General features: G+C 32.8%; 7 protein-coding genes across 9 annotated transcripts; 2 read left to right on the top strand and 5 right to left on the bottom strand.

Moving 5' to 3' along the window:
- Positions 1–2,658: 2,658 nt before the first annotated feature.
- Positions 2,659–4,096, bottom strand: LOC130801007 (zinc finger BED domain-containing protein RICESLEEPER 2-like). Its single transcript, XM_057664758.1, has 4 exons — positions 3,354–4,096; positions 3,092–3,273; positions 2,754–3,043; positions 2,659–2,667 (listed from the first exon to the last, which is right to left on the bottom strand). The coding sequence occupies exons 1-4, from the start codon at positions 4,094–4,096 to the stop codon at positions 2,659–2,661; spliced, it is 1,224 nt and encodes a 407-aa protein (XP_057520741.1).
- Positions 4,097–7,718: 3,622 nt separating this feature from the next.
- LOC130801008 (uncharacterized) lies at positions 7,719–8,339 on the bottom strand. The gene has a single exon (XM_057664759.1). The coding sequence runs from the start codon at positions 8,337–8,339 to the stop codon at positions 7,719–7,721; it is 621 nt and encodes a 206-aa protein (XP_057520742.1).
- Positions 8,340–13,375: 5,036 nt separating this feature from the next.
- LOC130801009 (uncharacterized) lies at positions 13,376–14,209 on the top strand. Its single transcript, XM_057664760.1, has one exon. The coding sequence runs from the start codon at positions 13,376–13,378 to the stop codon at positions 14,207–14,209; it is 834 nt and encodes a 277-aa protein (XP_057520743.1).
- Positions 14,210–27,890: 13,681 nt separating this feature from the next.
- Positions 27,891–38,720, top strand: LOC130801953 (acetylornithine aminotransferase, mitochondrial). The gene is made up of 4 exons (XM_057665930.1): positions 27,891–28,052; positions 33,951–34,385; positions 36,188–36,622; positions 37,986–38,720. Exons 2-4 carry the CDS (start codon positions 34,005–34,007, stop codon positions 38,517–38,519), a joined length of 1,350 nt encoding a protein of 449 aa, XP_057521913.1. The 5' UTR covers positions 27,891–28,052; positions 33,951–34,004; the 3' UTR covers positions 38,520–38,720.
- A 14,690-nt stretch (positions 38,721–53,410) lies between these two features.
- On the bottom strand, positions 53,411–55,167 carry LOC130801955 (protein JINGUBANG). Its single transcript, XM_057665931.1, has one exon. The coding sequence runs from the start codon at positions 55,049–55,051 to the stop codon at positions 53,798–53,800; it is 1,254 nt and encodes a 417-aa protein (XP_057521914.1). The 5' UTR covers positions 55,052–55,167; the 3' UTR covers positions 53,411–53,797.
- Positions 55,168–59,859: 4,692 nt separating this feature from the next.
- On the bottom strand, positions 59,860–60,312 carry LOC130801010 (uncharacterized). The gene has a single exon (XM_057664762.1). The coding sequence runs from the start codon at positions 60,310–60,312 to the stop codon at positions 59,860–59,862; it is 453 nt and encodes a 150-aa protein (XP_057520745.1).
- A 1,193-nt stretch (positions 60,313–61,505) lies between these two features.
- On the bottom strand, positions 61,506–69,019 carry LOC130801956 (uncharacterized). 3 transcript variants are annotated; one of them, XM_057665932.1, is made up of 12 exons: positions 68,775–69,019; positions 67,970–68,061; positions 67,493–67,870; positions 67,188–67,402; positions 65,803–66,108; positions 65,453–65,660; positions 64,964–65,056; positions 64,757–64,848; positions 63,640–63,757; positions 63,437–63,522; positions 61,992–62,043; positions 61,506–61,908 (listed from the first exon to the last, which is right to left on the bottom strand). In XM_057665932.1, exons 2-12 carry the CDS (start codon positions 67,976–67,978, stop codon positions 61,663–61,665), a joined length of 1,803 nt encoding a protein of 600 aa, XP_057521915.1. In that variant the 5' UTR covers positions 67,979–68,061; positions 68,775–69,019; the 3' UTR covers positions 61,506–61,662. The 3 variants fall into 3 exon arrangements, 2 of the variants coding, with proteins under 2 accessions (XP_057521915.1, XP_057521916.1); XM_057665933.1 differs by having other exon boundaries at positions 61,750–61,908; positions 62,002–62,043; positions 68,775–69,000; XR_009039686.1 differs by lacking the exons at positions 61,506–61,908; positions 61,992–62,043 and having other exon boundaries at positions 63,640–63,744; positions 68,775–68,999.
- Positions 69,020–72,089: the final 3,070 nt, after the last annotated feature.

A 72,089-nucleotide genomic window follows, 5' to 3' on the forward strand; every position in this document is an offset into this window, starting at 1 on the left:
GGAAAAGCAATTGTCAGGATGCTCATCAAATTGTAGTTGTTCACAACTTGCAATGTCTCCAATAAATATCCATCACCGTTCCAGTGGGATCAAGCATCCATCCTTTTTATCTTTATCTATTAAAATACCCTCCTTTTGAAGCTTTGAAGGTACAAAAGCTTGTTGAATGGACTTGACATTTTAGTAGTGAATTCAAAAGTAATTTTTCTCTTTCCTGAGAAAAGGCCGAGCATATCAAGTAGGGGATGCCTACTCTTTTCCTCTTTTCTTTTCCTTACTGAGAGCTCTTTTCCACATTTCGAGCATATGCTTTTCGAGTGGGCACATGGGAGTTTAATTGCTTCTTCCTATTATAGGCCGAGCATACGCATATGCATGCTCTTCTTTTTCATGTTTTCAAATTGGAGGGTAGTGCCATGCTTCGTCTTTCTCAAAGAAAATGTTGAGTTTTGGTTTGTTAGAGCAGGATGATTGAGAAGAAATAATCTATTTAGTGTTTTCCTTGATGTATTTCTTGATTGCCATGAAAAATAAAGCAAATGACATGCCTAGGAAGTGTTTGATGAAATTTCTCAAAGGAAACTTAGCTTTTTGTCTGAGTTTTTCAACCCTTGCTCTTGCTAATGTTGATGAGGTAACTTATTGATGAACATAACAATAACATAACAAAAAATATTAGCAACAACAATCATAGGAAGCAACCAAGAATTCATTGTCTTTCAAAGGGATGAAGATGTTAGATAGATGAATAATATCTTAGTTGGCTTCTGTATTCTTTTCAAGATCTCTACTTGTCATATTTGTTTGTTTTGAAGCTGAAGTTGTATAATGGGAATAGTTGATGAGTGATAAATGAAAGCTCTTCTTTTCTTTTCAAGATGACCCATTGCTCCTCTTCCATCTATGATTTTAAAGGAATTAATCAACCCTTTTTCAACTTGATCACCATATTTGTTGAACTTACAATGCTTTTTGTATGTCTCCCCTATCTTAATGACCCCTGGTGATAAGGTAGCTTGTCCATGGAATATGGATAGTGCACTCATGCAGCAACGTGATGATTATTATGATACAGATTCTACTGAAGATACTTTCCAAGAAACCGAGTATATATTTTGAAAGACAATCTTCTCGCGTTCTCTTTGACACGCATTCACTGTTTTCCCAATAACTTTTGAAATATTACTCTCAATGATGTAAGACTGGTAGCGTTGAAAACTAGACTTCAAGGCCTTTCCAATGACATATTATACATCCCAAACGGACATTGGAGCTGAAAGTTATGATCATTTTAACCCAACAGCTTGTAAATGACTTGGATAAATTTAAGGAAGTGTAAAATACATCATAATGGGAGTTTGTTTTTGCTTGCTCTTCTTTGGGTACATGTAGGGATGGTCATGGGGCGGGTCTGGAGCGGGTCTGACCAGACCCGGATCCGGACCCTTAGGGTCCAAAATTTTCAGATCCGGACCCGAACCCTACGGGTCTGACAGGGTCTAGGGTCCTTAATGGGTCTTATACAAAGCATCTTTGATTTTTGTAAGCAACTTATTATCGTATTACAAATACTTGTTCGACTCCATGAAATTCAAATACAAAATAAATACTAAAACGTAAAAACATTGTCTAAATACATGATTAAAAATCAAATATGAAAGACTAAATGAGAAACATAGTGTATATTTCATAACATTAAAAATTACAATAAATTTTGATCAATCTTCTTCAACTTCATCAAGATCCTAAAGGAAATATCAAACAAGTATAAGTTAGTTTTTCAATAAAGAAAAAGTAAATAAAAACAAATCCATTAAAGTTAAAGCGTACTAGTTGAATCGCATCTATTTGTTGTTCTTCATCAACATCCGAATCATCAATTACTGTGGAGCAAGCATAAGCATCTTTCGAAGAACCTTAGAAAAAGATTTTAAAAACAAAAACAAAATAAGATAACCAACCAAAAACAAAACCAATACTAAATCAGTAAAAGTTAGACTTTTACCTTTTATGTCTTCCATCATCCAATTTTGTAAACACATTAATGCTTCCACAGTTTGTGAATGAAGTCTTGAACGATGAGGGCTAATAACTCTTCCTCCGGTACTAAAAGCACTTTCTGAAGCAACGGAAGAAACAGGAATGGCAAGAATATCTTTCGCAATCTTTTGCAAAGTCGGATACTTCGTATTTACTTTCCACCAATAAAGGATATCCAAATCCTCATCATCCGATAATGGTTCTTCTTCTAAATAAAAATCCAATTCACACCTATTCACCTTTCTAACCTTAGTTCTCTTAGATTGAGCAAATTCATCTTGTGCACTGTCTATAGAACTTGGTGCAGGTCGTTTCCTACTTTGCCCAACATCATTCACATTTTTCACAATATCACTTTTCCTTTGATATTCCACAACCAAATTATCAAGACACCTACGAACTCTTGCTAATTGCATATCAACCTCATTAACATCAAAAAACTTCCTAAAATAAAACTCCACACAATCCATTTTATTTCTCGGGTCTAAGATAGTAGCAATAGCCAAAAGTTCACACATATTTTCCCAATACTTGTCAAATTTTTCAAGCATATTTTCTGTCATCAATCTAATAATTTCAACATCACTTTGTAACCACCTACCCATAGCAAGCTTAATCTCACAAACCCTTCGGAAAAAAAGATTGATAGTGATAAACTTTCTTCCAGAAAAAACATTAGTTGTATTGTAAAAAATTTCTAACTTATCACAAACAAGCTCAGCTAATTCCCAATCCTTATCACTAGGAACAACAAAATTCATCTTTTTATTCACTCGCCTTAACCTTGAAAACACATCTTTAAACGTCAAAACACTTTTAAGCATCAAGTAGGTTGAATTCCATCTTGTTTTACAATCAATACTAGGTTTTTTAATGTTAACTAAGTCCAAAAAACGACAAGCCTCCTCAAAATTTTCAATTCTTTTAGGAGTTGACATCCAAAAAGACACACAATCACGAACTTTTTCAATCGCAGAACTAATAACCCCTAATCCATCTTGAACTATTAGGTTCAATATGTGAGCACTACAACGTTAATGCAAAAGATCACCCTCAAGCATCAAAGACCTTTTCTCAAACTTATTCATTAAAATCTTCATCATTGCATCATTAGTAGTGGCATTATCAACAACAACAGCAGATATTTTATTTTCTAAACAATATTGAGACAAACAATCCATCATTACCTTTGCAATAACACCTCCGGTGTGAGGACAAGGCACATAGCAAAACCTATATAGAATTAAAATTAAAAGGATAAATGATAAAATTAAAAGTAACATGATTACATGAGTAAATAAGTAAGATTTTACCTTAAGGTGCGATTTCGTAAGACCCATTGTTTATCAATAAAATGCGAAGTTATGACCATGTAACCCTTCTTCTGGTTGGTTACAGTCCACATATCAGTAGTGATTGCAATTCTACTTTCATTATGATCGAGCAATTTATGTAGAGAAAGTTTTTCTTCTTTAAACATCTTCATGATATCTCGCTTTAATGTGGACCTAGAAATCATCTTAAAATTGGAATTAAGGCTTTCAACAAACCTCCTAAACCCAATATGATCCACCATAGACAATGGATACTCGTGCATAATAACCATGGAAACTAATTCCCTTCTCGAAAATTCTTGGTCGAACTCTTTAAGGTTGCTTTTACCACTATATTCCAAAGAACTTGACCCATCACATTTCTTCTTAACTCTTAAAGTTGTTTGACCACATGCAAGATTCAAATGTCTTCCTGAACAAACTTTCTTTGTGTGTTTCAAGAGATGAGAAGTTCCACTACTACCACTAGTTACTAGACTAACACCACAACGCTTACAAACAGCTCTAGTCACACCATTTACTTCCTCTCTTACAAAATAATTCCATGCCTCAGAGGTTGTTTTCCTTCCCTTATCTTTTGTGCAAGAACTTGGAATACCATCAACATTATCATTAATGAACCCTTCTTCATCCACATTCAATGTATTTTTTGACTCCATACCAAAATCATTTTGTGGTTGTGCAACTGATTTGGACGTACATTGTGATTGATTTTCATCCATTATCTATACGAATACGACTATAAATCTAAATTTAAACACCTATTCAATCAATATATTTCATATCAAAACCATAACAATAAATCTAAATTCGTTTTCAAATCATAACAATAGATTTAAGAGGGGCTGAGGGCATACAGTCATACAGTGATACAGATGATACAGTGATAAAGACACACAGCATACAGATGATACAGTGAGGGGCTGAGGGCATACATTCCAAAACAGAAAGCTAAAACTTACATATAAATCAAAAAAATTAACAATCATAAGTATTCAAAAACTTACAGTATAACGAAATCCCTAATAATGAAAGAGAAGTCAGTTTCAAAAGACCCAAATTTTCAGATATTACAATTTACAAGTCAGTTTCTTGAGATCCCACAACATATATATTACAAGTCAGATGATTCTAGAACAAAAAATGGAGAAAATTAATACACAATACAAAGAAAAATTAAAGAAAAATTAAACAAAATCAAAGAAATGGAATACCTGGAGTTTTCGAGGCGATGGCTATGGCAATGGCGATGGTGATGTCGCAGAGGTGGAGCCGCGGAGGACTAGAGCCAGAGAAACTAGAAAGATGTCGAGAAGGCGGAGGATTAGGGATTTAGAGGAGAAGTCGAGAAGGCGGAGGATTAGGGAAGTCGAGAAGGCGGAGGATTAGGGATTTAGAGGAGAAGTCGAGAAGGCACAGCCGCACAGGATTAGAGGAGAACTGGTTACTGGACAGGAGAAGTCGAGATTGGAGAAGAGAAAAAAATTAGGGTTTTCGAGGATTTTGTGATATTTGAGAATGAGAAGGCACTCCCAGTTCCACGCCCATCCAGTGAAAAATATAAAATTTAAATTTTAAAAGTTTAGGGTCCGGGTCTTCATATTAGGACCCGGACCCGGACCCGTCAAAAAAAATTTGGATCCAGACCCGGACCCGGATCCGACGGGTCTCAAAAATTAAGACCCAGACCCTTATAAAAGGGGCGGGTCCTACAGGGTCCTGGACCCATGACCATCCCTAGGTACATGTGAACTCTTCCTCATCTAAACTCTCCCTTACATAAAGGGTCCATGCCTATTCTTTTCACCACTTATGAAAAACTTAAGGAGAAGTACTCACCTTAAGACCAAAAGGAGGTAAAAGTTTTAATTTTTAAAACTTGTCAAAATATAATTAAAATATTAAATTTGGTTTGTAAGCATACACACTTCCTTTCCACCCTTCTCTTGACAACATATTCCAAGTGGAGAGGAACTCATTGCTATCATTTGGTTGTAATGAGCACCATGTGAGGATCTTCAAATCAGTCCGGAGACAATGATTAATTTTTTACTTGACGATAAACCTACAAAGGCGTGGAATGTTCGAATGATCTTCAACGTTAGACAATACTTCATGCTCTTCGTTTTGTAGGGCAGCTTATTAGCTCCAAATGATGATGATCGTTTGGTTATTGCATGATTAATATTGTTATCCTTGACCGATGTTAGTGAATATCTTAGGATTAACTTGGCTTCGATAAGCCCTAAGGCTTAGATATGATTTGAGAGAGTTAAGACCTTAATTACACCATCTGAAAGAGTTGTAAAATATTCCATATGATCATCGAGCTAATGAGCCCCATGGTCATCCAAGTCTTCACAAAAAGAATCAAGACCTTCCATGGATCAAAGTTAGAATTTATTATTATAGTATGACCGTTAATCATAAGGGCCCTAAGGTGTCTAGTTTTGTTCTTAGAGGGTCGCCTTTGGCTAACAAGCCCCGAAGTACTTGAGTTTGACTTCATTGGGATGATATAGGGCCTTCTACCTTCTATAAGGTTAAAATGTTCCAATAAGGGACAATCTTGATCATCGGAGCCTTAAGGTCTTTGGATTTTTGAGAGTATACAATAAGCATAGCAAAGAAATGAAGCCTTGATAGTAATACTTGTCGCGTCAAGGGTAGTCCGAAGATAAGATATTGATAATCAAGGTAGGGATGCAAATAAAATTTGATAAAAATAAGTGACATTTGAACAAAGCTTGGATAATACGGCTAGGATTGGTGATAATTTACCAAAAGCAGTGTTTGAGTGGAGATATTTGAATAACATGATCGACATTTGAGCCAAGTCGATTGATTCGGTTAGGATGCGAGATGACTAACCCGGTTAGAATTGATGAAATGTCATGTTGTCGGGATTATCAAGGATCTTTGTTCCTTAGGCTGATAGAGAAACTTAGTTTGTTTAGGTCTAGATCCTTAGATCCAAAATTGATCTACAAAAGTGACAATAAAGGATCTTTGATTGACAAAGAATCCTAGCTTGATTGAGATAATTTAGGGCCACATAGCCACCCAAATTGATCTATGAAAATGAAAGATAAAGGATCTTTGCTTGACGAAGACTCCTGAAATAATCAAGTAGGGATCGTTGTGCCAAAGGCTGAAAAAGGGTTTTGAAAAAATTAACTAATTTGGGGCTAGCTTGCCACCCAATTTAATTCTAGACAATGACTATAGGGATCTTCTTGCCAAAGGCCGACAAAGAGTCCGAAACAAATTGGTAATTTGGGGCTAACTTGCCACCCAAATTATGTCTAGACAAAGACTATAAGGTTCTTCGTGCCAAAGGCTGACAAGGAGTCCTAAAGAAAATTGGTAATTTGTACTAACTTGCTACCCAAATTATATCTGGACAAAAACTATAAGGATCTTCGTGCCAAAGGCTAACAAAGAGTCCTGAAATGAATTGGCTAACTTGGGGCTAGCTTGTCACCCAAATTAGTTTCAGACCATGACTATAAGGATCTTCGTGTCAAGGGCTGACAAAGAGTCCTGAAATGAATTGGCTAACTTGGGGCTAGCTTGCCACCCAAATTAGTTTCGGACCATGTCTATAAGGATCTTCGTGCCAAGGGCTGACAAAGAATCCTGAAATGGAAAATAGGCTAATTTGTTGAGATTGGACATCACACAAAGTTTTTCCTAACTTTATCATTCATTCATTCACGATTTTCTCAATCTTCCATTACATAGATTTTCATCTTGATGTTCAAAGGATTTCATTACATATTTAATTTCTTAACAAGGTATAATAGCCTCTTACAATGGTCGATTATAGCTTACTACTAGACTTCAGAGTACTTGTTACTTTCATGGCATGAGATTTACTGGTAGTGATGCTGGACTTTATCAAAGAATGAACACTATCCTTGATGAACATATCACCTGCCTAAAATTTGGAGTATTCACCGTATACGACTTTGATAAAACCTTCGGTGACACTAGTCTACTTCTCTTTTTTCCCATTAGAGTTTTGATCCAACCCTTGATTATTGTATGACCCTTGCCTAGACCGATAAGGTTGGTACTGTTGATTTCGATTGATGAATCGTCCCAATTTTCCTTCATTTGCGAGTCGATCAAGGACTTTCTTAAGTTCTCGGCAATGAGCAAGGGTATGACCATGCTCCTTGTGATACTCACACCACAAGTCCATATTTCTTCTATTCATTGAAGTACTCACTTGAGGAGGTTGTGGAAGTTTAGATCTAATGGCACAGAAAATGTCCTTTTGGTTCCTGTTGAATCGAGGTTCATAGACCCATCCTTCAGCTCTTTTGACCATTCCACTGACTAATTGTGATCAAACCCAGGAGGTTCTTGCCTACCTGACCCCATTTGAGAGTATCCAGTATATTCTTTTTGGTAAGGTTTTGCATGTGGTTGAGATTGGGATTGTAGTTTATCATTCTTCTTCTTCTTAGCTTGAGAGTCTATAGGTGTGCAAATTTCTGAGGCTTGAACAAACCTTTGAGCGATTTGCATTGCTTCAACATAGGAGGAAACTCCATTCTCAATGAGATGCCATTTTAATTTATGAGTTCTCAATCCATTAATGAGTGTCGACACAGTTGCAGAATCACTTATGTTCGTAATGGTCAAGACTTCATCATGGAACCTCTTGATGTAACTGGAGACTAACTCTCCTTCTTGTTGGATGACAGACATAAGGTGAATACATGACTTCTTTTGTCTCTTAAAGACAATAAATTGATCTAAGAATATCTTCTCAAGTTGAGCGAAACTTTCAACGCTCCCACAAGGTAGTGAAGTATACCAAGATAAAGCTAATCCGCTTAGGGTAGTAGGAAAGAACTTACAAAGAAAAGCTTTACATGTAGTATTAACTGCCATGTGAGCCCGATATGATTCTATGTGTTCTTGAGGATCTTGGGTTCCATCAAAGGACACCATGTTCGGAATCTTGACTTTACTCCGGTTAGGAGTAGCTAAAACTCGAGCAGACAGGGGGTCTTTAATACAAATGGAGCATATTCAGGTCCTCCTTCTTCAAACTTATCTTGATCATGCTTTAGTGGGCTTTGACAGGATACTTCCTCCCGTCGAGATGGGGATTGTTGATAAGTGTGTTCTTTTTCTTTTCTCTTAGAGATGAGAGCACGAGCATCTAACTCCCCGGAACGAAGCTTTCGACTGGTAATTATCTTTCCAATATCCATGATAGAGTGTGCCTTTGTCTGGTTAGGATCTTGTCGACGTTCTTCCCTTCCCCGGTTAGGATTAGGGTCTTGTCTCTCCCTTTCCTAGTTAGGGTTGGGATGATACAATGGTTGTGCCGAGATGTTACGATGATGACTGCCTCTGGTCGGCTGATGAGAATATTCTTTTCTAATGTCATGAGGAGGTGCGTAATTAGCCTTACGATTTTGAGTGGGCAGTGTTTCCTGGCTTTCAGCTACATCCTCTACATAGTAATTGAGTGGGGTAGGCTTGTGAATGGGTGTAGATCTCCTCCTTGGAGAAGGTTGGACTTGTTAATTTTCAACATTAGGAGATGATCTAATTGGAATTGACTTAAAGGCTTGAGTGATGTGCTCTTGAATCTGAGCAGTGAGAAGAGTTTCAAATTCTTGAAGCTCTTGATGGGTGACAGGATCCGGGTTAGAATTCGGATTAGGAATTGGAGGATTGAGATTACAAGCATGGCCGGAGCTGTTTGCTTCAGACGGGTGAGGTCCCGACTGATGACTACGAGCCTGGGTATTTCTATTTGGAGGCATGGCTTTCAGTTCGAGTTCAGAGTGAGGTGTTAGTCTTCCCTACAGACGGCGCCAAACTGTTTCGGGTGAAACTTAGTTGCAATTTGTATTAAGTGGGGGAAGGGTAATTTATGCTGTAACTCCAAGCAAAAAGTCCAAGTGTCGAAGTGTAGGGTAGCTCAGTTCAAATCTGTGACGTCGAATGCAGTTGAATGTAGTCGAAGGAGGTTGAAGATCTTCGAATGAACCTACAAAACGAACAAAGGTTACTATCCCGGGGACGGCACCCGGGAAAGCCCTTCCGATGCTTAAGTTAGTTAACAATTGAATATGAATATGAGAATTGAATCACTTGGAGAGAATATGGGAGAAAAACTTACTTCATTAGGACATTTTGTGAGTATTTATAGTCATTTGCTTCGTACTGATATTGAAACTAACCGTATCTGCTTTTCGGACTGATAAATCATAAAGTAGATCGATTCGCAATGCAGAATTGGGCTTGATATTTTATTGACTATGTTTGACTTGGGCTTGATATTTTATTGACTATGTTTGACTTGAGCTTGATCAAGTCATAGGACTTCTTTGACCATATGTGAGGCCCAATTAATATTGGGGTCTTGTACCCAAAACAAAACTGTTTATTAAACATATTATTCAACAAAAGATAAATCTAGATAGAAGATTGATTAAATATACATCAAAATATTATTTTCAACACAATTGCACGCACGAAACAACACAAATCAAAACCCTTAAAACTCCTTAAAATTTCGGCCAAATAATAAAAAAAAAAACACATGAAAATACCATAAAACAATACGTAAAAAGTTGTTATTAAAAAATTTGAGAACTAAACGAAACTTATGATAAAAATTGGATGATCAAGTCCGTAGTTACCAAGAACACAAGAGCAACCTGTTGGAGTATATAATAGATTTTGGGGCTCAACCAAAAGCTTAAGTTGATGATTGAGGCCCCAAAATATGTTATATACTCTAACACAACCAAAAGACCATTTTTATCCTCACCAATGTTGAAAGGAAAGAGAACAAAATGGACTAATGTTTTTCTTCTTTTGCAAGCCAAAAGACTTAGAAAGGATCATATCATACTATCTATTAAAAATATTGAAAATTTCCATGTGGCACTCCCTCGGGAATTCTGCCACTTAAATTGTTAAGATTTGCTAAATTTTAATCATTTGACAAGTTATTTTTACACAATACTATTTATTAAAAATATTAGAAAAGTCCATGTGGCACTCCCTTAGGAGTTCTGCTATTTGAATTATTGAGATTTGCTAAATTTTAATCATTTGATAAGTTATTTTTACACAATAATATTAACTTCTGCCAATTAAAATAAAAAAAACAAGCATCTAATTATCTATGTTTAATTTAAATAAAGCTAATTACATAACAATCACACTATCATACTATCTATTAAAAAGATCGAAAAATTCCATGTGGCAATCCTTTAGGAGTTTTGCCACTTGCACTGTTGAGATTTGCTAAATTTTTATTATTTGACAAGTTATTTTTACAGCATGTTAACTTCTACCAATTAAAAAAATCAAACATTTAATTAACTATATTTAATTTAAATAAAGCTAATTGCATAGCAATCATACTATCATACTGCCTATTAAAAAGATTGAAAAATTCCATGTGGCACTCTTTTGAAGTTCAACCACTTGGATTATTGAGATTTGATAAATTTTAATCATTTGCAAGTTATTTTTACACAATAATATTAACTTCTACCAGTTAAAAAAAAAAATTCAAACATCTAATCATACTATCTATTTAAAAGATCGAAAGATTCCACGTGGCACTCTCTCGTAAGTTCTGCTACTTGGATTGTTCAGATTTGCTAAATTTTAATCATTTGACAAGTTTTTTTTAACACGATAATGATTACTTCTACCAATTAAAAAAAACCAAACATTTAATTCACTATGTTTAATTTAAATAAAGTTAATTACATAACAATAATACTATTTATTAAAAAGATTGGAAAATTTCAAATGACACTCCCTTAGGAATTCTGCCACTTAGATTGTTGAGATTTTTCTAAATTTTAATTATTTGGCAAGTTATTAGTACACAATAATGTCAACTCATATCAATTAAAAAAAAAGAAAAAAAGAAAAACCAAATATCTAATTAACTATGTTTAATTTAAATTGAGCAAATTACATAACAAAAAGATATAAACTACTATAGTATGTATTTATATAAGATAAGATAATTAAATAACTTTTGTTAATGAAAATTATTACCTTATTTTGTTTCCTATTTACTGTAATTTTTTTAAGAAAATCAAAACCAATTTGTTTCTCATGTAAATTGAAATTATTTAAATAATTGTGAATTTTTAATATCTTCACTTTTAAAATTTATCACAATCACATTGTAATCATTAGTTTATATCTATTATTACATTTTAATAATATGTATGTGCACACATTTACATATCCGTGCATTGCACAGGCATATAAATTAGTAATGTTAATAAAGTAATTTATGGTGATTAACCACCATAATTACGTGGGTTACGAAAACCTTTCAATAGCCTCGTTCTACCCCTTGTTTGAACGACCAAGTGGTCAAAATTGACCATCTATAATTTTTTTTTTGTTCTTTAAATTGGGCTAACAAAATGCAAAAAACGAGAAGTATATATGTTATGCAATAAATTTTAAACTTTCCTAAATAAAGTTTTTATTTCAAAAATAAAATTCATTTAAACTTATAAAAATACCTAATCACCCTAAAATAGGATGTAGAATGTAATTTTAATATTTTATTTAATTTAAAATAAGAAATGAAATGGTCAATCTAGCAGGGTGTTACACTAATTTACAACTTTAATCGCGGATTTAAGTAGAAAAAGGATTTCGTTATCTCATGCTACAAACGTAAGAATTCTTTAAAAGGTCCAAAGAATAATTTGATGAAGTAGGGAATCGTCTTGGTAAAAATAATAACCCCCTACGATTAGATCGTGCTGGTGAGTATTTGAACCAAGACATCTATGATCGAATTGCAATGGTAGTGGAATTGTTTCCCTAACGAGATATTGAACTTTATTGTATATGGTTAGATAGATGATATCTCTTGCAAAGCTGCGTGGCATGGTGATGTCATGAGGCACTAAGGTTTATTTATAAAGCTCTCTGTTAAATAATATAATCTAGAAAAATCTAGGGAATAATGTATCTAGAAATAAGTAAACAAAAATCTATGATATCCTAGAAATATCTAGACTAACACCCTAAAGTTAATAGCCTAGAACTATCTACAAATTGTAGAAAAGACTAGAAACATAATGATGGTGAAAGCACCAACATAGAAGCACTATATATATATATGTTGCATGCTCTCATTTGTAATTAAGCCACATAATACAAGAAACCTTTTTTCACAAAAGCCATCAACTCTCCTCTTTATTTTTTCATACTAGCATCTTCAATATTTATTAACCAAAATCAATAATTCACTACAACTTCCGCATATTAATTCTAACAGTTGGTATCAAGAGCCACTAATCCAAAGCCTTCTTTTTTCAATCATATATCATCCAAATTTCATATCAATACCAACTCCACATATATATAAATGGCCTCCCCTAACCCAAATTCAAACACAAACACAAACATATTTAATCCCCAAGTTAATTGAGTACCTATATTTAAAGGGGAGAAATTTGATCAATGGAGTATGCAAATGAAATCAATTTTCATTACCCAAGATATATGGGAAATCATTCAAGATGGTTATGAGCAACCCAAAGATGCCAATGAAGATGCTTCTTGGGATGACACTAAAAAGTGTTAATACAAGCAAAACAAAAGAAGGGATCATTATGCCCTCTCTATAATATATCGTGGAGTAGATGAGACGATCCTACCAACAATCATGACCGCCACAACGGCAAAGGAGGCATGGAGCACTTTGGAGACAAAATATCGAGGCTCCGAAAAGGTAATACTCTTCAAACTACAATCTTTATGGGTCAATTTGATAGTATGCAAATGACCAATAATGAGTCAATTCAATCATATACCGACTGAGTCTCAAATATTGTTAACCAAATTCGATCCAATGGAGACACCATTGAAGATGTTAAATAATTCGGAAAATATTAAGAACTTTAAAAAAAAAATTTGATCATATTGTGGCTGCTATAGAAGAATCTAATAAAGATTTAAATTCACTCACCATGACTGAATTAATGGGCTCTTTATTAGCACATGAAGAAAGAATGCGTAAATTTGAAGAGCAACCAATTGAACAAGCTTTTCAGGCTAAATTAAAATTTTCTAATAATGGAGAAAATATAAATGGCCACGGTAAAAATTTTCAACCAAAAAAGGGCATTTTTAACAACCGTGGTAGGGGGAGAGGAAATAATAAAAATCAAGGGAGCCGAGATAACAACTCTTATTGCATATTATGCAAGAAAAACAATCATAACACAAGAGATTGTCGGTACAAATGCAAAAGATGTACACGACACTCTCATTTTGAAAAAGATTGTTATTTCCGGCAAAAGGAAGAGGCTAATTTCACAGAAAATAATGATCAATTATTTTACACATGTCTGAATGCTCAAGAAGAGCAAACTGACACATGGTACATCGATAGTGGTTGCTCCAACCACATGACCGGAAATAAAAATTCATTTGCTAATCTTGATGAAAATATAAAATCACAAATAACACTTGGTGATGGGAGTAACCAAGTAGTTGTCGGAAAAGGAACAATTGTTGTTAAAACAAAAAATGGCTCCTCTAAATTCATCCCCGATGTATTTTATGTCCACGGGCACGCACAAAATTTGTTAAGCGTGGGACAATTAGTCCAAAAGTGCTACATGGTAAAATTTGATAATAATCAATGCCACATATATGACAAGAAAAAGGGGCAATTAATTACCACTACTAAAATGGCTCCTAATAAAATATTCCTACTTAAAATGCAATCAGAGTTTAATATTGCACTAAGTTCAATAATGGATGAATCCACCTTATGGCATTTAAGATTCGGGCATTAAATTTCGACAGTCTAAAACTGTTGAAAAATAGAGAAATAGTGATTGGGCTACCACCAATCACCAATGAAAAGAAAATTTGTGAGGGTTGTATATATGGCAAAATGCATAGATCGCCATTTCCAACCTCGTCTTGGATGGCCAGAGCTCCATTAGAAGTTGTCCATGCAGATGTATGGGGCCCTACCAAGAATCCGTCTCTTGGCGGAAAAAGATATTTTCTGTTGTTCGTTGATGACTTTTCACGCATTATGTGGGTATATTTTTTGGAGAAAAAATCAGAAGCATTATCCCATTTCATGCAATTCAAAGCCCTCACAGAAAAACAAAGTGGGCATTCAATAAAGGTTCTACGAACCGATCGTGGGGGAGAATTCACAAGTAATGAATTCAACAAATTTTGTAAAGAGCATGGCATCGAAAAGGAGCTCACAGTCAGACGCACACCACAACAAAATGGCGTTGCAGAAAGAAGAAATCGTACAATTGCTGAAATGGCCCGCAGCATGATGCAAGGAAAAAATTTGCCTAACTATTTTTGGGCAAAAGCTGTCCACACAGCTATTTACATCCTCAACAGATCTCCCACGAAAGCATTGAAGAGTATGACACCCTACGAAGCTTGGCAAAAAAGGAAACCAAAGGTCGAGCATGTCAAAGTTTTCGGATGCATTGCATATGCCCACGTTTCGAAGGAGAATCGGGACAAGCTAGATGAAAAAGGAGAAAAATGTATCTTCATTGGATACAGTGACGAGTCAAAGGATATCGTCTCTATCAGCCCGAATCTAAGAAGTTGATCATCTCAAGAAATGTCATATTCGACGAAAAGGCCCAATGGCAATGGAACGAGAACGATGTTGAAGTTTCAGTAGAAGTCATTCCACCACCAAGCCCAGATGAAGGAGAAGATCCAAATCAGTCACCAACTCAATCATCTGCAAGTCCATCACCATCAACCAATCCAGGAACACCATCAAGGAGCCCAAGAAGTCCATCTACATCACAAAGCTCAAGGTTGGAGTTAAGTCACTCAAGCCCAGCTCAACAAGTTCGAAGATCACAACGAGATCGATGTCCACCAAGCTACTTCGAAGATTATCAATGCAATCACACCATCATGGCACTCTTTGCTGAAGAACCACAAAACTTTCAAGAAGCAGCTCAAGAAGAAAGATGGATCGAAGCCATGAACGAGGAGATCAAGATGATAGAAAAGAACGACACATGGGAGCTTGTTGATATCTTCTCCAAAATGGCTTTGAAAAAAGCCCAAATGAGCCATCACTCTATATCAAGACCCAAGGGCCAAAGTTTCTCATCTTATGCCTATACATAGATGATCTAATCTACACAGGCACCGATCCGAGGATGATAGAAGACTTCAAAAAGACAATGATGTCAAAATATGAAATGACAGACCTCGGAGCTATGAAGTACTTCCTTGGCATGCAAGTCAAGCAAAGTCCAGGTAAAATATTTCTCTCACAAGAAAAATATGTCGAGGATATGCTCAAAAAATTCAACATGAGCGATTATAAGCCAATGGCTACAAATGAGAAGCTCTTAAAGAATGATGGAAAAGAAAAGGTGGATGCATCAATCTACCGAAGTTTAGTCGGATCTCTCATATATCTTACATATACAAGACCAGACATCGTTCATGCAGTCAACATCATCTCAAGGTTTATGAGTGAGCCAAGCAAAGCTCACTTAGCAGCAGCCAAAAAGCTATGGGATAATGTACGAGTCCGAAGCAGACTACAAGCTCATAGGCTACACGGATAGTGACTGGGCAGGAAGCATCGACGATCGAAGAAGTACGAGTGGATTCGTGTTCCAACTAGGGTCCAAGTCTATCTCATGGTCATCAAAGAAACAAGCTACAGTAGCACTATCATCATCAGAAGCAGAATACGTATCAGCTACAAGCGCGACATGTGAAGTAGTATGGCTAAGAAGAATCTTAAAAGATCTACAACAAAAGACAGAAGATGCAATTACCATCTATTGTGACAATATATCAGCAATAGCCATGACAAAGAATCCAGTCTTCCATAGTCGCACAAAGCATATTGAGATTCGAAACCACTTCATTCGAGAATTGGTCGAGAAACAAGAGATCGAGCTACAATTCTACAAGACAGGGGAGCAACTCGCAGACATATTTACCAAGGCACTTCCAACGGAAAAGTTCATCAAATTTAGAAGACAGCTATGAAGCCAAGATTTTTCAGATTAAGGGGGAGTGTTAAATAATATAATCTAGAAAAATCTAGGGAATAATGTATCTAGAAATAAGTAAACAAAAATCTATGATATCCTAGAAATATCTAGACTAACACCCTAAAGCTAATAGCCTAGAACTATCTACAAGTTGTAGAAAAGACTAGAAACATAATGATGGTGAAAGCACCAACATAGAAGCACTATATATATATGTTGCATGCTCTCATTTGTAATTAAGCCACATAATACAAGAAACCTTTTTTCACAAAAGCCATCAACTCTCCTCTTTATTTTTTCATACTAGCATCTTCAATATTTATTAACCAAAATCAATAATTCACTACAACTTCCGCATATTAATTCTAACAATATCTTCCTTTGTGGTATAGATCACATCACACAATATCTCCCCTTGTGATGTAATCAGACCATTGTTTTGATATAATATTTCAGAAGTTAAAATCTTTGATTTGACAAGGCAATCAAAAAGTTTTATTTTCTCAACAATGAAGAAGGATTTTGTATGGACAAGAAGTAAGTGGGAACAACATCACTTTCGTATGCAATTGGTTTACAAGATTGAATAAGTCGTTTTATCTTGGTAGAATTGATATACGGGCTACTTGTGACTGATAACTAAGAATTAAAGCATAACCTTACATCCTATGCTAATTTGTAACTCGGATAAAATTTGTTGAAATTCAAAGAGAGAAAGAAAGGATTTTGTAGAAACACTTTAGTATCACAAGGAGTTGTGTATTATAATGGTAAAATTTGATATCATCACACTTAGTAAATGCAAGTATTGTCATCTTGTCGTCTACAGACAAGTGGGAAAGTGAAGGAATATGTCCGAGGATCAATCTAATAATACATACTGAATACATATAGGATTAATATGAGGATATAAATTGTACATTTAATAAATGGACGTTCGTACAATTTTGGACTAATTAGATTAGACTAAATAGAGTTAAATGTATAATTCTAAAATGTCACACAAAATAAATTAATAATTACTTATTGACCAAGTTAATATAATTAAGGTAAAAGACTCAATGACCTAGTAGTTTGTAATATGAATAATATTAAGGTTTATTTAGAAAAGATTTTCAAATAGGATTTTTGACTTTGTTTGCATGTATATATACACCTTGTTATCAGTGATAGAAAAATTATCTGAGAAAAAAAGAAAGAAAAAGCAACATAAATTTTATGCTTCTTACTTTCAATGTTTTCTTAGTTCTAGCACACAATTGATATGTATCTAAGTTAACTAATTAGAATTATATATATTTTAATACTAATCTCTGATTCGTTAGTACTTTGTAGTATCCATTTCCTACATAGTTGTACAATTCACATATCAAACGTTGTTATTTCTTTACACCCTTAGTTAAGTTAGATTTTATTATGCATGTTTTCCTGGGGTTTAGACGGTATAACAGTTGTTATTATTTATTCCACATTCTAGTATTTATAAGTTCTTGTAGACACCTATTTTTATTTGTGATGAGACAATTTGTATGCGTTGTGAATTTGATGGAAATTTAGGCCTTTACAAGGTTTTCAAAATGTCTTCTTATGGCTACAATCATCAACAAATATTAGCAATGATAATTTGTATTACATGAGTATATGAGAAATGTGTATAGAGTTGCATATATTTATCATGTGTTTGATAAGGAAAAGTATGGTGTGACATAACCTTGTCGTTGCATTAAGAAAATTATTTCCCTATTATCCCAAATGTAAATAGGAGGTACTTTCTCAGGGTTAACACATCTACTAAAAGCAATGGGAACTCTCTACTTGAGGTGTGAAGCAAATACCACACTTGCACAAGTAAATAGAATTAGAGAAGACTAAGACTTGTGTGTATCCAAATGAATGAAATAACACCAATTTATACGAAATTTCCAACAACTGTATTACAACCTTTATAAAGCATAGTCAAAGAGTATATATATATATATATATATATATATATATATATATATATATATATATATATATATATATATATATATATATATATATATATAATATATATATATATATATATATATATATATATATATATATATATATATATATATATATATATATATATATATATATATATATATATTGAAAATATAGTTGTGTGAGAGAACTTTAAATGACCGTTAATCCAACAATATTAATTTGAAATACTCCATCCTCATTAGTTGTACATCCTTTTGTCCTCATGGAAACCAAAAGTATCTAACATACTCATCACATCATGGAGAGGATTTGAAGATGTAAAGGTTGAAGTCCTTCTTAATAAAGAGAGAAGATCTAAGAGAAAATATGTTATTGATAATCTCTATATGCCTATAGATGTTGAACAAATATTGGTCAAATAACTTTAAAAACATTTTTTTTATAAATCTATTAAAGTTTAAAAAAAGGTTTTATATGCTAAAATGAATAAAATGTTGTAAAGCTTATATTGTTGATTTTTAATAAATTGAGATACTTACTTTTTTTACATAAACAATCAAATATAAACTTAAGGTATTACACAAAATTCCTATTTGACAAATGTCTTATTGGTAATCATAGTTTCTTTTAGTTGGTCAAATAACTTGGAAAATTATTTGAAAAATGGTTTGTAAATCAATTAAATGTCTCTTTTTAAGCTAAAATGAATAGAATAAGTGAATAGTTTGTAGTGCTTGCTTTCAGTTTGTAAATATTATGGATAATAATGCAAGAAATAAAAGTACAAATACAAGTTGATCTTTGTAGTGTCTCATTTGTGTATAGCAATGGCAATGAACAATTTCAACACATTGCCTATCTTGTAGATCTCTCAAATATGGAAGCTTCGAAAAGATTGATTCTTTTTTTCATAGTTGGTCTTCACTCCTTTGCACTTGCACTGTTTTACCAAATACAGTTTCAACTCCCTTAACATGTTCGTGAACCTCATAACTGGTCAACAGTCGATGAGCTACACGATCCTCAGCCCCTGCGTTGAACGTCTTTTATTTCTTACGATATTGGTGATCTCGTGAGAGGAACTTTCGATGGTTAATGAATACATGTTTACTCTTAGAAATCCAAGTGGATTCCATGTCCTCGATACATATTGGGCATGCTTTCTTCCTTTTGTTCTTATACCCTGATAAGTTGCCATATGCCGGAAAATCATTGACGGTGCATAAAAGCACTGCACGTAATGTGAACTCCTCATTAGCATGTGCATCGAACATCGATACCCCTTCATCCCACATCTTTCTCAAATCCTCAACAAGAGGTGCAAGATATACACTTATGTCATTTCTAAGTTGTTTAGGACCCGAGATTAGAAGCGAAAGCATATGTACATACACTTCATAAACAACCAAGGAGGAAAATTATAAATAATCGTACTAGCCAAGTACTATGTTGAGAACTAGATTGCTGAATGAGTTCATTTCATCCGTACACAGGCCAAGCCTTAAATTAAGATCTTCATCCCTAAATGTCTTATGTAACCTATTAATAGTCTTCCACCCTGGAGAATCAGCTGGATGTGTGAGCAAGTGACCTTTCTTCACACTATTTGTATGCCACCTCAAATTTGACGCATCTTTCTTTATGGAAAACAAGCACTTGAATCTAGTTATTATTGGAAGATACCACAATAACTTAGCCGAGGGCCCTTTACCATCTTGAGTCCCTTTACACTTGTAATGCGATAACCCACACACCTCAGACACTAGTCTAAGTTTTCATTTTCATTCCAATACAATACAAAATCATTCAGACGAAAATGAATCTTGTAGTACTCTAAGCCGAAAGGACACATGAACTTTTTGACCATATATCCAAGAACGATCTTTTATCATCCTAGGTGTGATTCATTAAAAATAAATTTAATACACATACATCAAAATATACACTTAACTCTAATTAGCCATAATTAACCCTATTTGAGCATATATCCTATTCAAACTAATTAACCTTCATATTATTCAAATTATTCAAATTATGTATATTCCAATTAACAAATAATAATACACATAAATCAAAACAATTAATAAACTAATAATAACATAAACTTGAAAAAAAGATAATACTTAAAAACAACTACATACATAAGTAAAATCATATTCAAATATATAAGATAAAACAACTTTCAATCTACCCTAAAAATTAGTAAATATCAAATATAAAACTTGATAGTTGAATAGAAATTACTTGGTATTTAGATGATAACGTGCTCTACAATTAGGTTATGCAATCTACAATGAGAAACAAAAAGAAAATTAGTCAACAACCATTAAAAAAAATTGAAGATGAACAAGCAACTATCGAAAATGAGGGAAATTGACGAAGATGAAGGAAGGTGAAGATAAAGCAAGAATACAAAAATGAAGCAAGAAAACAGTAGGATAAGATGAACAAGAAATGAAAATGAAGATCAAGCTTTCGTATGTTGTTTGAAGATGAAAACAGTAGCAAGAAATGAAAATTTTTCAAGGGCTTTCTATATTTACAAATGGCGGGATTTTTAGGAAAAAAAGTATAAGAACTGCAGCATATAAGATCTTATACGTAGCGGTTTTCAGCAGTGGCGCAACATATATTCTTTATTTTTTTTACTATTTTTTTTATTAATTTTATGCTGCGTCTATAAAAAAAATCGCATCATTTGTTACGCAGTAGATGCTTTTTTTCAACTAAGTGTCCATTTTTTAAAAAATTTACAATTAATGCCCTATTGGATGCGCTTGTAAATTAATAAAACAACACAAATTATATTTTGTATCTTGTTTACACTGTTGCAAATGTATTTTTAACTTTTACCTGTAGTGCATTATTATTTTTATATCCTTTAATTGTATTTTTTTGTTGTGTTGAGATGTTTTAAAGAGTGAGAGATGCCTGTTTTTGGATATTTGTGGTTACATTCAATATTTACCTAATTTAAAATTTGATTTTTTATTAAATTGAAACTAAATTGGTATATTATTTGTATAATTTATTATAGAAATTCTGTATGCTTAATTTAAAATTTGTTACTTTTAATTGAATAAAGATATGATGTATTTGATAAATAATTTTTTAAAAAGTTAATATTTAAGTTTTGGTTTAACAAATCCTACTCATATTAAACTGAATTCTCCTAGCACAATTATGAGACGTTACAAAATGGATGTTCTTTAAAGTTAAGAAACATTGAAAACAAATCAAGGTAAAATAAAGCTAGTTTTAGGCATTGACAACAAAACTGAATATACAATCATGAAACAGTTGTCTTTAACATAATCAATGTCTCCCTTGTTGAAGGGGAAGGCGAAAGAAAAACAGGAGGGAGAGAGTATGTAATGTTCCTTTCTATACAAAACATTATATGGCTTACCATCAGGTTATTGATCTATACTTAAACACCCCAAACAAGAGTAAGAGGAAGAAGATGAGTACATTGGAAGGCTTAGTTCTAATAAAAACATGTTTTCTTCAGGTTATGTGTATCAACTTCCTAACAACCTTTTAAGTGATCGTGATTGTAAAATAATATAACAACAAATGCTAAATTTTGTATCTTGCCTGTTTTTGAATATTTGTGGTCTACTTTGTATGACTTGTTGTTCTTTATTTTTATTTTACATGTAGTGTAACATTAGTGCTTTTCTTAATTTTTATATCCCTTAATTGTTCCTTAAAACGAGACATACTTTAATTCTCTCAGACTAAGATACATTTAAAGCCTCCGTACTATAAGAAAGAATTTGTTGTTGTTATTATTATTATTGAAGAATAAGATTTTTGTATTACCCAAGTAAAAAACGGGATACAAGGGCCTAAGACCTTAAGATTTTCAGCTTAGCTTTTTTAAAGTTGCATCAGTGTGAACACAATGCCCACCTTCTAGAAAGGGTTTCAAAGTGTCACTCTTCTATGCACGGGAGATAAGCGGGAAACCTAAAAAAAATGGCTATACAAGGAATTAACCAATCACAAACCAAGCTCTGTCAATCGGACATGCCCTACTTGATAGGACAACAAAAAGAAACAAAACAGGCCTATCAAACGTTAAGAACCAGCCCTACATGAAAGGGCATCACGGCCTGAGACAGTAGAGACGGAAACTGGCATGAAGGACCGGATAGGTAGTGCCGAAGGCTACAGCAGCCTATAAATGAGGACCTAGGAAGGAACAAAGTCGAGGCCTAAGGCAGAAGTTGTTGTGAGGACAATCGCACTAGAAATTGAGAGCTGAAGTAGCATTTGAGTACAAACACCATCAATAGAGACTAAAGCTGTGAAGAAGCTTCAAGCTGATTCACCTCTCAAGGATGCTAGGAATTTGAATCTAGTCTCTGAAGCGTCCTTGACGTTGCTTACCACTTGGTTAACCATTGATACCGTGTGGTTCCACGTGGCGTCATTCCTGGCGCTCCAAATTGCATAGATGAGGTTGCAAAGGATGGCCTCATAATGCTTTCTCTTGAGGCGGCCCAGATGGGTCCTCTTGAGGGTATCTTCCTGTGTCTCTATTTTTCTATTGGTCCCAATCCATTCTTTCAGTTTATCAACGCACTTCTAACTAAAGACGCATTGGAAAAATAGATGGTTCACTGTTTCACTTTCCAGACCACAAATTGGGCATGTTTCAATATCGACGACTCCAACAAGCTTAAGGCGATGTTTTTCTTTCAGACTATTGTTGAACGCCTACCATGATATGAATCTGCTTCTAGGGGTAGCAATCCTGCTCCATACTACGTTGCTCCACCTAACTCTTTCTTCTCCTCCCTTAAGGTCGTTGTATACTTCTGTGATAGAGTATGATGGTGTGTTCATCCACCTCATTAACTTATCCTTGACCTTTCATAGCTTTTTAACGACCGAGCTGTATGTGATGGGGGGTTGAAACGTAACGAGTTGCCTCCTTTCATGTACACCTCATGTATCCATTTAACCCAAAGGGACTCCTAGAGGATGCTAATGTGCCAAGCCACTTTACCAACCGCAGCTAAATTCCAAGACTCTAAGTCTCTTATTCTAAGGCCCCCTTCTTTCTTTGGCTTACACACTTTCTTCCAGCTAATGTTCGCAGGGCTCTTGAATTCAGTGGAGCCATACCACAGGAAAGATCTACAAATTGCGTTCACTTGTCGGAGGACCTTATTGGGAAGTATGACAACTTGACACTAGTAGTTGGTTATACTCATGAGGACGGAGTTGACTAGCTGGAGGCGAGCATTGTAGGAGAGGTTTTTTGCATACCAGACTCTGATCTGGGCTGTCATCTTGTCTACCAAATAATCACAATCTATGACTGAGAACCTTCTCGATGTGAAAGGCATCCCAAGGTACTTGAATGGGAGGCTCTCAAAATTGTAGTTTATGATCTGCTTAGCCTGATCTCTGAATTCATTGTTGACTCCTGCAAGGTATATACCTGATTTAGAATTGTTGGCTTGGAGGCCGGAGCATGAGAAGAAGTAATCTTCCGTCTTGATCAGGATAATGATGGATTGCAGGTTACCTTTACAGAATAGCATAAGGTCATCTGCAAAAGTTAGGTGATTGAGCTTGAGTTAGCTGCATCTAGGGTGAAATTTAAACTTTGGTTCTTCGCTGGCCAAGTTAAGGGTCCTCAAGAGGTATTCCATGCCTATTACAAAGAGTAAGGGGGACATTGGATCTCGTTGTCTGACTCCTCTTTTGGCTTGGAATATGGTGAGGGGGCTGCCATTGATAACCAATGAGTACCGAGTAGACGTGACGTATGCCATAACGATCTCTGTGAACTTTCTTAGGAAATTGAGGGCTATTAACATATCACGTAGGAAGTCCCAATCAAGTGTATTATAGGCTTTCCTGAGGTCTATCTTCAAGAGGCAACTGGGGGAGCAATTCTTCCAACCATAATGCTTGACTATATCTTGACATAAGAGGATCTTGTGGAGGATGCTTCTTCCTTCAATAAAGGCTCCTTGTGTAGGGCTTATGATTGATCCTAGTACAAGTCGTAGCTTCATGCAGATGAGTTTTGAAATACACTTGTATATAACATTGCAACAAGAGATTGGACGATAGTCACCTGGGTGTTTTGGGAGGTGATCGGGACTTTACATCCTTCAATAGTAATACTGCAAGTGCACGGCGTAGCTTAGTACGGCTGCAAGTATGGGTTGAATCCACAAAGAGTGGGGGTTAAGTCAATAGTTTCTCGATCGATTAGTGTGTTCGAAAACGTATAATAAGATGTTTGGAGATAGAAATAATTAAAGCAAGAAATTAAAAGTACTTAATGAAAATAAAGCATAAAAGTAAATAAGGATACAATGAACTAAAGCAAGGAGAAAATAATCAATAAGCTAAGAGGCATAGGTTAAGCTTTCTCACCAAAGTAGTGTTTACTAAACTTTAATCTAAGGTCATAGATGTTTTGTTATGGGGAAGAACGTATCATAAGTACTAATGTTCTCTCTCGAGCAACAAAAGCTTCCTAAAACATACTCAACTACCTATTCTCATGGAGCTAAGCATAATTTTATATACTCAACTACCTATTCAGTACTCTCATCGAGGATGAGGTGGCTCTTCCTCCACAAACGAGGAATGTGGCTCCTCAACTACTTTTGAGCAAGGAGGCCCATCATCTACCTACGAGTTTGGTGGCACCTCTCATGCAGCACCTTTACCTCCACCACTACCACCCCACTATACCGGTCCTGATCCCGTCTTGGCCTCTTTATAGAGTTTACATCTGCGTATGGACGATTTTGATCAAAGGTTTGACCTGATAGAGGATTACTAGAGCCGGTTTAACCAGTTCATGGTCAATCACCAGCGTAGCCAATATCCTATATATGACCATCATTATCGTTAAGGGCATATCACCCCGGATCACGTGCACCCATTGTGGTACACACCACCACCAGGTGATTTTGGATATGTTTATGGTTCTAGGAGAGGTGCTAGCACAGGATTAGGGAGATGATGATGATGATGATAATGACGATGATGATGATGAGGGAGATGATGAGGAGGGGGAGGAGGAAGATGAGAGTGATGACTAGAGTCCTCGCACCTTCTCTAAAACCCTTTTGTCGCATTAAGGACACTGCTAAGATCGGCTTGGGGGAGGTGTTGTGTTTATGATCACCTTATGTTATTCTAGTGTATATATGCATGCTTTCACTGATTTCCTTTCTGTTTTATTGGTTTCATAACTTAGCTTAATCTTCTTACTTTGATTATGTTTTCAATGCCCTGAATCACATTCATGCACATTTTTAATCTTCAATAGCTAACTTGATTTCATTTTGGGCCATATTCTTAACTTATGTATGATACCTTGGCAAGCTTAGATTATTTCTTCTAAATTTTTGATTCGCAATCCTATGAACCTTGAGTTTTCAAAACAATAGTTGAGCATTGATTTGGTTTGTGGCACCGCTTTGGGTATTTATGGACATATTTTAAACCGGTGAGTCATGATTGAGCCTTTTCCGCACATATCACTTGTCTACTTATGAGATTGTGGATTTGTAGCGCACTGGTATTGACTTAAGGACTTGGGCTTAATGTGAATCTAGTTGTTGGTATTAGACTATGCCTATTTCTTCCTTCTTACCATTAACTCATGCTTCCATTATTAACCATCCACCTTTAATTCACACTTGTAAACCTTTGAGCATACTAGTTAAGCTTATTATGCATGATTTGATCATAATTTCGACATTTTCTTTTATCATTAAATTTTCTACATCCTTTAGTATCTTCTTGAATCTAGTGTTATTTTGCAATATAAAACTGTATTTTAAAGATTATGGAAATTCTTAATGATTAATCAAAATGTCAATATGAATATAATGAATACACTTCCTATATATATAAGCATGGGCTGAAAAGGACCTTTCATAAGATTAGCTCTTCTTATTTGATTTCTAACATTTGGATGATAACTTGAAATTTTTTGTCTCTCTGCTAGATCACTTTTAAGTGTGTTCAGATAACCTTTAATTCGCTTTGAAGATTGTGGACTAAATTGTGCTTTCCCATGAAAAAGGTTGTAAGTTGTTTGATGTTGAAGGGCGGGAATATTTGGATATGACTTCTAGGATTGCTGTTAATGCTCTTGGTCATTCTGACACTGATTAGGTTCGTGCTGTTTCTAATCAGGCTTATTTTTTTGGCTCATATCAACAATATTTACTACTCCGTTCCTATGGTACAACTATAACTCTTCTTTTTTCGAATTGATTATTAGAAGTATTAGGATTATATTGTGTTTAGTATATTTTAGGGCTACTGTATACTTAGCCCATCTTCCTAACTTGATGGGGGTTCGTTGTGAGGGGTGTTTGGGATGATTTAGCGTACATGGATGAATTAATTAAAGATGGTGTGTGCACTTTATATGTCCGCCTCTCATTGTCATATGATTTTGGGATGATCTCCTTGGCTTATGGAGTGTGTGCACCTAGTATTTTTTCGATCATATGCTGGTATTCATAATATGTTGAATCTAATTTAACAAGAAGTTTTGGGTTATTATTTGTTTTTCATATTGACAAGTTCATTGAAATGTAGTATGTTTTTGTACGTGTTATTTGTTTATGGTCAATAACTAATATTTATTCGGAGAAAATGGGTAATTAAATGAAAATTTATATGTGTTTACTTTGTTTTTCAAACAATTCAATTTTTTTTTATTGTTTTACCGTTTGTGCAATTTTACCAAACCAATTCCTTGTTTTACAAAAATATTTTCTCTGGCCTTATTTATTTTTTCTGTTTGGAATATAAGAAGAAATTAAAAAAATAATAAAATATTAAAAGATTTTAATATTGTGCAATTATTGATTATTAATAGAAAACAATGAACAAGTGCTTAAAAATTATAAACTGCAATTACAAGAGCGACAAATAAATGAAAATAATATTTTATCTTATATTTTTTCAGAGGAAGGGGTATACATATAGCTAGAGAAAGAGAATAATGATACTTTTTTGGAACAATTGTAAATATGTATATCATGTATGTGTTAGTAATTTTTTTAAGCAAATCAAGTTATTTCAGTAAAAAAAATCCAAAAATAAAAAATTTATAATAAAAAACCTTTGTGAAATTTTTATCTTTGAGGAAATAAGAAGAAAAAATAAAAAGTTTTTTTTAGAAGTGAAACTTATTCAGATTAAAACCGCAAATCGAACTAGACCAAACCGAATAACAAATATGGTTTGGATTAGGTTTAAAAATAAAAAACTAAATTGATTAGGTTTGAAATTCCACAAAACCGAAAATCGAAATACTAATTCTTGTATGAGAAGACATGCCTCGTACTTGAGTTAACTAGCCTAATAATAAAAACTTTTAGCTTATAGGCTTCTCATTTTCAGATCGTCTCACCGTGAAACGATCTTATACAAGACGGGATGAAACCGAAATATTTAATAGCCCAGGCCCAAAATTTATATCGCCGTATGCCCGTATTCCCCTACTCCTCATTCCTGTCTTCATCCCCTATTCCCTTTCATTCTCTCTTCCCTAAGACCCTAACCTTATTCAATATTCCGCATAATTCTAGCGCCGGAAGCTTCATCTTCGTCTTCAACTTTGGTAGTCCTTCTACTCTTCAAGGTTAGTCCATTGATTTTTTATTTGTTGTTTAGTTTGTTTTCTTCGATTAAAATTAAGTTTTTCATTTAGTTTTTCTTTGTTCTTATGTTTCATCTTCATTGTTTTGATCTTATTTTTGTTCTCATTTAGTAATTTTCATTCTTTCAACGCTTTTTTTTTTTTATTTTTTTTAGGTTAATCAGTGTTGTTTTCTGTTTTTTCGATTATTTATTCTTGTTTTGTATTACGCTTTAGTGTAATTGGAAAAAAAAATGAAAAACAAATAATTGATATGATAGTTTTATCTATGTTTTTTTATTTATTGTTCTTGTTTAGTGTTACTCTTTAGTTTGATTGAAGCAAGATAATCATGATGAAATTCAGACCTTTAATTGAAGCACAATCGAAGCAAATTCATAAACAAAAAATCAGTATTACCTTATTTGGTTTTGATTCTTTGTTCAGTGTTACTCTTGTTCTGTATTATTTGTTTTTGATTTTTTGTTCTTGTTCAGTGTTACTCTTTACTCTTTAGTGTTACCCTTTAGTTTAATCAAAAATAATTCAAAAACAAAAAAATTTGACCTTTACTTGATTCGGTTCGAAGCGAAAATTCGGTCTACAACATTTTCGCTTACAAATTCGGTCTAGGCGGTTTGGGTTCGGTTTAATATATTAAATTGCAGTTCGGTACGGTGTGGTTTAAAAACAAATTAGGTTTGGATTTGGTCTGAAAAATTGAAAATCGAATTAAATATGATCTAATTTGCTTTTGATAAAAGTCCAAACCGTAGACCATACTTTCACCCCTACAAGTCGCTGTCTGCCCCCATTATGCCCTTCAGCATGCCTAAATTACGACATGGCACAACCCAAAACAAATGCCCATGAATTTGGGGCAAATTCAAAGCAAATAATGGATGAAGAAGCAAAAGTGATTGTGGGTACTTATGGTAGAGCTCCAATTGTGCTTTCCCATCGGAAAAAGTTGTGAGTTGTTTGATGTTGAAGGGCGAGAATATTTGGATATGACTTCTGGGATTGCTGTTAATGCTCTTGGTCATTCTGATCTCGATTGGATTCGTGTTGTTTCTAATCAGGCTCATCGTTTGGCTCATGTCAGCAATATTTACTACTCCATCCCTATGGTATACTATAACTCTTCTTTTTTCGAATTGATTATTAGAAGTATTAGGATTATATTGTGTTTAGTTTATTTTAGGTCCACCATATACTTAGCCCATCTTCCTAACTTGATGGGGGTTCGTTGTGAGGGGTGTTTGGGATGATTTATTCTATATGGATGAATGAATTAAAGATGGTGTGTGCACTTTATGTCTGCCTCTCATTGTCATATGATTTTGGAATGATCTCCTTGGCTTATGGAGCGTGTGCACCTTGAATCAAAATGGCAACTTTTAAGTGTAAATAAATATTTCCTCTTGTTCAACCTAGTAGTTCAATTTAGTTCTTTCACACTTACCGAGATAACATTTTAACTTTTAGAATCTCTAATCGTGCTTAATTAAAAATTATGAATACTAGATATTAATAATCCTTGTATTGAGACGAATCAAACAAGATCCCACTTGACTATGATTTAACTTATAAATTAAAGATAAAATATAAATTAAGAGTGATAAGTGAATAATAACAAAAAAGTAAATAGGACGACTAGGAAGAATAAGATATAACACTAAATCCAAGTTTGAGGATCTTGAACATGAACACTTTAATGCAAACATGATTTTAGTAGACTTTGTGGTTTTCAAAAAATTAATACCAACACAAGGCATTATAGAATTATCCTAAAGTGTTTGCTTCACCTTTTTTATTCTTAATTGAAAATTGAGATAGATTGAAAGATAATCTTATATTCAGGATGAACAAAAAATTTAGAGGAAAATGGTAAACAATCATTTGTAATTTTCTTATTGAATATCAACTTTTGTTTGTGCAAAAAGAGTATTTAAGTAGCACGATACAAGCGCGTTACACACATTTGTGAAACATAAAGGCCAATAAGACAACAAGAGACACTATATAGGTAGTTCCCACCTTCTTAAAGACATTGACCAAGTGCCTTTTTGGTCGGATAAATGATTATTTAAGTTTCATCTAAATTAGGGTGGTTCTTGAAGATTGTGGCACCTTTGATTTAAACAATTTTTTTTGATTACTTTAAAAATAATCTAAATTTTATTATTATATCTAACTGAACTCAACAATTATCTAAGGTCAAATAAGTGTCCAACTTTAAATTATTTAAAATCTATGTTATCCTTAATTTATAAATTAAAAAGTAATTTTGGAGGTATCAAAATAGAAGCATAGGAGTACCACTTTAAGGAGATTAGGAGAATATTTTATAAAACCACGTAGACCAAATCCTCATCCTCAAACCTCAGTTCTCCTTAGTAACTTTCCATTCTCATCATTAGAAGTAAAATTGAAGGTCGGACTCTTGGCAACACCCGTCGATGAACAAATTGGCCATCGGACAATAACACCTTCTTTGTGGTTTTCGTTTTCACTTCTTTCTCTGGTATATTACTTCTTAATTATGATTTTGTTGCTTTTAGCTATATTGTTTCAATTCTTTCAAGTTTGAGTTTTTAGTTGAGGTTTAGTTAAATTGATTTCATTTTGAAATATTTCAAATCAAATCAGGGTAAAACAAGTTTTATTTATGCTATTTGTTTTAATTAATTTGAATAACTCATGGCTTAGTTGATTAGTGTTAACAACTGTATTGAATTGAATTGAATATGAGAATCAGAGCGCGTTCTGGGAAGTAATAGATTTGAATGTTGAATTTTGTGCGCCTATTTCAATTGATTGTTGAAAATGTGTAAATTTTAGTGGATTTACTTGGTTTATCATTAGCACTATATTTATGTGTTTGATTGTGCGAGTATGATGGAGAACTCCCCCACTTTTGATCTCACATTGAAGAATTAGAGAGAGTATGAGTAACATATAGTTTAATGGGCTACTCCAACTATTACCGATTGCTCTTAGGCTCTTTTATTGATGGATGTCTATGTGTAAGCCTAACAACAAATAAAAATATTTTATAATCTGCTATATATATGAGATTATATTAGTATTGGACATCTAAACTTTGTGGTTAGCTTAGATTTGAGGTTACATTGGACAAGAGCACGCCATTACTGTTGATGCAGTAAAATCTGTTAGAACACTTATGAATTTTCGAAATTGAGTAGAAAGGTTGTTGTAATTGATGAATTTTAGATTTCAAAAGACAATTGGACTATTGATGACCTGTAAATTCGGTTGGTATTGACGCCAGACGATCTATTCTGGAATACCTTATAATGTCGGTGCTCCTTTTTTGGCTATTGGTTGGGATTGAGGGGTTTAGAAAAACAAGTTGTTGACTTCTTCCATGAAGTTTCATTTATAAGGGAGTTTCAGGGTAGCAATGTTCTCATTTGTTAGTGAGAGAAGAATTCAAAAAGTGTATTTGCGTATTGGTGAATCAATTAGTTATCTGAATTACTACATTATGCGATACATGACTTTTTTAAGAACTTTAATGTGAATTGGGCCGTTGAATGAAAAATAAATGAAAACAAGGCACGTTCATGAATGTAATTGTATCAAAGTGAGAAAATGTACGGCTGAAGTTTATTATCTTTTAGTCTAAAACCTAGTGGAGCCTCCTAACATGCGTAGGAATTTGTTGATGAATTAGAAGTGTGTTGGACATGAAGCCATTATTGTCTATCAACCACTATTGTTAATAGCTAAACCATCTCTAGTAAAAAGCTTTTGCTTTGAACTAGTCTTTATCTTTTATCTCTTGATTTTGTGTTTACACATGTCTTGGCCTTACTCGTGCGTGCCCGGGTTAACATCCTAGGAGGTCACCCATCTTAAAATTGCCCCCACCAAGCACATTAAACTGTGGAGTTCTTAGCAAATGGGCTCCCATGAAAAGAAGATGCACCTTGTTGATATGAATAGTCCATCAATCCTTTTTAAAGCTAAATCTGGGGTGTCACAGCCTTTGGCTTATCCTCAATTTTCATGGGATCTCTTTCAATACCCTTTCCTTTGTTGGCAGGATTAAGTTCAATTATTGTGTATAATAAACTTTTTCCTTTCATATATAATTTAATATCTGAGGCCCAATGTATAAAATTGTTTCCTATTAATTCCATGGCATTGAATTCTCTCTTTTTGAGATCAGCCATTATTTTGTACACTTGAGAAAATGACAAGGTTATTAATAATATGATTTTGGGAATCGTTAGAGATATTAAAGCATATTAGTATTATCTCCCCCGGTTTAATATCTCAAATATAATAAGCACAATATAATCAGAAATAAAAAATAAAGTAGATAGTATTAATAGATGATAATTTAAAGATTTATTTATATAAAACAAAATACAAATTGCTAAAAATATTACAATATTTATAATTTATTTTTAGATAATAAGGTAGAGCATTAGCGCTACGAGTAATATAATTAAGCCCATAATGATAGCGAATGCTTCTAGTATTTTTCTTTAAATGAATGGAGGTGGGAGTTTGTAGATGTGTTGTTTGCCATGGATGGATGAAAGAAGAAGAAGAAAGGATTTAGTGGTTAAATTTTTTTTTTTTTTTTTTTTTTTTTTTTTTTTTTTTGTTAGAGATAAGATGTGAGTGGTGTGTGTGTTTGGGACGGGTAAAAGACCCTATTTATAGAGGGTAAAAATACTATTTTCATATTTTATCTCCAAGTTTAATAAAAATGTGGTAAATAAAATAAGGATTATAAAGTTTAATTTTTTTTTTGATTTGATGATTATTTTGGTTCGGAATTGAACCAATAACGTTTTACTTAAATTATGATTTTCAGACCACTCTGGCATTCATTCCAGGGTGATACTTTTACAATTAAAAAGGATTTTATGTTAGGAGAATAATCTTTGTTCAGTAGAACTAATTTAATCATATTTGTGGATAATCTGTGTTATTGGTAAATTAAAACTGCTTATTATTATTAAGTTTTCAATATTAACAAATTAGAATCAAATAACTTAATTTTTGAAAGTTATTTATTAATGATGTGTATATATATTTATCTTTTAAGTTATTTTGGTGAAATTAAATTTTTTGAACTTACTAATTGATTATAAACGTATAAAGATATAAAAATGAGATGCATAATTATAGAGAATAAAGTTAAGCAAATGCATACACACATAATGTAGCATTATCAGAGCATTGGTCTGAAACCGTTTATTACTAGTTCCTTCACCTTCGTCATTTTTCCCTTTATTACTTTCTAATGGTATTGCAGGGTCATTAGTAGGCTGGACTGGTGGATTATCGAAGGGTTGTAGTGGTTGATTAGTAGTTGGTTGTGCAGGTGGATTAGTTGTATTATTGGGACTTGGCATTGGGTTTTTATTTGTGTGGGTATCATTTGGGTTATGTCTTCGAAGCTTGTTTAAACCACTACTTGTTGTGTTGCTAGTAACAGTTATATGGTTTTCTTCAAAGAAAAAGTATAGAACTGTAATGGTAACACCTTGAATAATAATATTAATACCGTTTGATTGTTGGTCCATCTTATGGCTAAAAAAAATTTGTTTTAAGGTTTTGAGAAAAAAAAGATTTACCATGGATTTTTGAGAGTGAAAATTCGTGTTGATAACGTGTTAAGAAGTAGGGAGAATGTAAGGAGAAAAGTAGTATAAGGGATTGATATCAAATTAGTATATCGGTGTATTTTCATGCAATTGCAAAACAAGAGTGTTGTTTATTTATACAAAAAATAGCACACTATTCATACACTATTTAGGTACTATTTGCAACTTTTCTTAGGGATAACATTGCTCCTTTCAATGCATTCATCACCTATTTCATCTACTTCTAACAAAGCGTTCTTTGGTGTTGTAGGAATAAAGAGTGCTTCTTATTTCATCAGCGAGAACCCAAACATAATCTATCCCAATGTCTTCTTTTTACGTACTAGGTAACTTACTTTCCTCACCCATTAGTACCCGCCGTCTGCTCCCATTATCCCCTTCAGCATGCCTAAATTACGACGTTTCACAACCCAAAACAAATGCCCATGAAATCGGGGCAAAATCAAAGCAAATAATGGATGAAGAAGCAAAAGTGATTTTGGGTACTTATGGTAGAGCTCCAATTGTTCTTTCCCATGGAAAAGGTTGTAAGTTGTTTGATGTTGAAGGGCGAGAATATTTGGATATGACTTCTGGGATTGCTGTTAATGCTCTTGGTCATTCTGACCCTGATTGGGTTCGTGCTGTATCTAATCAGGCTCATTTTTTGGCTCATGTCAGCAATATTTACTACTCCATTCCTATGGTACAACTATAACTCTTCTTTTTTCGAATTGATTATTAGAAGTATTAGGATTATATTGTGTTTAGTATATTTTAGGGCCATTGTATACTTAGCCCATCTTCCTAACTTGATGGGGGTTTGTTTTGAGGGTTGTTTGGGATGATTTAGCCTATATGGATGAATTAATTAAAGATGGTGTGTGCACTTTATATGTCCGCCTCTCATTGTCACATGATTTTGGGATGATCTCCTTGACTTATGGAGTGTGCACCTTATATTTTCCCCATTATATGCTGGTATTCACAATATGTCCAACGTAATTTAACAAGAAGTTTTGGGTTATCATTTGTTTTTCAGTTTGACAATTTCATTGCGATGTAGTATGTTTTTGTATGTGTTATTTGTTTATGGTGAATAACTAATATTTTATCCGGGGGAAATGGTGTAATGTTTAAATATTGCCTCTTCCTGTAATCAAATGATAATTAATATGTAGAAGGTGAAATATTTACTTTGTTTATACGATAGTAGTAAATTAATGATGGGATACACAATAACAAATCATAATCATATTCTGTCTACTGATAGAAATTATGGTGGAATACACAAATTAATATAATTGTTTTTTTAACCAAAGAACTCTCGTGAAAGACCTTCTCTTGACGAGATGACCTCAAACAAGGAGTCTATATTCTTGTAATATGTATGAGATGAGCTATTAATCCCATATATGAAGTGCGTCTCTCGATGAGACCATCTCATAGAACAATTTGTGTTAACGAAAACGTAAAGAGTACAAATAACAGAGAACCCTTATGTAAGGAAGATGGTGCAAGTAAAAAATAGAATTTTTTTTTTTGTGTTTATCAGATATAGATGAATAAACATTGCATGTTTCCGTCACTAGTTACGTGTTTTAAATTAGAAAATTAAGTGTCATTGATGAGTACTCCCCATGAGATCTACATTCTCCTGGTGAACATTGTCCCGCACTCATAGTTTCTTGGGGATATACTGGATAGGAAGATGATATTATACCATATGTGTACACTTTTCATTTGTATGTGACATGAATATATGATTGTTTGAGTTTGCGTTTATTTGTAGGTTGAATATCAGATATCAATTTGTATTTACTTTGGCCTTTCTACTGTGATGGTGATTTTTTTAAAAAATAATCATCACTTCTAGTGGTTTAGAGAGTATATAACTTGGTTAGTATTTAAATATAAGTGCTTTTTGCTCGTATTAGTGTGTACTATTGATTATTTGAAGATTGAAACAATAATTAAGTTGATACGAGGGCTGTGTTTCATATATTTTGTTGTAAGCAAATTGCTTATAGCTTACAGCACGGTGAACAAAATAAATACCCAAGTTAAACTTGTTTTATCTGCAAAGTTTTTGCTGTCTTAGTTGGTCCTTCAAATTTGTGCTTCTCACGTACATGTACTAATGCTTGTAATGGGAAGTTTTTATGCATTATTGGATAATTTGCGTTATGAGTAGGGTTCAGGACTTCAGATAGATCTCATTTTGAACGTTGAAATTTTCACTTGTTTATATCTATATCTTTACAAATCTAGCATATATTGTTTATAATGGTGTGTGATACTTTCTGCTTTTACTTTTAATACTTCCTTCATTGCGGTAAAGATATGATAATATGAGGTCAGCTATTTGTTATAGTCATTTCTTCTGTTTAATTAAATGAAAAATGCTCTACTTGCGTATTTTTTAGTTCCAAGTCTTGTTGTCACCTCCCAATTCAATACCCATTTAGTGAAAGTTGATTACTGATAATAATTGTCAATTGATTTCAGGTGGAGCTTGCAAAGCGACTAGTTGCTTCTTCATTTGCCGATCGTGTCTTTTTTACAAATTCTGGTACCGAAGCAAATGAAGCTGCCATTAAATTTGCTAGAAAATTCCAAAGACATGCACATCCTGATGCCAAGAATCCAGCTACAGAGTTTATTGCCTTCAGCAATTGTTTTCATGGAAGAACTGTTGGCGCTCTTTCGCTGACTAGTAAAGAAAATTATCGATCACCTTTTGAACCGCTCATGCCTGGAGTTACTTTTCTTGAATATGGCAATGCAAACGCTGCCAGAGAAGTAATTTTGAGTGGAAAAGTAGCTGCTGTTTTTGTTGAACCTGTTCAAGGTGAAGGTGGTATTTATAGTGCAACCAAGGAATTCTTACAATCATTACGTACTGCTTGTGATGAAGCTGGATCACTCTTAGTTTATGATGAGGTCAGTAACTTTACTTTGGTTCATACCTAATATGCTCTATGCTATAAAAGCTCAAATTCTCCTAGTTGATTTTATTGTTGAATATAAACATTGGTTTTAGTTGCTAGATATAGGAACTTCGTTGATTTTTTTTTTCTACTATGGAGAAGAAAATGATATTACATTATGAGCGTCGTGCTTTGTGCCAAGTTGTCAAATGAGTGTTCTTGCTTGGTCAATTTTTCCTAGTCGTGTTTTCTGGCTGATCCACTATAAATTATTTGAAGGGAATAGAAAAAGATATTCTTGTAAAAGGTTTGAACAGGATATTACTTTGGGTGATGATAATAACCAACTTGAAGAGAGCCCCTGTTGTCCTTGTCCTTGTATTAGTTGCATCGTGACATCTGGAACCTCTTTTAAATTAAACTATGCCAAGCACTTGATTGGGTATTGAGTTGAATGAAAAGGCATGGACTGTATTCTAGAATTAAATGCCAGTCTAGACTTCTCCCTACAGTAAAATATTTAATACCTCCTGCATTTGATGCAAAGTTTCTTATGATCCTTCCCTGCTTTATTTGAGCTTGAGTCTGCAGCCAGAATCCAATATTTTCCTCCTGCCTTTATAAGCTTAGAAAAACCATATTCTAGCTCCCTCACTTTTCTCATCCCATGCTTGAACGTGCATCCAAAACAGGTATAATAAGAGAACAACATAGAGGATTGTTAGAAAATAACATTTATGCTGTTGTATATGCTATATTATATCTTCTTGCATGTGAATTTTGATAAAAGGTCATTTTATGTCAATTTGCTTAGTACTTTTGTGTGACTTAGCAACGGCAGGCCTTTGTAAATTTCCATTGTATTTTACTGGTGAACTGGCTATCACAGACGAAGGCTTCCTTAACAACTTGACATTTTGTTGTTTATGATGTAATGTTCATAGGTTTTTCCCGATTCAAGGCTAACAATATCATAAATAAAGGTTCCCGGAAGTAATTTAAATTGTTATAAACATTTAGCTCCATCAAATTTGGTACCGATTGGCTAGAATAAATCTCTTGAGCTAAGATGCAATTTTGCCATGGTTTGATAAGTTACAGCTCCCGCCCTTATTTTGCTAGAGGAACACACTTTGAATAGAATCCAGTTTACAATATGAAGGTTTGGAATGGAAATATACAATTCATCTATAGTGTTTGTACTTCAGTGCTTTATTTGGATATATATCCATTATGGACTGGTTAGAGCTTGTATGGGCATACTGAAAACTGTAAAATGAAGTAATCTTTCCACTACTCTCGTAACCCCTTACTGCAAAAATCTTTCTGTAGCTTGTGATTTGACTCATTAGAGACTCCGTTCTGTGTCTTATTAGGTGCAATGTGGTTTGGGTAGAACAGGTAACCTTTGGGCACATGAAGCCTATGGTGTATACCCTGATATAATGACTCTTGCAAAGCCTCTAGCTGGAGGCTTACCTATTGGAGCTGTTCTGGTTACAGAAAGAGTTTCATCAGCTATAAGCCCGGGAGACCATGGAAGCACCTTTGCCGGTGGACCCCTCGTGTGTCACGCTGCACTTACTGTCCTAGATAAAATCACAAGTCCTGGATTTTTGGATAGCGTGGCAAAAAAAGGGAAATTTTTCCAAGATATCTTAACGAAGAAGTTGAGTGGAGACCAACATGTCAAAGAAGTCCGAGGTCAGGGTCTTATTGTTGGTATAGAGTTGGATGTGCAAGCTGCGCCCTTGGTGGATGCTTGTCGAAACTCAGGTTTGTTAATTTTAACAGCCGGAAAAGGAAACGTTGTGAGATTGGTTCCGCCATTGACCATATCAGAGCAGGAACTTGAATCTGGTGCTGACATTCTCCTTAAGTGTCTCCCAGCCTTGGATGGAAGCAGTTAAGGTGAAATCGGTGCTAGTTTGATTATCTTTTTTTAGTGAGTAGTTGATTGTATGTAAAGACTGACTATTTCAAGAGTTTTAGAATACCATGTTAATTTTGACACAGTTTTAGCCTCTAAAGTTTCTGGTTATTAGATTTATGCTTTTCTGAAAAGTAAAAATGGAATTATTCAAAAGATATTAAGTAATTATTTATCTTCATGTTTACAAGTCCCTTAGATATGAAGTTTATAAACAACATGCAGTTCATCAATGTGTGGTAAAGAAAAATATACTCCTTTGTCTCAGATTTCTCCGTTACATTTTGTGTATAATAGTTATATTTTCTTACACAATATATCACAATCAGATGTTGTATTTTAGAACGGAGGAATCTGATCAAATGTTTCATTTGTGTTTTGACAATATTTAACAATTACTCGTACTTTGTACTTTATTCTCAATCAATAAGTTAAAACATAGGATAGAGGATGTTTGATTCGTTTTAAAGAAAATTTTATTAATATTAAATTTTTATAATATTTAAATCAAACACAATTAGAAATATTTAGGATTTAAATAATGCATCGGTTGGTGTGTAAAACTAAATGAAATATTTAATTAAAATAGAAGGGAGTAATATTTTAACTTTTTAAATTTGTCTCATTTAAGCTTTTTGCATTTTATAGAAATAAAGTTATATTGTAAATAGTTACTAATGTATAAGAAAAACTATAAAGTAAAATTTTATTTTAATAATCTTGTTACTTGATTTCATGGTGTCAATTTTTTTTTTTATATTTTTACATTATTGTAGAAAATTAAGATAAAAGATTAAAAGTTGAGAGCCAAACGGATTGTTTGATCTTTTGGGTTTTTTTTTGTTGACTATTGGCTTTTAGCTTATTGTTTGGTGAAAAAGTAAAAAAAAATATATTGTAAATATGATTTTTAAGCAAAAATGAAAATGTTAGTTTTGTTAGTTCAAATCTTCTCCTATAAAAAGACAACAATAAATATAGCTTAAAAGCCAATATAAACAACGAAAACTTTCAGCTGGTCAAACATGTCAACTCAAAAAGCCAACAAATAACAATCAAAAGTCATTTGCCAAACACCCAAAAACTGTAAGAATTCAACGACATTCAAGGATTAATTAAAAAACAAAAAAAATAATATTTTCGATCCCTTATTATTTTATTTGCCAAAAAAACAAAAAAAATTAAATAGATACTCAATTTAATAGAAATTAGATTCCTTTATACTTTCTCCATTTTATGATACTTGCTAACTTTTTATGTAATCCAAGGTGTTAGTTTAATTATTTATATCTTGAACTATGCAAATCTAAAAAGTATAAAAAGTTAATATTATGAAAGTATGTTATTAGACGATTTAAACAAAATCTCATTTGACTATATTTTTTCTTACACATTAGCTGCAATATATAAAACAAGCTTAAACGATAAATTATACTAATATCCGTAATATAGCAAGTATTTGACAATAGAGCAAGTATGAAATACTCCTATTTATTTTCCACTGATATAAATTGAGCTTTTGTTGGAAAAAAGTGGAAGACAATAGTGTGGAAGTTTACAGTGTTAGCACGTTGACAAATCTTAGTTTCTTAAGCAAAGAGATTTGAAATCACAAATGGAGCAACAAACAGAAAAACAACACGAACAATGGTTTATATGTCGTTTCAAACCCTGTTCCTAATTTCCTTTTTCTACATTGCAGGAACAACTTTTGTATATCATGTACCAAAATTAAAGAGAAGACGGAGAAACTAAATATATATTACGATTTTACCATTATTTATGGCGGAAATCATAATGTCAATTCGGAGTACTTCTTATCTATATTTTTCACTTACTTTTTCACTTTCAATCATATCCGGACAATTTAATAAGACCTATCTTTATCTTTACAATTGTTTCATTGCATATTGTTGCAATAAGTTAGGGATTGGGGATCGAGTATCTAATTTAACACTAATTTTAAGAGAAAAAAAGAGAAAGCGGCAATACGGACCACATAAAATGAGTAAGTAATAGAAAAATAGAACAAACAAAAAAAAACATTTGATTAGAATAATTTAGAGTATAAATATTAAAGAAATATATTTTTTTTAGTATTTTATTGTAGTTTTAAATAAACATCTCAATTAAAAGATGAGTTTGTTTAAATTAAATAACGATTTTTAATTTAATGATAATCAACGAAATTTTAACAGTTAATCGGGTGTTTTCCATTAATAAATAGACATTAAACATTCCTTTTTGTCTCAATCATAAAGAATGATAAGGTTAAATGGATAATTATTTGCACCTTTTTCAAATTACTTATACTCCATTTTTATGATGTATTTGTATGTTGAACATTATTTTTGTGTTTATGTGATGACCTTCCAAATTATTTTGTGTTTGAGTTATTGAAGATTTTCTTGACTTTATATGTTTTGAGGTGAAATGAGAATTTTTATGTTAATTTTTAGAATAATATAATTATAATATTAATAAAAGGGTGAAGGGTAGAAGAAATAGTTGTCTAAGAACGAATATTGTAATTACATTTGATAAACTTAAGAAAAGGGAAGCATTCCATAAGCAAAAAAAGGGGTCAATAGCCCCCTTGGAGCCTATCAAAAGCAACAAGTCTCCGCTAAGAAAATTGAGAGATTCTATTTTGAATGCAGAAACTTACGACGAGTCGTTGTATTTTTAAATTGTGATTTGCTGACTCTATGACATTTTTTCTTTTTGTCTTGATATTTAATAATATTATTTTTATTTATTTTACTTTTTAGAATTTAATATTATATAATTTTATTTTTTAAAAATCTTATTTTGATTTCGATTTTTGCTTTTCATTAGAGAACAAATAATTTCCTTTAATATAAGATTTTATTTCCTTCTTCCATTCTAGCAACTACTTAGTTAGACTAGTGACAAGTCAAGGAGAATGAATCTCCAACCTCTAGCTAGTTACTAACATCAAACATAGCTATCCACAACAACCATTCTAACCTTTTGAGCAAGTTTTCTGACATTTTTTTTATTCTGTACTGTTTATTTTATTGTTCTTTATTTCTTCATTTTATGTTTTATAATTTATTCTTCATATCTCATGTTTAGATTATTTATTTCATTTTCTTTTATATATCCAGATTAATAAATAGATTTTCATTTCTAGATCATAGGGAAAATGGATTAAAAATTGGGAGGTTGATGGAGATATTACTCATCGAATACAAGTGGGTTGGCTCAAGTGGCGAGCAACCACTAGGGTACTATGTGATAGGAAGTTTCCAAGTAGGTTAAAAGGTAAATTCTACCGAATTGCAGTTAGGCCTGCTTTGTTGTAAAGGACGGAATGTTGGCCCGTAAAGAAGACTTTTGAACCTAAGACGGAAGTTACAGAAATGCGTATGCTGAGGTGGATGTGCGGAAACACAATAATGGATAGGATTAGGAACCAAGAGTTTAGATAGAAACTAAGAGTTGCCCCTATTTCTACAAAGATGCGTGAAAATAGATTGAGATGGTTTGGGCATGTGTAGAAAAAGACCTTTGATGCCCCCGTGAGAAGGATTGAAAGCATCATTATGGAGGGTAAGAGAAGTAAAGGAAGACCGAGGAGAACGTGGGAGGAACATGAAAAAATGACTTACATGATCTGCACTTCTTGGCGAACATGACCAAGGATAGGAGTAGTTGGAGGCGCCTTATCCATGTCTTATATCACTGACCTTCTTTCGCCTACCAGTTGATGTTCTTGTTTTTGTCTTTGTCTTTTACGTATCATTCTTTTACTCATTTTTATCTAGTATTTTATTTATCTATATGTATTTTATTATTTCCATTTTGTTATGTTTAAGGGTCAAACTTGTATGGTAAGATACAAGCTGGCAATATAAGTTTCACTAATCCTTCTTCGTTGCAGGGACCTATCATTTTGTGAATCAATCTCGAATCGGGAGACTCTTTGGCCGCATCCTCCTTTATAGGTATGGATTGTCGCACTCCTTCTCTCCCCAGACTCTGATCATAGTATTTCTATGGGCGGGATACATTGGGTATGATGATGATGATGAGGAGGAGGAGGAGAAGGGGGAAATATGGATTAATGTGATAATGAAATTAATTTTAGAATTGTGAATTTATAATTAAATATATTTTTAATAATGATAAAATAAAAATCTCTATTAACATAGTCAACAAAACAAGAGTGTGAGATTACACGTAATTTAATTTTTAGATAAAATTTAGTTGTAATTCTTGTTAATTCAGTTGGTAAGATGGGAGTATAAGAATTAAGTTAATTGGGTCTTAATATAATACTCCCTCTTATTTATAGAGAATGGGACATTTAAGTTTTGCACTAAAATCAAGGAGGGGTGAGGGACCACTTAAAAGTGGGTGAAAAATTCTCTTTTTCCATAAAGGGCATTGATATTTTTGTGTTATTGTGTTGTTGTAGTAAGGGTAAAAGGGTAAAAAAGAATGTCAAAAATAAAAATGGGACGTTTTCAATGAATTGACCTAATAAGAAAATGTCTCATTCTCTATGAATAGGAGGGAGTAGTTAATTAATAAAAAGGGTGCATACAGTACATCTTACATATGCTTACAATTAAAATAAAATTTAGTACTTTTTGATAGAGTAAGTATATCAACCTTTTCGATTTGATTTATAATGATAATACATCATTTACTCATTTGTATCCCGCTCATAGAAAACTATGATTAGGTATGGAGAGGAAAGGAAGGCGGCAACTCATACCCGTAAAGGAGAGTGCGGCCAAAGAGTCCCTCGACTCGACTCTTTGGCCGCATTCTCCTTTATGGATATAAGTTGCCGCTTTCCTTAATTTTCTCCCCAGACTCTAATCATAGTTTCCTATAAACAAAATACATTGGGTAAAAGATGATGATGAGATATCTTCATTTTAAATAAAATTGAAAAATAAAGTCTTAGTGAAAAACGGTTATTTTTTAGGTTAATAAATCAACCTCATGTGGTAGGATGTGATAGATTGAAAGTTTTGTTATTTTAATTTATCTTTTTTGATTTTGTTTGTTTTAATTTTATTTTTTTTGTCTTTTTATAATAATTTATAAATCACGATTATTAATTAAGAATTTTTGAAATTGAAAAGTTGATCAGAAATTTGATTGAAAAAATTAGGAGCATTAATGCTCCAGCTACTGGAATTTAATTAAGGGGGTGGTCAGAGAATCGGGGCCTTATATATTGTAGTAAATAAAACTCTGTATCCGGTAGTATTAGTAAATAACATTGATTTATGAAGTTAATAAATTATTTTTACATGGTAGGATTTGATAGGGTAGAAATTTTGTGATTTTGATTTAATTTCTTTAACTTTGTTTATTTTATTATTATTATTATTAGTATTATTTTTGTATTTTTATAGTGATTTACGAATATTAATAAGGAATTATTGCATTACACCATCCAAGCAAAGCTAGTACTCTTATAAAATACTCAGAAGCTCCACCTGCTTATTCTGTGTATCAATCAACTATCTACCACTCAAACTATCATTTCTTCCACTTCCATTATTTACGATTTTCCTAAGTTATACTTTCTCTGTTCCATTATACTTGCTACTGATAATGACATTTCTCCATTAAACATGTCACCATCAGTAAAAGTATTCAAAAACGGAGAAAGTATATTACATTATCGGCTTCGATCAAGCGTAACAAGTGGCTAAAGTGATATTTTTTGAATAAATACGAGAAATTTGAGGATGAAATAAAAAATAAGTTGAATATGTAACTAAAATAAAAAATGTACATCAGTTACAGTCAAAAAAAAAAATTAAGACTCGAAAAAAAAATTGAGAGGAAGAGTACTAGAATAGCGATGTTATATCCTGCTCAATTTATTTCTTATATTACTACATTACTATTTGAAAATATAGCATTAGATGGTAACAAAAATTGTGAAGAAAAATAATTTTTTATGATCAAACTTTCATTATCATGGAAATGACATAATACATATAACGGAAATTTACACTACAAATCATATATTCTTATTCCACCATTTAGTACCAATAACCAAACGGATCGTCAAAGTCTCGGCTAATCTAAACTTCAGTTAGGGATAAAAGTATTCATTTGTTTTTTTATTATTTTACTATTCACTAGTGGAAAAAAACGTATCTGCTGCTTATCATTTGCTGCGGTTTTTACATATACGCAGCAATAAATAGGAAAAAGAATAAGAAAAAAAAAGACATTAATTGCTGCGGTTCTAGGCCTTGACCGCAGCAAATACTCTGTAGAACACTCAAATGCTGCGGTTGGATGTGTGCCCGCAGCAAATAATAATCTCAAAAGCTGCGGTTGGTTGTTTGCCCGCAGCAAATAGGCCATGAAGTTTATTAACTACTGCGGTTGTGGGCTATAACCGGAGCAATTAAGTTTATTAAAATGGCACCATTTATATTTTAACGTTTATATTTTCATGAGAAACCCTTCGGTTTCCTTATACCACACACACAAAACGAACACACATACTGTTTTCCTTCGTTTTCCTTAATTCGTTCCATTCCAGACTTCAAACTTCTCTTGTTCATTATCAAACTTCAAACTTCGAATTTTCATAAACTTCGATACAGTACAGCGGTTTTTTTCTTCTACTGTTCTTGTTCTTCTATTGTTCTTGTTCATCATCATTCTTCAAAACTGTTCTTGTTCATTATCAAATTAAACTTCAAACTTAGAATTTTCATAAACTTCGAACACATACAGTACATAGGTTTTCTTCTATTGTTCTTTAAGGTATTATTTTTTCAAGCTTAATTTAAGTTCTTCAACCTTCATTATGTTTTAGGGATTTAGTTTTTTTATACTAATTTTTTTATTGTATAGGTTATACACAACCCACCAAAACCCACGAAATTCAAGGTATCTTTTTCATTTTGCTTTTGTAAATTAGGTTTAAATTTGTCATACTTTATTAATGTGTATATTGTTGTTGTTTTTAAGTTTTAAATTTATCATATATATCATGTTTTGTTATATTTTTAAGTAATTTCTTCATTTTATTTATCAATGTGTGTGGTTTTTATGTTTTAAATTTATCATAATTTATTTCTAGTTTGTAAATTAGGTTTAATTAGGGTTGTTTATGGTTAAATGAAGGAGTTGTTGATATGAATGTTAATTAGTTGTCCAAGTTTATGAATGTGATTTTATTTTTATTGTTTTTATATGTTGTTAATATATATAAATATTAATTATGGTTAGTACAATAAACATCATTTGGACTGTTTAAAATAAACATTGTATTATTATTTGGGTTAATTAGGTTTAAATGAATGATTATTACTTAATTTTGTGCTTCATTAGGGTTCGTTAAGTATATATGTTTAAAAGTTGTGTATTAATTTTGTTTTGAATCAATTAATCACACTAATTAGGATGACAAAAGATCGTTCTTGGATGTATGGAAACATTGAATCGTCGGAATTTATTGATGGCGTATTAGAATTTTGTAGTATTGCGGTTGAACATCAAGTTAGGACGGGGGGAGTTGGTTTTTATTGCCCATGTGTCAGTTGTGGCAATGTATCAAAGGTAGATAGTGTTGATATCCTTAGGGAGCACATACTTCAACGTGGGTTTAGGCCTCAATATCATGTTTGGGTTTGGCATGGTGAGGAGGGAGTTTACAAAGAGAAAAGTGTTGTTGAGGACGTCAATAATGTGGCCGATGTCAATGAGGATGTAATAGATCATGTTGATGGGTATGAGACAGATGAAGAGAATGTCGATGAGGATGTGGATCGTGTTGATGAGATGAAGGAGGGAGTCGAGGATGAGTTAGGAAAACGTCCTCGTATTTTTGACTTGTTGACAGAGGCTTCTCAAAAGCCTTTGTACCCTAGATGTACAAAGTTCACCAAACTAACAGCAGTGTTGACAATTTTCAACATTAAGTCAAAGTTCAATTGGAGTGACGCTAGTTTCACAATGTTATTAGAAGCGTTAGGTGAGATGCTTCCTGAGGGAAATGAACTTCCAAAGTCGACATATTATGCCAAAAAGCTCATGTGTCCTTTCGGCTTAGAGTACCAGAAGATTCATGCGTGTCCGAATGATTGTGTGTTGTATTGGAATGAAAACGAGAACTTAGAAGAGTGTCCTAGGTGTGCGTTATCGCGCTACAAGCGTAAAGGGGCTCGGGATGCTAAAGGGCCCCCGGCTAAGGTATTGTGGTATCTTCCAATAATACCTAGATTCAAGCGCTTGTTTTCTATAAAGAAAGATGCGTTAAATTTGAGGTGGCATGCAGATAGGGTGAAGAAAGGTCACTAGCTCACACATCCATCTGTTTCTCCGGAGTGGAAGAGTATTGATAGGTTGCATAAGACTGTTGGGGTTGAGGTTCGTAATTTAAGGCTTGGACTGTGTACGGATGGAATGAACCCATTCGGCAATCTTAGTTCTCAACATAGTACTTGGCCGGTACTTTTAGTGATCTATAATTTGCCACCTTGGTTGTGTATGAAGCGTAAGTTAATAATGCTTTCGCTTCTTATCTCGGGTCCTAAACAACCTGGCAATGACATAGATGTGTATCTGGCACCTCCCGTTGAGGATTTGAGAAAGATGTGGAATGAAGGCATTTCAGTGTTTGATGCATATGCTAATGAGGAGTTCACCTTGCGTGCAATGCTTTTATGCACCGTTAATGATTTTCCGGCATATGGCAACTTATCGGGGTATAAGAACAAAGGGAAGAAAGCATGCCCAATATGTATCGATGACATGGAATCCACGTGGATTCGTAAGTGCAAACACGTATTCATGCACCATCGAAAGCTCCTCCCACGAGACCACCAATATCGTAAGAAGAAGTTATTCAACGGGGAGGTTGAGGACCGTGTAGCTCGTCGACCGTTGACCGGTTATGAGGTTTATGAACAGGTTAAGGGAGTTGAGACTGTATTTGGTAAAACGGGGCAAGTGCAAGGGGGTGAAGACCGATTATGGAAAAAACAATCAATCTTTTGGAAGCTTCCATATTGGAGAGATCTACAGGTTAGGCATTGTCTTGACGTTATGCATATAGAGAAAAATGTATGCGATCCCATACTCGGGACTCTAATGAACATTCCGGGTAAGACAAAGGATGTTAGGGCCGTGCGAGATTGGTTTGAATGTAAGGGTCTTCGTCCGGAGTTGAGGGCACATGATAAGGTGAGTAAGAAAAGAAATAGAGCTGATGAAGTTGGGGTCCGCGTGGGGTTACAGAAGGCATTCAGCAAAGAGTGTGTTGCTACTCAATCCCGAATGGCGCTGCGGGATGAAGTAGCAACCCTCCGAGCGGAGATTACGAAGGACGTCTTGCCAAGCTGGCCGCCGTGCTGCAGAAGATGGGAGCACCTATTGTTGACTTGGCAAACCTGATTGTCGAGGATCAAGAAAGTCAACATGGGGATCCTAACGCTTTGGTCGAGCCAACACCCGAGCCCATTACCCCCGTAGCACCCCAGCTCATTACTAATACCCCTGAAGGGGAAAACCCCACACATGGAGAACATAAACTTCGTTACTCAAAATCCGAAGCCAATCTAGAGCAAGTGCTACAGGTATATAGTTTTTAAATATATAAGCACTTATTAATTTAAATTGCAACGCGTTGATGCTTATTATACTAAACGACACAATTTTCAGGAGGCGACTCCTTGTTCTCTTTTGCTGCCTCAGTTAGGTGTTCCTAGTGATGGCGACTTAACTGAGGTTGCATATGGTGTGGCCCAGTCAAACAAAGAGGGCCAAACAGTGCATTCAATGCGTGTTACAAGTGGCCACATCAGTGTGGCCGTGGAAACTATTGTAAAGAGGTTTGAAGATTTCTCACTCCCGGTTCCAATGCCAGCATGGAGCCTTGAGAAACTCTCACACGCCCTAGGTAGTTTCATCACATGGCCATATGCTTGGGTCCGATTCACTAACATGGTAAGAATCATTTATACCTTATTTATTTTTATTTTTTTAATTGCATGCTCACACTAATTTAATTGTATAAATTGAAATAGCAAAAGAGTCCAAAGGGATCTTGGAGAGAGGTCGGTTCTTCAACAAAGGTGTCGACTGGGTCAAAGTCTATGCCAAGCACTCCAATTTTGACTGATGAGGAGCTAAAAGATCTCTCTCAAGATTGCAAATGGCTGCATTATTGTGCATCTCGCATAAGTGAGGAGGACCCACTCATTCTGAACCTGCTGAAGGAGCAATACTGCTTTTTAGAGAGTTCGTTTGTAGTTATTGGTTCTAGTGACATCGGGCAATTTTTGAGAGGAGAGATGCTGAACGTAGCTCTTTTCCATGTCTACATGAGGTGATGTTCATTATCTTACAAGTTAGGCATTGTTGTTTAATTGTTTTAATGACTGAATTACTAACAAAATTTTCTTATTTGTGAGTTTAGTGCGGCTTACGAGGAGCTAAATTCTTGCGAACCTCCAATAAAAATTGGATGGTTTTGTCCAGAATCGATTTCGGGTAGTAAATGTGTAAATGATCCAGATGACGTCAGAGCATACATTGAGACTGCTTTGACTAATTCCTTTGCATCTAAACACACATTCATTCTGGCTCCATATGTGGAAGAGTAAGTTTTATTTTTGAAATTGAACTTATCTTTTGATTTTTAAAGTCACCTAATCTCTAATTTGTTGATTTTAAATTTGCGTTTGTAGTTTGCATTGGATACTTTTGGTCATATGTCCTTTAACAAACACTGTGCACGTCTTCGACTCATTACAAAAACCTCAAAGCCCGCCTCGCAACACAAAATTCAAAGCATTGTTGAATGCGTACGTAATATTAGTTATTTTACCAATTTAATTTAATTAAGTGTTATATATATATATATATAAATAGTATTACTTTTCCCATACGTTTCAACACAATGGAAAAAGTGCGTGGACAAATGGGATCTACATCCAGAGCCACATTTTCAAAATGGACCGCAATTAAGGTACACAAATTCGATTTTATGCGTTTTTAAGCGTTTTTGTCAATTTCGCGCATAAAGTAGCTCAAACTTGGTTTGTTATGCACGAAACTTGGCACACAACACTATTTGGTATATATTATTGTGTTGAAGTGGTTAGAATTGAAAATCATAGTCATATGATAGAAATTACGTGTTAAGTTGCGATTTTATGCGTTTTTAACCGTTTTTGGCACTTTTGCGCATAAAGTAGCTCAAACTTGGTTTTTTTGCACGAAACTTGGCACACAACACTAATTGGTATATATTATTGTGTTGAAGTGGTTAGTATTGAAAATCATAGTCATATGCTAGAAATTACGTATTAAGTTGCGATTTTATGCGTTTTTAAGCGTTTTTGGCAATAACATCTATTTTCTCTTAGTGCTTTCAACAACCTTTTACTTCCGTTGATTGCGGCTACTACACGCTGAAGTACATGGACGATATTATAAAATCCGTGAAGGATTTTGGAGTCGAAAATATAAATGCCGTAAGTATTTGTTACGTTCTTAAATAATTATTATTGGTAAAATCTAATGTTTAAATATTTTAATTTTATATTATATTATAGATTTTGAACGACATTCCGAGGGAAACACGCCCTTTGAAACGTGGAGAGATGCGCGAATTAAGAGACAAGATTGCCGTGTATCTTGCTAATGTTTATCCTTGATAAATTGTAATTAGTATAGATTTTTTAAGACTTTAACGTATATTATATATATATATATATATATATATATATATATATATATATATATATATATATATATATATATATATATATATATATATATATATATATATATATATATTTAGGTACATAATATTATATTATATATACGATCGAGAGTTTATTATTACAAAGAGATTATTGGTGATTATTTGTGATTATCATTGAATTATTATTGGACTAATCATTGTTATTACATTGTATTATTATTGGATTATTATTAAAAAAAAACGAAAAAAGAAAAAAAATAGCAAGTATTTGCTGCGGTCAGAGGGAAAACCGCAACAAATAATGCCCACTTATTTGCTGCGGTTTTGCCTCTGACCGCAGCAAATAATGCCCACTTATTTGCTGTGGTTTTGCCTTTGACCGCAGCAAATAATGCCCTTTTTTGCTACTGTTTTTAACCGCAACATTTAAAGTAGGACATTTGTTGCTATTACTATTGCTGGGGGCCAAAACCGCAGCAAATAATGGCCAAAAAACCGCAGCAAATGAAGTTTTTTCCACTAGTGATTGATCAAAGTAACGTGTTGTAACTTGTAAGGAAAAGTGTAATCAATAATGTTAGAGTATACTTCATAACATAGTATTTCGTTATCTAAATTATCAGCTTAAATTTTTAATGTCTCTTAAATTCTTGACATGTCATAATCAAAGTAATAAGAGGTCACATGTTCGAATTTCATTCATCCATTATTTCAAGTGGAATATCATCTCATCTATCTCTCATTATTAACGCCATTTAAAAATTTTCTCATATTAAAATAATTTCTTCACAGCATTTTATTTTATTTTAATTAATTAATTTCTTGAACAATACTAAAATAAGACAAGGAAGACTAGTAGTACTGCGAATACATTAGTTTGTTCTTTTGCAAAATGGACTGACATATTTTGAATGTTACTTATGACTATTGCATGACTTTATATCCTGTGTTATTCCACACTTCCTCCATGTCCATCAATATTATATCACCATATTAATTTTGACGAGAAATTAAAATATATTTCTTGATCCTCTAGCCTACAATTACTCTTTCTTTTCCATTAAAATTGTACTTACTATGTTTCCAAATGAAGTTTCATAACAAATATTTACGGAAATAAAAAAAAGTTATTTACATAATAAATATATATTATTTTATTGAATAATATATTTGATGCAGAAAATAAGAATCATAAACATTAAAAAAATATTAAAAGAAAGTTAGTGGAAAAATATGGAGACCACAACTACTAAAAAAGATTTTTGTAAAAATAGTAAGAAACATGTGAGACCATAAATTATATAAATATGTTAAATGAAGTTAGTGCAAATTATGTGGAAACTATAAATATTATTAAAATATTAAAATAAGGATGAATAATGTTATTTTTGTCCAAAATTTGTAAAATACTTTTCCAATTTCAATTTACTTGTACAATTAGAAATATTTTACTATATAGTTATCACCCTTAATGTGTAATTAATTCTTAATCTATAAGTTAAAACATAGTCAGGTAGAATCTTGTTTTATTTGTCTTAATGCAAAGATTATTAATACTAAATTTTTACTTTCTCCGTTCTAATATACTTGCTACATTATGACTTTTTGAACTATTTATCGTTCAAGCTTATTTAATGTATTGCAGTTAATGTGTAAAAAGAAATATAGTCAAGTGGGATCTTGTTGGAATCGTCTAATCGCATACTTTCATAATATTACTTTTTATAATTTTTAGATTTGCAAATTAAATATATAAAGGATTAAAATAACACATTGAATTGCGTAAAATGCAAAATATAACAAGTATAATAGAACAGAGGAAGTATAATTTTTCATTATGCATAATTGAGATATTAAGGATTGAATTAGTGAATTGGACTACGTGAATAAGTAAAACTTGCAAGTATTTTGAAACAGATAAATACTTAAATAAAAATATTTTTACAACAAATAAAACACTAAAAATGAAAAATTAAAACTTCTTTAAAAGAAGTGAGAGAATAATATTTTCTATTAAAAGCTCTTACATGTATTTGCATAATATGTCAATCTTAATGAGATAAATATATATATATATATATATATATATATATATATATATATATATATATATATATATATATATATATATATATATATATATATATATATATATATATAACATTAGAAGTATTACTAATCTTTCCATCCCACCAAATTTATTCTTAATATTTGCTTAGAAACCTAAAAAGTTAGTAAATTAATATACTTCTATTTCATGAAATAAATGTAAAACATATGTAGATAAAATGTAAACACTACCTCCAATTCAGCACTAATATCCCGTTTGCTTTTTAGACAATATTTATCTCTTACTCTTAATTTATATTTTATTATTAAACTAATCAATTAGAAATTTTTCTTGCATCAAATGATATAAATAAGACTAAAATTAACATAAGTTATAAATTAAAATTAATATGAATATTAAAATTAAACATTTTAAGGGTTTTTTGTGCAAACTATTTTTAAATGACCCGCTAATTATTATTTAGAGCAAACTAAATAATTCTCCACCATGTGATAACTTTGAGCCATACTGACAATTGGTTTAATGAAATTGATTCTTAAACAATTTTATTAAAGTGTTTGAAGGATGAATGACTAATCATGTATTTTGTTCTTCATGTTTTAATGTTATCTACAAATCATCTAAGTTTATTATTCAAATAAACAATATATTAAAATATCTTTAACAATTATTATTTCATCTTTAGTTTATAGTATGTTTATTAGTACATATCTTTGATAATTTTATTTATATATCTTTATACTAACTACTCCATATATTAAACGAATTTTTATACTAATATATTTAATATTTGATTCAATTGAATAAATAAACGGTTGTGAATAGCTTGTTTCTTTTTATATATTATAATCCATTTTATTGATTTACAAACAATATTTATGTTGTATATATAACGTTAATAAAATTTTGTAAATTTTAAAAGCATAAGATATAAACACTAAAATTAACATCATATAAGTTCACAATGAAAATTTCAAACACTATGAACAGTTCTTAGTAAATATTGTACAAATCTCTTGACTTCATATCATAAACAACAAATTAATCAAAGAACATACAAATCAAATCAAACTCTCACATCGTATACATCCCATACATACAAGTAAAAAAACATAAAAAAAAAAAAAAAATTTAACCAATGAAGGAAAACAACTTATACCTAAGGATTTACACTTTACAAAATCAAATAAATCATCTTCTAAAGCAATGGACATTCTCAAAAATGGCGACCAATGCTTCAATCTATCTTAATTATCACAAATTCATGTATGAGACAGTTAAATAACCCAATAACTTAAACTTTTAGCTTGTAAGTTTCTCATTTTGAGATCGTCTCACCGTTAGACGGTTTATACAAGACAGACTGATTAATTAAACACCCAAAATACTAATTTTTCTTTGTTTCAATTCGTAACCTCGTATTGTATTGTTAGGATTAAAACTGTGGCGTTGTTGTAAATCATAATTCTTGTTCTACATCATTGATATCCTTAGAAACCCACCAAACTCTTAGGCTTTTATCAAGACTTCCACTATACAACAAAAACCCTCCTCCAACACAATTACTTGATGCTTGCAAACACTTAATTGGACCTTCATGTCCTCTTATAACCCCTACTTTGCAAATCCCTCCTCTCAAATTTTCTCTTCTCCATAAACAAATACTCTTATCAGCTGATCCACTACACAAAATCTCCCCCATTAAACTCAAACACAAAACAGCTGATTCATGTCCTTTTACCTCTACCACCATTTTCCATTTCCCTGTTCTTTCCCTTTCCCATCCCATCAAATACCCATTTGATTCCCCTCCATACACTCTTTCATTCCCATTCCCGGAAACGATCACAGCATTCATGGATACATCCTTATGTCCCTCCAAAACAGCTTCCAACTTATGAAAACTCGAATTCGAGCTCGGGTTTTTGATCATATCTTTACCCCATACTTTGATTTTTCCATCAGCTGAAGCAGAGTAAACAATCCCATTCCTTGCAATTAACCCATTAAGTGCATCATCATGAGCATTAATGGATTCCAAACATCTTAGATCTGATAATCTCCATACCTTTAAAGTTTTATCCCAAGACCCAGAATAAATTAACCCATTTTCAACAGCTAAACAAGAAATACTATCAGCATGTTCAATCCATAATTTTTTACGATGTCTTCTAATTTCTACATAATTACTCTGTTTCATACACTTACCTAAACAATCTTTCGTAGTGGGAAGCGTGTCAACAAGACGGAAAACATTCTCCGATCTTCTAGAAACCTTCCAGACCCGGATCCGACTATCTTGATGGGCAGTAAATACCTTATTCCCAACAGTAACAAGAGCTTTAACAGATCCATCCCCAGTACCAAACTTAGTAAACTGCCTTAAATCCGGTTGTTGCCAAACAATTATATCCTTTCCTTGGGATGCACTCAATACAAATTCACCACATAAAGCTAAACATGAAATTGCTCCTACATGACCTGAAAGTACATCCAGGAGTACGTATGACTTGGAATTTGAGTTGGGTTTGGACCATTTTAAAAGGGTTACATCTAATAACTGGATCCGACCCGAATAACAAAATGGATTCGGATTTTGATTTTGATTGTCCTCTGTTGTATCATTGCTGGATTGACTGGTATTTGAGCTGCTAGATAGGTAAAGAAGAGGGGTTGATAGTGATCTTTTTGGGTTACGAAGAATGGAACACATTTTATCAATGAAAAGGTTGATGGAGGATGGAAAAAAAGGTGGGAGGGAAATGAGGAAGGAGGGGAATGGAGGATTGGTATAGTTGAAGGGATGAGAATATTTAAATGTTATGAAATAAGAGGAGATGGTGTAACTGCAACGGCTAAATTTGAATATTTAGACAAATCACAAAGAAAGAATGGTTATGGTTGGCAACTTTTGGGACCCACTATGGCGTGAGACGCCAAACGGCTTTTTCTTCTTATTGGCTGTACTCCGGTTTTTTAAAACTACTTTTATGTTTGATAATTAAAAAATATATTCGAGGACTCGATATATATTTAATGTTGAAACTTAACTCAATTTTGATTAGACTTTAAAATAACTTTAATATTATGTAAAAGTTCATATAGATGCAAGATTTAATTTTAAATCGATTCGAAATAGTTGACCTGAAATTAAACTAATAATCCGAATGAACATGTTTTAATAGAGGGCAACTAAAAATATCACTTATCAAGAAAAGTTATGCGTTCGATCCTTATTAAATATATTCTTTTAGCCTATTTCTATAATAAAAAGACTATATTTATATTTTTTTTGTATTGTTTTAGTTATTAAAAGTAATTGTTTAGATGAATAGAAGGTTTCTGCTTTATTAATCTTATAATCTATAATCATTTAATTATAAGTAAATATAAATTGTTGATATATTATCTTCTTTCAAATTAATTATTAGTATCATACAATTAGAATTGGAAATGAATAGTATTATTGTCTATGTTGAATGTTTTTTTAACTACTTAATATTCCCTTTCTCACAATGAAAATGTACAAATTTCTATTTTTGTTACCGCACATTGGTGTTACACTAAGATGAATTTGGTTTTGTCTTGTAAATGGCCAACGTATGTATTTTTTGTTTTTTAATGTTTTTATCGTTTTAAAAAAAATAAATTTGATTAAGGTTTTTGAGATATATTTAGAAGATAAAATATATCTATGTAAGATCTCATTAGATTCATCTTATTATATACTTTTTTATCATGTATTTTTTATAATTTTTATTGTGCATATTTAATTTAAATATATTAAGGCTTAAAATTTACTTTGAAAATTGTAAAAAAATAAACAAGAAGAACAAAGAAGAACAAAAAAACAAAATTAGCCAATTTATTTAATTAATTATTTTAAAATTTCAACTAATCACTCTAAAACCTTAAAAGTAATTATATTAAAATTGTAAATAATTACTTTAAGATAATAAGTGATCATCTTTATCATAATAATTGTACAATAATTCAATTTAATAAAAATAATTTCATTGTGAAACGTGGAGCTTTTGAAAATTTGTGTTTAGATATAATGAATTGATCTCCAAATAGGAATAGTTGATTGTGATGTTGTAGACCAATTTTATGATTATGCAATTCCACGGAAGTATTTGTTGTGAAGGTGTACATGGTCAAGAGGTATTATTAAAACCTAATTTGAGAACGGGTTTTGGTTCCTTGCTTGCCGGCCGTCGCCTTCATTGTTTTGTACCAAATTGTGGGTGGCAAAATTCTCTACATGTAAAAAATTTAACTTTTGGACAAAGAAAGGAGACGCCTACTAACTATTAAACATGTGTTTTCTTACTCTTGACACAATCTACTTGTGTTCTTCTTGGCATTCAACAAATTAAAAAAATAATCCTCTAGGTGTATATTTGACTGTTTAAATTCTTTTTGGTCCTTTTGGATTTAATAATTTAAGTCGTATGCATATAAATATCTTGATAATTTGATTTGATTTTTTTTATGCTACTTACTTTTTGTCGAGTTAAGTTATACTCAATATCAGATAGTTAGGTCCATTTTGGACAATTCTCTTTGGCTAAGTTGGTAGAATAGTTGTCTTATAACCTCTTGGTTTGTAGTTTAATCGCCATTACCATCCTTTTTTTATTTAAGTATGAAATACAAAAAAAAAAATTCAGCATTTCAATAAATATTCATTTCCTTTTTCATTACATATTCAATAATCATGCGCTGACCCGCCATCATCCGACATCCTAGGCTCCACGTCTTCTCCACCTCCACTTTCCATCTTCTAGCGTTTAAAGCTCGACGCAATGGCAGAGTGAAACGTATAGGAAACTACTTGGGATTTTGGATAGTCAATGAGTTGAAGAACTCAAGGATTCTGTTGGTCAAAGTTCAGTGGTCGAATTACGAAGTAGAGGAAACTACTTGGAAGAAGACCGACATGAGAGAGCGATATACTAATATTTTTGTTAAGTTCTAATTTTAGAATGAAACTATCTTAAGGGGGAAAGATGAGTAACAAACTCAAAATTTTAATCTTCTATCGATTATTCATTTCCGATTAATTCTAAAATTCATCGTTAAACTCCAAATTGATTCAATACTTAATTATTGATTATTGATCTCCAACTTTATTAAATTCGTTATTCTTATAAATTCCATCTAATTATTCTTAATTTTCAATTTCATTTCAATTTCTTATTTTATTAAACACTATTCCCGCTTATTTCTCGATTTCTTAAATTATTCCATATTTGAAACTTTAAAACTCCTATTATCTTTAACTATTATTTTTAGCCCTAAAGTTTTAATTATTAATTTATGTTACAAAAATTCAAAAATTAATCATTTTTTTAAGGAAAAACTACCGTGAATAATACAACATTTTGTTAATTTCCCTGCAATAATACCAACTATTGATTAACCATGAATACTACCAACTTAGGGAGGTATTTTCCTAAAATAATACCAACTTCAGTTTATTAACTGATTTACCTATGTTTTGTCTTATAATCACCTATAGTTTGATTTTTAACATGTTAAGGATTTTCTAGGAAAACACCCCATTAAGTTGGTATTATTCATTGTTAATCAATATTTGGTATTATTGTAGGAAAATTAACAAAAAGTTGTATTATTCACGGTAATTTTTCCATTTTTTAATTTACGATTTGTTAAATGCTTACGTTTTAAATTATTAATTGTTAACTAATGTAATCAACAATTATTTTTACGACTTTAAAACTTTTCTTTTAATCATTTTAAGCTTAAAACTAGTTAATATGTTTATTATTAACTTTAATTAGGTTTTTAATTTAGTTTTGTAACTAAACTAATCCTAATTACCTAAACTAAACTAGTCAAAACGTATCCAGTTTTTTTATTCTTGCCTACTTTTACAATTTAAGCAAAGGTGGAACCAAAAAAGGAATCAAACCCCTTACCCTACATGTATGGTTGGTTGATATGGATGGTTTGGCTTTTTTTTTTTTTTTATTTATTTTTCCTGCTTACTTTGTCCCCTAATTGTATCCTTTTAAACCAAACCCCTTCCCAACTTAATTGCATTAGTATGGAAAACGAGGCCCACCTTCTATGAAGGGTTTTCCCGCGTCTACACTTCATATACATTGAAGCTGAGAGGGGCCATAGCAGCCAAAGCCATAATATGTCGAAAAGAAGCTGTACATCAAAAAGGCCTATGCATATGCTAGTGGAAAAAAAAAACTAGCTGAGTGAATTCATGCGTTGTTTCATCAGAAGGCCAGCAACTTCAGATCAGATTTAGTGTTGTAGTAGGGAATGTGTAGCTGTTTGATTCGGATTTCAACTTCTTCCATAATCCTTGTTACAACGGATTTATGGGTTTTTACGAAACCTTCCCAGACCGCTATGTCCCTACTTTTCCATATTGCATAAACAATGGAATGATAAATGGCATTCATAATGTGTTGTTGCACCTTTTTTAGTTTATATTTTCGGAAGTCTAGCCTTGCTATAGGTTTAAATCTGATGCCCATCCATTTCTCGATTTCATCTAAACATCTTTGACTGAAAGGGCATTCAAAGTAAATCTATTGGATGCATTCTCTTGCGATAGCACATAGAGGGCATGTGTTTTCTATTGTCACTCTTATGTTGTGAAGCTTGTCTTTGGTTTTGAGTTTCCCCAAGGCCATGAGCAACTACAAAACCTAGCTCGTGGTATAGCCACTCTATCCCACACCAGAACTCTCCAGTTTATCTTTGGTTGTGCGAGGAACGTAGCCTTATAGACTTCCTTGATTGAGTAGGAGTCTTTGAATATCTAATGTTCCCATGTGTCTTTATTCTTGCAAAGTTTTCTCATGATCCAGCTTGTAGTGCTTGGCGCATTAAAGATGGCCCATCTCCCTCTTTTGGTGTAGACTCCGTGAACCCATCTCACCCATAAAGAGTCTTTCATCATGTAAATGTGCCACACAATCTTTCCCACAGTCACTTAGTTCCATACATATATATGTTATATATGTTGGATGCCAAGGCCTCCACATTTCTTAGGTTTGCATACCTGTTTCCGGTTCATATTTCTTGGTTTATGAGAATCAGCAATACCAAAACATAAGAAGGATCTGCAGATGGAGTTAATGCAATTAATGACTTTCTTTGGAAGGATAAACATCTGACACCAGTAAGAAGAAACACCCATCTGTACCGAGTTTATCAGTTGAAATCTGGCTGCATACGAGAGGTTCTTGGCTTGCCACCCTCTAATCCTGTTGGTCATCTTATCTGCTAATAGTTCACATTCAGTAATAGATAATCTCTTAGAAGAGAGAGGGATGCCTAGATACCTGAAGGGGAAGGATCCAAAGGGAAATTGAGTGAGCTCTCATATGGCTTTCCTGGTCTCCGGGGTGATCCCTGCTGTATAAACTGTAGATTTCTAGGCATTAGCTTGCAGCCCTGAAGCTTTAGAGAAGGATTGAATGCATTGCTAGAAAACCCGAACAGATGAAACACCATCCTTACAGAAAAGCATTAGGTCATCTGTGAAGCAAAGGTGTGAAAGCTTCGTTTTTTTTTGCATCTAGGATGAAACCCATACTGATCTTCGGCACTTCTGATGATTCGCGAGAGATATTTCATACCAATAACATATAACAGGAAGGAAAGCGGAACTCCTTGACGCAACTTCCTCTTCGCCTGGAATGTAGGAGTAGGATTTCCATTTAGCATGAGGGTGTACCTGGTGGAGGTGATGCATGTCATGACAATGTGAATAAAGTGAGTTGGAAAGTTTAGAGCTATCAGCATCTCCTTAATAAACTGGCAATCCATTGTTTCTTTGGCCTTACATAGAGCAATTTTCATGAGGCAACTAGGAGAATAGCTTTTCCTAGTGTACTGTTTGACCAGGTCTTGACAGAGTAAGATATGCATTATGTTCCTTCCAATTATGAAAGGGGCACCGATCAGACTTTTAAGAACCATTTTGAGTTTTGAACATATCAATTTGAAAGCACATTTATATATCATATGACAGCAAGAGATCGGATGGAAATCACCTAGGTGTGAAAGGCATTGAGTTTTGGGGATTAAGGTGATGGTGGTGGTGTTCCAACTTCTTGACATCTTGCCAGTGTTGAGGAAATGAGAAACTGCTTAAACAACGTCCTCCTCCACTATCTCCCAAGTAGATTCATAAAATTTGTTGTTGAAACCATCTAATCCCGGAGTTTTGTCATCAGGTATGCTCCACATGGCATTCTTTATCTCCTCTTTGTTAAAGGATAGGTTGAGTAATCCTCTTTGATGATCAAAGAGAATAGCGCCATTGCGAGCTATTTCCAAGTTGATCTTAGCTCTATCTCTAAGCCCAGTACTAAATAGATTGTTGTAGAAATTGTAGAATTCATCTTGGATCCGAGTGGGGTGTGCGATGTCCTCATCATTGATATGAAGATTTGTGATCCTATTGAATCTTTGCCTCTGCTTAATACTCTGGTGAAAGAACCGAGTGTTATCATCCCCAAGATTTACCGAGTTGATTGTTGCTTTTAGTCTCATTGTTGCATTGTTTTCCTTTTTAAGGAGATGTAAATGCTTTAACATTTGTTGTTCTTTAGTAGCGAGCTTCTCATTTGTAGGATGATCATGCAAATGGAGTTGAATGGACAAGAGTTATTTCTGAACTTTTTGAATTTTACATAGTTGCTTTTCACCACCATACTCTCCACTGAGGAGATGTTTAAAAAGTTTCAACTTGCATGAGATTTCATAGGTGTGATGTCCTCAATTATAGTGTTCCAAATTACATGAACTTGCTCCAGAAAGCTATCATTTTCGGTCCAGTAGTTTTTGTCCCCCTTTGTGGGGATGAAGAGGAAACTAACATAGGTGAATGATCAAACAATCACTCCGGTAGGAATGTCACAGTAGAAGAAGAAAAGATTTCTTCCCACGAGTCATTTCCTAGAACTCTATCAATCTTGCTCATAACACAGTCGACTTTTTCATTTTCTAAATTTTAATAGTTGATGAAACTCTAAAGGTATTGGATATTAATAAGCCAAATATTCCAAGTTAAGAAATAGTTATGCAAAGTATTGATGCTTAAAACAATACCCACTGACTGGTAACCCAAAATTGATAACACAAGTAATTAACACACAAGTAATAATTATCAAGATAATAAATCGTCATTAATTATGAAAAAAATTAACATAAATTATATGAAGATTTACATGTGTTTGCTCTTAAAAATATTTGGGCCCTCAAAATAATAGGCCTCCCATATGCAATAATGCGGTTGAAAGCCGTCCCAAATCAATGCTGGGTGACTTAATCCTCAGCAATTATTCGATATTTCCCTTGGTCAACACCAAGCTCACCCATTAATCTTGCAATTTTACTATTTTCTTCTTTCAAACTTGTACACTGACATTGGGAGTGTAGTTCTGTTAAAATCTCAAGCTCTGCACTTTTCTTTAGGCTTGGAACACGTAGCATAATGTTTTCAGAGTAATACACAATTGACATGGAGTTTGCCTTCGGATTGTGAACCAGAGTCTTCATATAATCAGGTAACTATTTCAAGCATAAACTTGAAATTTTCAGTAAAATGGAGAAAGAAATATACACACTTATAAATTGAATAGTCAAAGAGTTACCAGGACACACTTCGGTTGCAGTTTCTCCATCAAAGGTCCAACTTTACTTGATCTGAAACAACATAAAATCACATATTGTAGAAAGAAAAAGTAAAGACAAGGACACAGATGACAGTTTAACAGACTATCGGAGAATGCAAAGATTAATTAGCACAGTTTACATCAACATATTAACCATGAAAAATAAGGTCCCACCAACTTTACTTGATCTTAAACAGCATAAAATCACAGGTAACAGCAAAAAAAAAGTTAAGACAGGGAAACAGATGACAGTTAAACAAGACTTAAATCAGGCTGCTATTCAAACTATCGTTGTCTATCGGGGAATGCTAAGATTAATTAGCATGGTTTGCATTGACTGAATTAACCATGGAAAAAGTGAGCTTTATTAAAGTTCTACATATTATAGCTTTTGAAAGAAATAATGAAACATCGTCATGAAAGAAAGAAAATAAAGAACAATAATCACAGCTTGTGACCAAATCAGAAATTTTTTTCCTCAATCTACCATTAACAAGGCTCAGTTTCAAATTTGGAACTTCTTGTTGGAAGGAGGATACAGAGTAGAAACTCAATGACTAAAATATATTTAGAATTTTAGCAATTGAATTCAATTACTATATAATGTAGAATAGTAGAGTAAAATCATTTCCATTATTACATTTCTGTTTATAAGTCTAGTCAATACATTCTTAATTTTCATTTTTCAAATCTAAGAATGTCACAATGGAATAACTATATATATCATTACAAATGTGAGATCAGAATGACTAAAACCATACTTACCCAGTCCAGGTGAGTTTGCTCTCAACCATCTTTTGATTTTCTAAGAGATACGTTGAGGCAATGTTGCAGCGCAAGAACTTGTGGGAGGAAAGAATGAGTTCAGCGGGAGAACACAGCTATTAAGTACTACGGAGTAAATGGGAAGAGGGTTTGTTTACTAAGATGGTCCAAAAAACAGTACAATTAGGTTCTCTGGTATGCTACTAAACATTTGTTCTCCTCTCCATTCTGCAATGAACTCCACCTCCCAGTTCATCTTCAAAAAACAGTATTGTCAGGTTCTTCCTCTAATCTATTTTCCTAGAATCCTTTCTTCTTCAATAAACTGTATGCATCTTCTGATCCCCCTCATATTTTCTCCGTTTCTAATTTAGGGTATGGGTTTGCAAAATGTGCATTTTAGATCACAAAATTGAGTCACTCGCATACTGTGTTTGGAAACGCACAAATCGGATCAGGATTTGCATGGAGGACTGAATTAGGTAACACTGTCCTTAACCCAAAAAGAAGCGCTACTAAAATTAATAGTGGCTTTAACTGTGGCAATGTCTAATTGCCAAAAAAAGGTGTAAAGAAAATGTCTTTCAAGCAATAAACACTGAAATTATGCACAAACCAATTATAAAAGTAGAAGAGTAGAAACAATGGTGATAGATTACCTCATGCCAGAGAGGAATGAACACTGAAGGACCTTCATTGCCATAGGTTTGAAAGGAAGAAGAGCTAGATTGGCATCCAGTCCTCCCTGTGAAAATCAAATAAGTCACTTGTTGAAATTCTCAAAGGTAGAAGAAAATACTATGAGAAATTGACAATGATAGTACAAAAAAAAAAAGAAAAAAAAAAAAAAAGAAGAATCCACCTCCATAATAAGTAATGAATTTTCATTCCCACGCCAACGATGAAGAAGATGAACAGTAGGTCCAATTCGCAGGCTCCAGTGAGGCGCAAATACTATGCATGGTTCCTGCCAAACATTTCTAAGAAATGTCAGTCAAAGAGCAGAACATTCAGAGTTGCTCATGATTAAAAGTTTGGACGCCATCTTCAATAAAAATTAGTATTTTGCAAAATAAATTAAAAATGCAATAAAAGACAATTTTAAATAACAATGCACAATGTATATAGAATATGTAATCTAAACAGGAAGGCTTGCCTCATTTTCAGTAATTGCAACTATTCCAATGCATTTCATGATAGTGTTCAAATAGCTGATAACGTGAGGAAAAGATTCTAAAAGTTAATTGGAACTATTTTGCTGCAGTGATATACATATCTTGTCTGACTTGAATGTATGACACATTAATCTCGCCCAATTACAAAGTATTGCAGTTTTATGCTGTAACTAACATATTTATTTAAAAACTGCAGACTTCAATTACTAAAAATGTACATGAAGTCACTAAGCAGAACTTTAGCAAGCAACCATATCTAAACTGAATCTCATGCATTAGACTGAAATGACGGCATCATCAGACATAGTGCCGTCAGATTCCTTTTATACCTTCATCCCTGGTGATCCTAGCCCCAAACACTTTGACACCTTACACACTTGTTGTCGTGTAGAACTGATAAAATACATAAAATTTGGAGGGATTATATCCAAAATAGACAGTGCGATAGCTATCATGGAAAGGAAGAGAAAGATCTGAAATTCTTTAAGAGTACTTGAAAACCCCATAATGATGGCATCAGTTCATAAGGGATGTAAGGGTTATGCCCTCACTAGCAATAATCAGGCTTTTAGTTGTTGGGAAGTGTAGGGTAATAGTATCTGTCAATTACTTTCATATATTACATGTACACATCCTCAAGACTAACATTTTAAGTTGTGGAATTTCATCATTATTACATCATGAAAACTTATGACATTGAAACAAAATGAAAATATTGTCTCTGCACCTACAAGGAAGCAAATAGGGGCTATAAATTCATAATAGTAATAACATAAATGTCAAAAGAAGAGAAGCAAGTCTTACAATAAACCAGTTGAACAGATTGAAGAAAGAACATGAAGCCTTTTCTCCTTCATAAGATTAACATGAGAAAACAAGGGCTCACAAGCAAACAACTGCAACATACAGTCAACAGAACAGAATCTTAGGAAGTTTTAGCCTCAATGATAAAACTAGCTTTCCAGCATAAATATATCAATGGTGAAAGGTCAAGTTGTTTGATGTACATACCTTTTTCTGCCGCTCCACACACAGCCATTCTGGTATTATACTGGTGTAAGATAATAGTTCTTCTGCAACAGAAGAAATGAAAAATATGGGGACCTAGCGTACCAATGAACTAAGTCAGTGTTCAGACCAAACAGCAACAAATTTAAATGTACAATTAACTACGCTCTCCACCCAAAAATATTTGAAACAAAACAAGAAAGACAGAAATAAATAGGAGTAGAAGATAGTTGCACAGTCAGCAGTATTACAAAAAACAATAAAACTAAGAAACCAAACAATAAAAACGGCACAAAATTTTGTTTCCATCCACGCCAAAAAGACAATACCCGGAATTATCTAAATAATAGTGAACCAATCAAACTAACAATTCCTCTGATCATACTCAGTACCTTAACATCAACATTACACAATTGACAAAGTAAAAATAATAATTTTTACTCCTGCTTCTAAACCAATTAGACATTAGCCATACGGGAAGTGTTCACATACCTTTGAATTTGAAAATTCATGAGAAGATGATATAAGCTCCAACAATTGCAATACCACTCCAATACGACCAATAGGAATAAGAACTGAACCTCCTGCTTTAAATGAATCAATAACACAAGAACATATAAATGCTAGCTTCTGGTCCTCATTTGAACTTTCATCAGGATCTTCTAAGGAGTGGAGGGATGCTACATCCGCATCCTCGGTCCTGAAAAATAAGGATAACAGACACTTTCAGAAAGATCATTAAACCATGACTATAGGTCCAGTCAACGCTGATAAAACAATCTTTGAGAAGATAGACTATAAATGCTAGATAAATTGCACTCAAAAATGAAAAAGAGGCTTACATGGGAGCTGAGTCACCGATCTCCATTTCATCTACTTCCATACTATTAAGAGAAGAGAAATCTGAAAACAATACTACATCACAATTTTGAAGGGCATGGTAATTGAAGCTCAATGCAGGAGCAGACACAAACACAGAGCTTGATATGAAAACAACATCCTTCTTCGGACTTTTAAATTTCCAGTTTGACGTGCCAATATCTAGACCAGAGCTGACTGCCTTAATCACTAATAATCCGCCATAGCCAGTTTCTTCATCATATTGCAGTGTCTGCACCTTCTGAATGCAATCCTCTGCATCAACTCCACTGAGAAAAATTTTAACCCAGTCTATTATTAAAATAAAAAATAAAAATAAATAAAAAATAAAAATAACCAAAAAAGAAGTAAAAATGGACAAAATCAAAGCTGACTATAAAGTTGATCTAAATAATCGACAAGGAAAGTGAAACTCAATATATTGTCACATGAAAACCAAAAAGAACTATTTAATTAAGTCTTAATAATTATATTTAGCATTCAATTTATAGTCTACGCGTAGAGATCTTTTAATATCAAGTCAAAGCAATAGAAAAATGGGTAACACTGCAATAGCAAAATGGCAACATCACAACATCATATATCCTTCCATACAAGTTCGTCATCAGGTATATGGTTGAACTTGAACAAAAACTTCCTCTATCAAAATCACAGGCATAGAATAGACTAAGGCTAAGCATACTTCTTAATTTTATGTGTTGTTAAATAAATTATTTTGCATTATACTCCCTTTATCCCATAAAATTTGCTACAAATTCCTTTTTGATTTGTCTCATCTACAAACTTAACTTATCTTTTCATTACATCCACACACTTCTCCTAACTCCCCATATAATTAAAGACTCATTTTGTACTTGTAGCAATTCTTTTGGAATCAAGAGAATTTATTAATAGGTTTATTTAAAAGTTTGCATAAAATAAAAACATGGCGCGAAGGAAGTTTGTTTTCCCATGCATTTACCTTCAAATTGTAAAATGAGATTTAGTTTGAAACAAGAAACAACAACAAAAACAACATGATTCGAAAAAAGTGCCCAAGCTATATTGTCAGACAGTCAACAACTTGGATTTTGTACACTACACAACATTAACTAAGAATCTTAATACATGTCCAGTTTCTCATATTCTATGCACCTTTTCAAAATATTACGAGTCCTTTTCATTACATACATATGTGCTTCACAGAGCACATTGCTTTCTGGAGTGCAAAATAATTTGCAGCAAGTGGAAGAACCAAATTTCATATAAACACTCAAACATTCAATTAGTGATTCAATATCAACACATAAAATTTTAAAAACAAAACAAATCTCCAAGATAACATGACGGAAATGAATAAGCATATTACCTATACAATGCCAACCAGCCAGCCAGCTCTGTTCCGTCTTTGCCCAAAATCATCTCCTGCACTGAACGTGGAATCTTTTCAAGCTCATCCCAATTCATCCACTGAGCAGACCCTGCATCTACAGGTCCATAAAACTGCCTGAGCTCTCTATGCATAGAAACTAAATCATCCATTATAAGCTTCCCAATTCTTGTTGTCGCTTCAGTTGCATAAACCTGGTCATCAAAAAACAAATGAACACATTCAATACCACATCTAAAATGAAAAAAGTTAGAAATGGAAGACAAAGGAATCTTAGTAACCACCTTAGCTGAGAAGCTTTTGTTGCGGGTCAAGAATGGCAATCCAAGCATTCCCATAGGACTTGATATTACAACAGCATCTATAAAAGAAACATCCCATAGGTGCAAGTTGCTAACAGTTTTGTACCAAGGAACTGTGTGTATTAAATTCTCAGAATATTCAGCTTTTTTATTCTGACAAGCTGCACAGTCAGTGTCCAGAGACCCATGGCATGAGCAATCAAAAGCCTCAACAAGTTTTCCATTGGAATACACAGGAATAGGGGAGAAAATGAGCAGCCCAGAAAGATCCAATGGGCAATCCAATAATATGCAGAATCCACTGATTTGAATTATGTGACAAGGTGGGAAATAATAACCATTGCCCTTGCTTAGGCAAGTCTGGAAAGAAACAAGAGATTAAAGGACGATGAAATAGGGTCGACACAAACCATAAAGTAAACTTAAAGTGAAACTGAAATATAGAGCAGGAGAACTTACAACTTTCATAGGAACACCGGAAATAAAACTTCCCAAAAGATTCAAAATTGTCTGATGTTGCTTCTTTTGAATGTTAGTAAGTCAAAAACAATCTGGACCAGGAACCAGGAAAAAAACATGTGAATTGTGATGTCAACCAATTCGCAAGCTATACCTTTTCATTACACTCTTCTTAAAGCTATACCATTTTGCAGGCTATTTCAGGAAAAAAAGTTATAATATAATACCTAACTACAAATTTAGTCGGATTAATTGAAACAAGTACGATTCAATCCTTCAACGGAAAAAAAGTATGAAAACAAATCACCAATGAAATAACACAAAAGTCTTAGATTTTTGGGGGGAAAACCCTAAAAATGAAAATTCCTTTAAAAAAACCTTTAAAATGAAAAAAAAATAATAAAAAATAAAAAATTTACGGTTTGCTCCTGATTAATTCAAAGCCCGCATACACAGGCCAATTACTAAACCAAGCAAGAAAGCATGCTAAATTTATGGTTTGCTCCAGACAAATTGACAAGTTCAACTATATAACACTTCATTTTCCAGATTTGCATTATTTAGGATTCTTCTTTGTTTCAATTCATTTTGCTTAATCAAATCGTTTTCAATATCCATGATTTCTTAAAATAACTTTAATTTACCATTAAATAACACAAAAGCCCTAAATTTTTGAATAAAACTCTAATTTTTTGGAGAGAACCCTATCGAAATGAACATCATAAAAATGCAATAGATTCGGCAATTTAAGGAAAATAGAGTCAAAATTTGGCTTCAAATTAAAAAAGTGATGAACTTTACAAACCTAAAGAGATTATAGAAGAATGTCCGCCCTTGGGAGTGTCGGCAGTTGGTGTCGGTTGAGACAGCTGGAAGCGCCGGCGAACGCCTAGATGGTGACTGTTGACGGGAAAGCAGACTGAAGCCGGCAGTCTAGGCGGTGGACTGTGAGAAGATGTAAGGGATCAAGAAAGGAGGAAAATACTGGTGATTTCTCATAATTTCGTTGCGTTCGTTGTTTAAACAATAATTTTTAATAAATAAGTTTTGTAAATCACCAACGTAAAGACAAAAAAAATAATAATAATAAATAAATAAATAAAATTTAAAATGATAAATTAAAATCATTATTTTTCACCCTATTAAATTCTACCTCATAAGGATCATCACGGGACATCACATCAAAAAAAAAATCTTTCTAAATAACGGTTATTTATGAGGTTAACAAATCACCCTTATGTGGTAAGATTTGATAAGACGAGAGTTTTATTTTTTAATTTATTTTTTTATTAGTTTATTTTATTATTATTATTATTGTTTTTTTTATTTGCACAAATCATGGTGATTGATTAGGAATTTTATTGAAAAATGATTTGTTTCAACTATACTGATTCTAATTTTGTGGTATCAAAGTGTGGTAGTGGGTCACAATGTAAGAATATTTTGAAAGGCCATATATTATTTTGGGAAATTATCACTGAGTTTCGACACATTAATAAAAAAATTTTCATTAATAGTATCTTGGTATTCTGAGAATCTACGATCATAACTTTTTCTAACATTTTCCATTCAAAAACGTAACTTTTGTTTTCTTTTATTTTTTTAATTTAAAACATAAAAGAAAGTTAACGTTTTGGATAATTTTGAACAGAAAAAGTTAAAAAAAGTTACGGTTGTAAGACGCTCAATAATACGAGGATACTATTGATAAAGTGTCAAAACTCAGAGATACCATTGATAATTTTCCAATTATTTTTAGACTAGCATCAACATTAGCCATATGATTCGTCATTTATTTCAAACGATTACATTTGGCAATGGTGTTGCAAAATATTATCAATTTGCAACTGGTAAATTGATTTTTGAGATGAATAACGTACATTCATTGGAGAACGATAACATCAAGATTATTCTAAAGTTTAGCTAGAATGAAAAGGCTATTTCTGGGTTTGTTATAAAAAATGAAGGTAAGAACCGTCAAGTGTTATGATAAAACCCGGAATATTAATCCAAAATCCAGAACTTGATCGAACACAAACAGTCAGGGTTCTGTCAAGTGTTCGCCTCAAAATTCTCATCATCACTTCAAATCCCAATCCCAAATGAAGATAGAAGTGCACCTTTCACTGAACTATCTACAAAAAGATGGACCACGGCCCTGAGTCGTTGATCATGCCACTCATATAACTGAGTCGGGCCTGCTATATTATTGGATTTTATTATTTTGGAGAAATTTTACTTGGAGCTTGAACCATTTATTTTTGGAGTACTTATCTTCGGGAATTATATTCTTATTATTTTCTTAATATTTAGTACTAATCTTTGGCGGTAGTATGATATATTTTCCGTACTATTTATGTGCATATATATTTACTTTATAATATGAAAAGTATAATATATTGAGTATGTTTAAATATGAAGTTAATTCGATGAAATTATGATTATAGTTATATCAAGTATATTAATGCCAAAAAATTAATGCTAAACATATATTTTTAGTATGTTGTTTATTAACCTTTGATTTTGTTTATGAAATTATGTTATATTATGGATATGATTATATTAGATTAGTATGTTTTATACTAGAAGTGTTGTTAATATGTTATGTTAATTTATAAACTAGTTTATGAAGTTGTATGTTATGAAAAAAAGTTATATTTAAGTATGAGTTATGTGAAAAATATTATTATTACATTTTATTTTAACATTGAAATTGCTCATAAATTATGTTAAATTTCTAAATTATTATGTAAAAATTTTTATTTTTAGAGGATTGTGTTAATTATTTAAATTTAGTATTTATCATGATAAATCAAATTAAGTTGTTTTTAAATGCAAAATGCCCAAAATAAGGCCAAGGCCATTCAACCATGTTATGTTTTAAAAAATGTTTATTTAATGTTTCAAGTTAATATATTTTTTGAGAAATATTTTATAAGTTATTAAATATTAAGGTGCTTCTGTAAATATATGAGATTTTATATTTAAAAAAAAAAAAAAAAAAAGAAGTAAACATTGTGATATTTCTTAATTGGCTATTTGACTAAAATTTGTCTTTTAAATGTTTTTAGTAAAGTTGTCTTTTAAATGATGTATGAAATATTAAATTTTGAGAAACTTATTTTTTAAAAAGAATATTTTTAGTAGCTACTTGTGAAAAATATTGATTTTGAGACTATAAATAAAATATCAAATTATTTGTGTGATTATTTGTATTCAACAAGTAAAGTATTAAAATATAAAGTTATAAATCATGTTTAATGTACAAAAGTTAAGTACTTATAAAGGCAAAAGGATGAATATGATGTCTATGATTAATAACCCTATTAAAATAAACGAAGTTATCACCTAAGTAGATTTCGGTCAAACTCATCTTATAGTAATAAAATTTTATGATGTGATCTTTTTGTGTGAAATAATTGGTTGAATGGCCTTAATAATCAGGTAATGTTAAACCATAGACCAGCATGTAAAATTCCGACACTTGTGTTAGTCGGCGCATAAAATGCGATGTTAGACAAGGGTTCGTATAGAAGCTCAAGTATAATAATACTGGAGGAGTGATAACTTCCATCACAGTTAGAAGATAAAACTTCGCCAAAAATCTAGTCAGACACTTTCATATATCAGGTGTCAAATAAAACAGTGATATATTTGAACAATATTGATGTTATGATGATGCAAGAATATTAAACAAGTGAACTTACTTAAGTATTAAAATTACCGAATATATATAAGTAGCATTAATATACCTCTCTTAGTGTGGAGAAGGATATCTTAGTGACTTAAGTTAACGTATAAAATAGTAAAAGAAGACAATGGCGTCAATTAATACGCATGTTGATTATTATTTGATAAATATAATGTATAATTGTCGTATTACAGAGCAAATTTAACATAATTAAAATTATAAAAAATTAATATTATATTCTCTACATTGAAATGAATCTAATCTAACAAAAACAAAATTAATTATATTTTTACTTATAAATTAAGAATAATTGACGAATAACATTAGAGAATACGATGCTTCAATGGAAATTAATTCGCAAAATAATTGGTTTGCGAGAGCATGTGCAAACGAAAAGCCAATTCACTAGCAGAGTAGCGATAGCATCAA

Source organism: Amaranthus tricolor, chromosome 15 (genome assembly GCF_026212465.1).
Source record: "Amaranthus tricolor cultivar Red isolate AtriRed21 chromosome 15, ASM2621246v1, whole genome shotgun sequence".
NCBI classification, from domain to species: Eukaryota; Viridiplantae; Streptophyta; class Magnoliopsida; order Caryophyllales; family Amaranthaceae; genus Amaranthus; species Amaranthus tricolor.

What these genes read in the sequence shown, in the direction of transcription:
- LOC130801007 (XM_057664758.1), bottom strand. Translation starts at nt 4,096, where the DNA reads ATGGATGAAAATCAATCACAATGTACGTCCAAATCAGTTGCACAACCA. An exon ending in TTACGAAATCGCACCTTAAG is followed by an intron (nt 3,274 to 3,353) that starts GTAAAATCTTAC and finishes AATTCTATATAG; the next exon opens with GTTTTGCTATGTGCCTTGTC. An exon ending in AAGGTCTTTGATGCTTGAGG is followed by an intron (nt 3,044 to 3,091) that starts GTGATCTTTTGC and finishes TGAACCTAATAG; the next exon opens with TTCAAGATGGATTAGGGGTT.
- LOC130801008 (XM_057664759.1), bottom strand. Translation starts at nt 8,339, where the DNA reads ATGGTGTCCTTTGATGGAACCCAAGATCCTCAAGAACACATAGAATCA.
- LOC130801009 (XM_057664760.1), top strand. Translation starts at nt 13,376, where the DNA reads ATGACTGAATTAATGGGCTCTTTATTAGCACATGAAGAAAGAATGCGT.
- LOC130801953 (XM_057665930.1), top strand. Translation starts at nt 34,005, where the DNA reads ATGTCTTCTTTTTACGTACTAGGTAACTTACTTTCCTCACCCATTAGT. An exon ending in TTTACTACTCCATTCCTATG is followed by an intron (nt 34,386 to 36,187) that starts GTACAACTATAA and finishes AATTGATTTCAG; the next exon opens with GTGGAGCTTGCAAAGCGACT. An exon ending in CACTCTTAGTTTATGATGAG is followed by an intron (nt 36,623 to 37,985) that starts GTCAGTAACTTT and finishes GTGTCTTATTAG; the next exon opens with GTGCAATGTGGTTTGGGTAG.
- LOC130801955 (XM_057665931.1), bottom strand. Translation starts at nt 55,051, where the DNA reads ATGTGTTCCATTCTTCGTAACCCAAAAAGATCACTATCAACCCCTCTT.
- LOC130801010 (XM_057664762.1), bottom strand. Translation starts at nt 60,312, where the DNA reads ATGGTTCTTAAAAGTCTGATCGGTGCCCCTTTCATAATTGGAAGGAAC.
- LOC130801956 (XM_057665932.1), bottom strand. An exon ending in GTGTGGAGCGGCAGAAAAAG is followed by an intron (nt 64,849 to 64,963) that starts GTATGTACATCA and finishes TGTATGTTGCAG; the next exon opens with TTGTTTGCTTGTGAGCCCTT. An exon ending in TCATTCCTCTCTGGCATGAG is followed by an intron (nt 62,044 to 63,436) that starts GTAATCTATCAC and finishes ATGTTGTTTCAG; the next exon opens with ATCAAGTAAAGTTGGACCTT.